The sequence below is a fragment of the Electrophorus electricus genome, chromosome 15, assembly GCF_013358815.1.
Source record: "Electrophorus electricus isolate fEleEle1 chromosome 15, fEleEle1.pri, whole genome shotgun sequence".
Lineage (NCBI taxonomy): Eukaryota > Metazoa > Chordata > Actinopteri > Gymnotiformes > Gymnotidae > Electrophorus > Electrophorus electricus.
In genome coordinates this window covers 13,991,691-14,063,779 of record NC_049549.1, presented here as the reverse complement: position 1 = coordinate 14,063,779, position 72,089 = coordinate 13,991,691, and the positions used below count along the sequence as shown (strand labels likewise).

The window sequence follows — 72,089 nt, the reverse complement described above, 5'->3', positions numbered from 1 at the left end:
CATGGCTCACACACTAGGAGGCCACCATGGTTTATCGGTGCGATGGCGCTCACGAGCAGGGTTGCACTGTCCTGCCACATGAAAAATATGCTTCCAATTTTTTGTTTTGTCATTTTTAACTGGAGCAGTCTGCTGAATGAATTCCCATCAGAGCACTAAAAAGTTTGTCAAAGAAACAGCGAGAGGAAGTCAATGGGAGGTGGGGGGGGGGGGGGTCATTTAGCAGCAGATTCTTCGTCTCCACCGAAAAAAGTGTCTACCTGGCTTTTTTTCTCCTCCTCCGCCGTCTCAATTTCTCACACTTCCAGCTCCCATTAGTCCCAGAACAATGAGCGAAAAGTCATTTTCCTCTCTGCACTGTGCAGGAAGGACGGTTCTCCTCTTACAGCTGCGCCTTCAAACACAGGTGCAGTCAGTGGAATGCACTGCGAGAAGAGCAATAAGCTCTCAGCTGAGTGGCTGTTTCGCGCTATGGAGAGCGCCCCCTCTTGGCCACACCCACATAATACACTCTCTAGTTCCACTCCCACGTTGTCTATGTATACAGCATGACGTGGGACTCTTTTAAACTCCAAATCTCCATTTTCTAGTACCTGGCTGTTTAGTGCCCCAGTGAACTTTAGGCACAAATTAAGACCCTATGCTCCAGCACCATGCACTACTCTTCCCAATTGCTTAACCCCTTTATGTGGGAAGGGATCAGTAAGGGAGCAGAGCTTGGATAATTGTTGTTAAAGTTAATGAGCCAATGGAAATATTGATTGAAAATCAAAGGACCTTAAAGTGTTCTGAACTGGGGAGACCCAAGAGATCAATTACTTCCCTTGTACCATTTTAACAGGAAAACAATCTTAGGCTGCCACCTCTCACTGAACATTAGAGAGCAGAGACTTAGCCATTGGCCAACCCCAATGGCTAACCCCTGAAAGCCTGTATTGGGTATTCTATGGTGTTCTCACATCTGGTAGGCTTTTTGCCAGTCTTGGTAGGTGAGGGATTTGCATGACCAGCTGTCCTGCATTTATTTTCCTGTCATCCTCAGTCCTTCACCTCCCATCACCACACACACACTCTCTCTCTCTCTCTCTCTCTCTCTCTCTCTCTCTCTCTCTCTCTCTCTCTCTCTCTCTCCCTCCCTCCCTCCCTCCCTCCCTCCCTCCCTCCCCACATCTGCTGCAGGACCACTGAGACCTGACCGAGCCTTCAGTGAGCCCTACGGGAGTGCCATTTCAGCTCATGATGTGGAGGAACTTGCATGGTTTGGGGTTTTCTTCACCTGGAGCTTAAGGAGAGGCAAACGAGCCCAGCGTCATTCTCGAGAGTGGCTCAGGCAGGGAGGCGTGAAGATAATGGTCCCGGGTCGGGAGACGCGCAAGGCGTCTGCACTCGTTAATGGACTGAATCCATATCTGAAGGAGCTTTGTGTGGCACTGCAAACCCAGACATTATCTTCACACGCCTTCCTTCATCTGTCTCTGTTTGACTATTGTTTTAAGTTACCCATTGGAGGTTGTGACATGCACTGACAAGTTCTGTCTATGTAAGAGCACAAACCTTTTTCTCCAACTTTGCTCGGTTCGCTGTTTTGTCACTCTAAAATGACAGTGTCTCATCAATATAACGCCACTCCTGCCACAAAGGGAATTGAGGCAGCACAGGAAGGAAAAGTGGGACACATTGGCTTTTAATCGCTCATGCTGCTGCTGCCATTTGCGCGACTTCTTTCGGAGCAGTGGACAGCAGAGGAAATTTTGCCACAGAACTTCCCTCCTCATTCTGCTGACAAAACAAATCTGGACTATGAAGTTTTAACAAAGTTGTGATGAGTGCACGGGAACCCTAAGACCCATGAAAGAGGGAATATTCAGCCTCAAGCAGAATGCTTGGGCAAAAGAAATGCGTACGTTCCCCAAAACTATGTTTCCTGCCATATTTGTACAGAAGCCGTTCTAGAAAAAGGGACATTAAAAAAGACAGATAGGACACGTTGTGTCGCGCTGATCCATTCCCCTTTTGTTACGAAGTGACAGCTCGGTATTTTCAAATGTAGTGTCATGAGCCTTAGATCCTGTTTCATGGATAAACTGGGCCTAAGTATCAGAACTATAAAAGAAATTAACCTGATTGAATGCACGTTTTGAAAAGTGGCTGGTAGAAGACTTTGAAGTTGCAGCTGAGCGTTGGGCTGCTCGAGCAGGAACAGTGAATCCCGTAAGCTGCAGTACTATCTCTGAAGTCCAGACTGGCTTTGCTTTAATCAGGCCTGCGTGCTCACTGTGTTTTATCCAGCCGAGGCTCGTGGGTTTGCCATCCGCTCGTAAACAAGCGGAGCCGGGGCTCACGGATGGCCGCCATATCACGTAGCAGGAAAGAATGAGAGAGAAAGAAGGACAGAGAGAGAGAGAGAGCAGTATAAAAGAAGAGGGAGGGGAGAGAGAGCGAGGGTGTTGAGATAAAGAGAGAGCCGTAGAGAAAGATCTCCTAAGAAATACAAGATAGAGGGTAGAGAGACACTTGTAAAGATAGATTGAAAGCATTTGTGAATGAAAGAAGTATATATCACCCTGTAATTAAAGTGTATAATAAGACTGAGCTCAGGGGACGGATGGAGAGGTTGCTTTAGACAGTATGTGACCGGATTTGGAGAGCTGGGCAGCAGAACAGTTAGCATCCACACAAGGGAAGTCGGTCAGAGAGCGAGAGAGACAGACAGGTCCAAGGAGAGCCGTGGAGCGCGAAGGAAAGGCAAGACACCACCTTCTTCTACTTTTGCAACTGCAGGGTGAAACGGGAATCCGCTGGAATAGGGATGGACGCACAGGAGCCGACAGAGGCGCCACTGCAAGGGAAGAGAAGAGCAGGCTGGCAGGATGGACTTGTGTAGCAGGAAGGACTCAGTGGCCCCCGGGTTTAGAGGAAGGGGTTTGCCTGCCGCCCGCTGCATATTTCCCGGGCTAAAGAGGTGTAGGACTGGCCCTGCAGAGTGTGTGAGGACTTCATTATCGCAGGCTGTACAGTTAATGACTTGACATTAAACCAGGATCAATGGAAAGAGGTCTGAGAAGGTGCACTTAATGGAAAGAGATTACTTCCCTACGGTTACAGTACCCCTCGCCACCTGCATGTCCGTCTCCAGCGGGAAACCGCGGCTTTGCCTGCTGCACTCCTAATCCTGATCTCAGAACAGTTTCTAGGCTCAGCGCGTGAGTCATTACACCTATATGTGCTCACGCTACTGTCTGCAAAAAGCGCCCTGAAGTCAATGCATTCTAAGCGTATGAATGTGGGTATATGTGATTAAAGGTGTCCAAGGTTGGGCCTGTGAAAGGGAACCACGAGCGCTCCGGGCCACGTGGGCATATACATGGCGGACGTCTGTGTGTGGGCTGTTTGCGGCTGCGGTGATTGCTACCTGGGCAGTGTGTGGGTCAAAGTGGCGGTGGAGAGGTTTCCTCCCTGCGGGTCGCCCGTCAGCACGGATCTGCTCTGTAAGAGCAGTAATGGCGGCACAGGCCGGTCTGTTAGTCGGCTCCTCCACTCTGGTCTCTAATCAGCTGCTATTGTGTTTTCCTGCCTTGCTTCAACCAAAAATGATGCTCTTATAACTCAGTAGGTCAAAGCACTCACCGCTCTGTGTGTGTGTGCGTGCGTGCATGCATGCTTTTCTTACAGGATTTTTCAGGACTTTTTAGGCATGCGATAAAAAAAGCCTCTTAAATCATTGATCTCTTCCAAATCTGGGCCACAAGAGTGGTTAGTATGTGGGACGGGTGCTGCTCGCATGCACACGTGTGAGGCAAGAGTTCTTTGTTCGCGGCGGCTCCAGGGTTTCTTGAAGGATGCCAGCAGAAAGGCGTGTGAGCCGCGTGAGCCGTGTCGGCACCACGATCAGGAGGAGGACAGCGGGGCACACAGGCAAGCCCTGGGCGAGAGACGCGCGCGTTCACCCCCTAAATCATTCATCACAAAAAAGCTTTTCCCCACAGCTCACGCGGCGAGCGCCCTCAGCCTCCAGAATTACAACCTGAGCTCTACTTGATGATTCGCCATAGTGGACCTGTATTGGATGATCGCCTAGGACTGCTCGGGCTTTAAATTTGGATCAGATGCAGTAGAAGGATTAGCCGTATTTCGAACACGCCCCGAGCATAGCACCCGGCATTCAAATCCGCCGCCGCCGTCGACTGGGATCGAACTGAAGCGATTACAGGGAGGGAGACGAACTGGTGGCAGCACTGAATTACAGATATTCTCCGGAGATTCTTGTAATTAACGAATGAGGCACTTGGTGTTCTGCCACAGCCCGCACAGTGAAGTTTTAATGTGCAACAGCTTGTTAAAGAAGGATTCACAGTTATTACAAATCAGGCAAACTGAAAGGACAGGTGTGAGTAACAGGTCTTTTCTGTAGTGGCTGAATCAGGGCCAGAGTGTATTAAAGCTCCTTCATTGCACTTGACAACATGTTGAACCTGCTGGACACAATCCACTGGAATATTATTCGCAAGGACCAGGCGAATCTGCAAAGATATGTGGCTTGTTCCATACAAAAGGGCGAATATGGAGCCGTTCCTGTGGGGCCTGTAATGGACAGCCCATAAGTCCGAGCAGTACCTGGCCCTGGCTGAAGGAGGAAGTGCTTGGGACAGACTGCTCCCGGTGTGTCTGCACACCTTGCCTCTACTTTCCAACTGCCAGACTACAGTCCCAACAAACATCAAAAACATGACCTGCATGCAGTTAAACAGAACTGACATATTCCTCACATTTAAATGAAAAACACAAGTATTAAACATCTCAGGGCTCGTTGGCTGTCAGCCGCCGTCTCTGACCCCAGTCCCTGCCTCGCCCCGTAAATCCTCCTCCAGTAGCAAACTGGATTTGTTTGTGTGCACTGCCCCTCTTCAGACATCTCTCTGTATTCTTAACATGCTCCCAGTGGCTGTGGCCTGCTTAGTCTGGCTGGTTTTAACTCCTCTGCTGCTGTCACTTTTTCAGAATCCACCCCTTCTTTGTGTGTGTGTGTGTGTGTGTGTGTGTGTTTGGGTGTGTTTTCGGGGGATGCATTTGTGGCGCGAGCCCCATCAGCGGAGGTTGGGAGTGACGCGTGTGCACCAGGCGCTTATGAGGCGATCAGTTGTCACCTTATTGGCTTTTCCTCCATGTGCTGCACACCCACCGCCCTCAAACACGCTAGTGAGCCTCAAAACCTGCATTTTAATCAATTCCATTGGCTTAGCGGACACATTAGTCTACCTTGCCAGAGGCGCTCGTTGTCAAACAGCGGTAACAAGACGAGAAGGGACAAACAACTTAGTCAGTAATGAAAGACCCAATCCACTTAGGCTGGACACAGCGCTTGGCAGGGGGACAGGTTCCCAACCGGTGCCTGGCCACTGCTCCCTGTATTCATGCCTGCGGTATGGGTGGTCCGGTGAGGGATGGTTCAGGTGTGATTGGGACCGGCTGGTAGAAGGGCCCAAACCACGTCACACTCCACGTTATCACATCTGCCACATGCTCCGCTTCCAATGATACAAGTTTCAATACCTTGCCCACGTGCAAGGACCTTTTCGGGCCATTCTCAGCACCAGCGTTTTGGGCATGCGATTCGTACATCCCTTTCTGTTCTCCATCTTACAGCATAAGCATCAGCTCTCGCTGCCTTTTGGAATAATATGACATCGTTTGGCCTGATCAGAAAATAATGATGAGTGTTCACACGAATGTGTGGTTCGCACAGCACTAGACAAGACATATGCTACTAAGTTATTAACAGAGTAGTGGCAGAAAAGTGAGAAAGGTTTTCAGAGCGCATGCTTTGGCTCAGAGCCAACAGCCAGCCTGTCACAGCTTATTACCAGCGATATCGATGCAAGATAGCAAGAGAGAGCAAGAAGATTCACACGAACCACTAAACACAGTATACATTTGCTTCCATTTCAGACGTTTACTGTACCTCTACCACTTCCAGCGTGTTTACTTTCCCTCCGTGATGTCTGCCTTTAACTAAGAATAACGGTTGCTTACTGTCCCAATAGAGGTGTTAAGGATACATCTAGGTGAATTAAAATAAACGATGACAAACTCGCCAGAACTCAGTGGTGAGCTGAGCCCCATATTCAGCCTCACACGCTGGTAAATGAAATAAGACGTAAACATAGCTAGTTCCCTTTAGCAGTTACATCTATAGTCTCTCTTCCCAGGAGCCTTTGTTGATTTTTTCGTGCGCAGGATATAGCACGGCACTCATGTCTCCCTTCGGCAAATCACTACTGACCACGAGGAGTTGAAACAAAGGTGAGACACTGTAGCTGATATGCTGTCTCGCGCACCAGGTAAATACACCATCACTGCAGGACTCCACCGGCTTGTGTCAGGGATGACTCCGATGGCTCCAAATTACCGCTGTCGTCAGGTTTTTAGGAGATCTACATCTGCTGCTCGCGTGTTTGAAGAAATCAAACCTAACTTGGATCCTAAATGGGGAAATGGGGAAAAAAGCAGACAGGAGATGGTGTCACCACCAAGTGCTCCGTGCCAATGCTGATCAGGCTGACTGGGGTTTTTTGGATCGATGTCCCTCTTTGGTGGCTGTGAGAAGCTGTTGGATAATCGGTCAATATTGTAACTAAATGTACAGAGTACACTAAGTGCCGAATGGGGTGTCTGCAGGCATGGCAGGCTATAGAAGAGACGTTCAGATTACTGATTCGCGGAGAAGAGGCCAGGTTTAGCGCTGAAGTGATGGGGCAGAGGACGAGCATGACTGGCCCTGAGGCAGCGTGGCCTCGCGTTGTGTCCAGCTCTGGGTGTACCTGCATCGTCGTCATGACGTTTAATCGGCATCTCCTCGCTCAGCATTTGTCTTGTGTGCACTGTGGGATCAGAAGTTCACATATTGGGTTGATTTTTGTTCAGCTCATAATAAGCGTGCTTGATAATGCATGTTTGTTTTTCATAAAAGCTTTGGGTGGAAACGAGCCATTTCTTTACTCTCCTTATAATGTAAATATTGATTCAGCAAAGAATTCTTCAGACTGATATTTACTTAAATTTACTAAGATTACATTACTAGGCCTGCTATGTTTACAGATATTTCCTAAGCTCTAGCTAAAATTCTTCAGATCAGCTCAAGGCATGTCAGACTGACAATATTCCAACAACCTGTTGATGCAAACACAAGTCAGATTAATCAAGGCTGTGTGTGTGTGTGTGTGTGTGTGTGTACATCATTGTGACCACCTCGTAATTGAAGGCATGTTATTTAGGGGCCACATAAGTGACGCATCATACACTAGCACGCTTATCTGGGTCCTTAGAGAGACACAGGAAATTGAGTTTGTCCAGTGTAATGGTGGACAGAGCCATGCCGAGAGACAGAAGGACCGCTTCTCTCCTATTAGCAACGATGTGTTATTCATGAGGGCAAATTTAGTGTGAACTATGCTTCATTGATATTCAGCAGACTGACTTTCCACTGTCTGTCTGGGGACCAATGCCACTCTATTTTATGCCTTTATTTAGTTATTTTGCACTTGCTGACTGCAAAGCATGAAAAGGCCCAGTGGCCTCGGGGTCAGCGGGGCAAACGTCAGGCCCATGGACAGGCTGTTTAATCATCCTCCCTGTAACGAGCTCTCCACTGCATTCGTCATAGGCAGACAGATAAGGGGAAAGGTGGGGCGGAAGAGGGAGGGAGTGGGGTGGGAATGACACCTTCACTGTTCCTTTGGCAAAAATCCATCTTTTTTTTCGAGAATTCAAATCAGCATTATTGGCACTGAAGGGCTTGGGGGGGGGGCTGTCTTGGGGATGCTATGACGCGGTCCCGAGCCACCTCGGTGATTCCAGTCAATGACAGGTTCCGCGTGTGAGCAAACAATATGATAATACACCTCCGCATTTTCCATTTTTGTCTCATAGCAGCCCACTACCCTCATGTCCCCTCTCCCTGATTTATCACCGTTAGCTGTAACCAGGTGTCTGCCCGATGCATTTTGGCATGCCGTTAAATATATCTCCTTTCACCAGCTCTGGCTCCCCCTGGCCCTGCTAACGCCCGGAGATGCAGAGGGGTGTAAATTGCAGCAGGAGCACTGGGCTCCAGGGGCCTTGTGGTGGACAGGTGTGAAGCAGCAGGCCTCTGGAGGTAGTTTTCCCCTCCAGGGCGGAGCGGATGGAGAAGGAGAGTGTCTGTCACTCAGTCGCCGCACCACAGCCAAACCCAGCCAGCAGCTCCCACTTAAAGCAGGTGATGGGTTAGTGAGAGAGAAAACTGGAGCAGTTCTGACAAAGGTTAGCAAATAGGGTAAGACTGTGTGCTGGGTGTTTATCTATCCATCAGTGCTATCTAGCGCTGATCCCATCTACAAGTGAGAAAGTAGAACCTAATTTGATTAAAGACACCCATGCAGCAAAAACAAACAGTGGCACGCTAGAGCTAGAGGGAGATTCTCGCATCGAGTTAAAGGACAGGCACGCATTTGGATCTGTTAATAAAAACACGTGTACAAAAGGCAGAATGAGGAGTGCAGCAAGAGAACTGCGACGTGAGTTGACCAATGCGAGGTGAGCTCGGCAGATGTCAGGAGGATGAGGGAACTCGCACAGCACTGTGTCACGTTGCCAGGCCATGCTGAATTGACCTTCACCCAAGACTCATCTTCCCACGGTCCATCCAGCATGTATTTTCCTTCCATTCAGAACTGGCGTCATGCTCAGCACACGATCAGCACACGATCAACTCGAATGGCAGAATGGAAGACATCAAGATGTTCTCACGTGTGGGAAAGACATGAAGGAAGAGGAAAAGCCATGAGATCAGTTTACATCGTACATGACCAAGCTTTTTTAGACATAGTGTTTCTCCTAACTCTTGCTGGAATTAGAAGTCTCAGTGCTGTTTGTTTATGGCTCCACAATGCCACAGTGCTGTTTGCTTTATTATTCCACACTCGCCTGGTAGAATTTGCGTGCAAGCCAGCATCGTACTGCAGCCTGATTGAGCGCAGAGATAGTGGTGGTCTCCCCATAAAGGAGGTGTGTTAGTTTTTCCTGTGCTCTGTGGGATGGATCCTTTTCTGCTCCGTGCTTCCATTCCCATTTATGACATCCAGCTAGGAGCCATTAGACTACCTGTTTACAGAGATCTCAGAGGATTTGTGGAAAATGCCCATCTTACCTCCACAGTGTTTACCAGCCATGCACTGCTCCCTGGCCAACTGTAGATAGAAGCCTGTGGTTTGGGTGTTGGGGTGGAGGAGTGGAGGAATGGCAGAGAGGAAGGGCATGTTTCTTTGTGGAGCAGTGTTTGGACAAACAGGATTACATGGGCACTCTAGGAGCGAGGCTCCTGCACGCACACACAGCTCAAGAGCTGTCATCAAGCGCCCAGGGAATTATCATTAAAGGTCAACACAGTCTGCGTGTGAATGTCACAGCTTAGCCACATCTGGGCGAGAAAAAAAATGTTCCAATAAATATCTGCTTGTCTCCTCGTAAGCATGTAATTCCCTACTCTTGCTTTTCACATGCAGAAACCTGAAGGATTAGAGTGATGCTATGAGGTAGCGAACAAATCGATTTTGAGTGAATGACAGGGATGAAGTTTAGAATAACATTTCTGGAGAAAAAGGAAGAAACTTCTTGACAAGCAAGTCTCATATGATGTAAAAATAGCTCCTTTTATATCCTTTTTAAAAACCTGTCGGATAAGCATTGCAAAATAGCTTCAAGCATGGCAAAAACCAGTAGGAAAACAGTAGGGAACAGTAGGCCCTTTAGGCTTAAATTAGCTTTAACTAAGCATCTGTAAGGCCATTTAGAGGCTCTAAGTTCTTAGGTTACAGCAGAAGACAAATCTGATAGACATTCATAGCAGGTGGCCTGTAAAATAAGTGAAAGTGAAATACCACGCATCTAGCTTACTGTCTTATGGTTCTGTTGGTCAATAGCAGTTATTTCCCAGCACATAGCTTCTGACAGATTTGGAATAGCTCATTTTACTCCTCATTTGTCACCCAGGCCTGCACACAGCAGAGGACTGCGGTGTACACACTGTTAACAAGCATCCCAAAGGCACACATCACCATGGTCAAATGATCATCTGTATCTACCAACAGGTTTGCTGCTCATTTGAGCTATTCATCATCATTTAGCTTTCTAGCATTAATACCCTGGACAGACTATTCGCTGCCCCCTGCTGTATATCTTTCTTTGGCCAACTACTTAGCGTTTCCTATAGCCCCGTGTCAACTGTGGTGCATATGCTGAGCCCCTCTGCTGGTCAGACCCTGTCGCCGTTTTCATTTTATGCTATAGTATTCTTTTCTAAAATAATGTTTAACCATTACTCATTATGTATAAATGTATGTGCCTGTGCTTTCTTTTCCTCTATACACACACACACACGTACACACGTACACACACACACACACACACACACACACACACACACACACACACACACACACACACACACACACACACTCTCACCGGCCACTTTATTAGGTACACCTTCCTCATATGCCTGTACCGGGTTGGTCCCCCTTTTGCTTTGGAACAGCCTTAATTCTTCATGGCATAGATACAACAAGATTCCAACACATATACTTTGGTCCATATTGAGATGTTCGTATCAGAGTTTCTGCAGATTTGCCACCTGCACATCCATGATGAGAATCTCACATTCCACCACATCCAAAAGGCGATCTATTAGATTGAGATCTGGTGACTGTGGAGGCCAGTGGACTCATTGTCATGTGCAAGAAACCAGTTTGAGATGATTTGGGCTTTGTGACATGGCACGTTATCCTGCTGGAAGTAGCCATCAGAAGATGTATACACTGTGGTCATAAAGGGATGGACGTGGTCAGCAGCAATACTCAACTAGGCTGTGGTGTTTGAATGATGCTCGACTGAGGGGCCCAATTTTAGGGCCCATAGTGTGTCAAGAAAATATCCTCCTCACCATTACACCACCACCACCAACCTGACCCGTTGACACAAGGCAGGATGGATCCTTGTTTTCATGTTGTTTATGCCAAACTCTCACCCTACCATTTGAATGTCGCAGCAGAAATCGAGACCAGGCAATGTTTTTCCGTTCTATTGACCCATTTTGGTGAGCCCATGAAAACTGTCGCCTCAGTTGCCTGCTCTTAGCTGACAGGAGTGGCATCTGCTGTGGTCTTCTGCTGCTGCAGCCCATCTGCTTCCAGGTTCGACGTGTCGTGCATTGAGAGACGCTCTTCTGCATACCTCTGTTGTAATGAGTGGTTAATTGATTTACTGTTGCCTTTCTATCAGCTTGAATCAGCCTGGCCCTTCTCCTCTGACCTCTGGCATCAACAATGCATTTTCACAGAATGAACTGCTGCTCACTGGATATTTTCTTTTTCAGACTATCCTCTGTAAACGCTAGAGATGGTTGGGTGTGAAAATCCAAGCAGATCATCAGTTTCCAAATACTCAGACCAGCCCGTCTAGTACATATCCAAGCCATGTTCAGTGTCACTTAAATCACCCTTCTACCCCGTTCTGATGCTCGAGTTGAACTTCAGCAGGTCGTCATGTCTAAATGCACCAAGTTGCTGCCATGTGCCGATTAGATATTTGTGTTAACAGGAGTGCCTAATATTTGTGTGTGTGTGCATCTGTCTGTCTGCAGGCTGTGGGCTCGAGTTCCTACTGGTGCTCTGGGGGTTGGAGCTGTCCTGGTCCTGCCCACGCCACTGCATCTGCTACTCAGCCCCCAGCACCGTCAGCTGCCAGGCCCACAATTTCCTGTCCGTCCCCGAGGGTATTCCACCACACAGCGAGCGCATCTTCCTCCAGAACAACAAGATCCACCGGCTACTGCGGGGCCACTTCAGCTCCACCACAGTCACGCTGTGGATCTACTCCAACAACATCACCTACATCGAACCCTCCACCTTTCAAGGCTTCACACTACTGGAGGAACTGGACCTGGGAGACAACCGATACCTGCGCAGCTTGTCCCCGGAGACCTTCCATGGGCTCGGACGGCTCCACGCCCTGCACCTGTACCGCTGTGGCTTGAATGAACTGCCTAACAACATCTTCCAGGGCCTTCGCAATCTGCAGTACTTGTATCTGCAAGTAAGGTTATCTTTCAATTACAGTGCGAGATAGATGTATGTGTGTGACTCTGTTATATATATATATATATATATATATATATATGTGTGTGTGTGTGTGTGTGTGTAGTGTATGTATGTACTTTATGTACTGTATGTATGTTCCTCTGTGTCTCTGAAGGACAACCACTTGGAGTACCTGCAGGATGACATCTTTGTGGACCTACACAACCTGAGCCACCTGTTTCTTCATGGCAACCGCTTGTGGAGCCTCCACCAGAACACCTTCCGGGGTCTGCGTGCTCTGGACAGACTGCTGCTGCACCACAACCAGCTGCAGTGGGTGGACCGCCTGGCCTTTCACGACCTAAAGCGCCTCACCACTCTCTACCTGTTCAACAACTCCCTGGTGGAGCTGGCCGGCGAGTGCCTAGCCACACTGGGCGCTTTGGAGTACCTGCGCCTCAACGACAACCCGTGGGAGTGCGACTGCAAGGCCCTGTCCCTGTGGGACTGGCTCAAACGCTTCCGTGGCTCCACGTCCTCTGTGGGTTGTGTGGCACCACCCGAACTGGCCGGCAAGGACCTGAAACAGGTGAAGAAAGAGGACTTCCCCAACTGCTCAGGGTCCGAGTCCCTGCACCAGAGCAGGGCCAAGTCGTGGCCTGGGACAGACAAGGTGTCACTGAAGCAAGAGCCCCAACCCGCTCAGCCTCCACCGGCTCAGCCGCACCACCCCCACATCGCTGAGCAGTTCTCACCTGTGCCCCTGCCCCAACCACCCCCTGCCATTAATGGGGCGCAGGAACCAGAGGCCACACCGGATGTCGTGACCCCGCAGAGGCCCGGCCGCTCACGGAACTGCACGCGTCAGCGGACCCGGAGCGGCAAAGCGAAAGAGCCCAATGAGGTGCACACGTCCAAGGAAATGGCCGACAAGGAATACTCTTCGCCCGATTTCACTGGGAAATATGACCCTACATCCCCCGACAGCTCAGTCACGCGGAGAAAGCACAAATGCACGCCCCGGACCTCTGTGCGTCCTCCCAGTGGGGTCCAGCAAGCCTCCAACAGGGGGAACCTGAGGAGGGCCCTCCTCCCGGTCTCCATTATGGTGGGACTTCTTGTGCTGCTAAGCACTGGATTGGTTCTACGCTGAAGCCTGTGCTGATACATTACAACCACATGTAAACAATGCAGTCCTCAGATCCACTCTAGCTCCAGACTCTCAAGGCCTCTTTACGTGTGTCCTTGTGTGTGTGTGTGTGTGTGTTTGTTTGTATGTGTGTGTATGTATGTGTGTGTGTGTGTGTGTGTGTGTGTGTGTGTGTGTGTGTTTGTTTGTATGTGTGTGTGTGTGTGTGTGTGTGTGTGTGTGTGTGTGTGTGTGGTTGATAATGTGTGTGAAATACTGTGTAGGGAGCTTTGCCATTTAGACCCTGAAATAGATACACATGACTGAACAACATCATATGCTAAAGACTCACAAGTTGGAGAGATTAGAAGGGTGGAGGATATTGGGATATTTAGAGAGAGTGAAAGGTGGAGGATATGGAGAGAGAGAGAGAGAGAGAGAGAGAGAGAGAGAGAGAGGAGTGGAGGATGTGAAGGGAGAGGGCAGAGGGATGTAAGTATGGAGGGGGAGGGCAGAAGGGTGGAGGATATGGAGGGGAAACAACTAAGAAAAAGTAGAGAACTGCAAAGTAAACATGCTTGCACTGCCACTGTTGACATTTCCATGTACTTTTGACTGGGTCACTGTCAGCTAGGTCACTAATATTTGTGATAGTTGACAAAAAAGGTATGTAAAAGGAACATGACATTACCTATTAAAAATGCTTAAGTAAGTACATGCTTAAGTCTTATTAACGTACTCAGATTATTTTTCTTTACATTTAAATTCTTATAATAAGTGGCCATATATTGATGTAAAAAGTGAAGTGTTGTTTGTACGTCCAGCCATTGAAAGCTTTTCTGCCATAGGTCATCCTTATCATCACCACTGTTCTTGGAATAGCATTTTTAATTAGATCATGTTTGTACCAAGTTTTTTCATGAAGGCAATATAAGGAATTCCTCCCATGAAAGGAATTTCCTAGTAAAATATTTGAATGTAGTCCTATACATAATCACCCAATCTTTTTACATTTCCAATAACTTACACAAATGTCAAAATCTTGTATTTGTTTGTAAGAGTAATGGTTTACAGTTTGCATTTTTGTGTAGGTTACATGTACAAAACTAATGTCATATTCTGTTACTCCCCAACACAGGTGAAAAATAAGACCGTCAGGCCTGAGAGACACCATGTATTAGTTTTTTTCAGTTTCAAAACTCAAATAGAGGAAACAAATATGAATCAATTTACTTAAAAAATGATCATCCTTCTCTTGGTTTTATGACATTAACATGTTGCCAAATATCTCCTTTTAAATATCTGTCGAGGTCTATCTGAAATGTCTTACTACCTATCACCTTGGGAGTAACTAATCAGGCTAGAGCCTGCTTAGACTGTTCCACAGTGAATCTATTCAAAACAGAACTCTCAACCTGACTGGCCTATACAAAAGCACACTGGCTGCTGTTGCGTGCACCTCTGTCCATACGATTTCAGCATTTCATTTCCCATGTTTTGTTTTGCTAATGTGAGTTAGTAAAAGGCTCGTTTGTCATTCACCCCTCTATGTTTGGATTTTTTTTTTGGAAAGCCCATTATAAGGCCTATGACAAAGAGCTGCTATTATTGTTTAGAGAAGCAACTGTGACTCATTTGCTTCAACAACTGTGTGTGTATGTTATGTGTGTGTATGTGTGCGTGTGTGGGTGTGTGTGTGTGTGTGAGTGAGAGAGAGAGAGAGAGAGAGAGAGAGAGAGAGAGAGAGAGAAAATGAGTGTGTGTGTGTGTCCAGGATAAAAAGCTATGAAAATCCTAAAAAAGTTGTATTCATTTATTGTCTTCTGTGTTTGTTTGATTTGGCTGGGCTGGGAACTAGAGATGACCTACTAACAAGGGCATGAAAACAGGAAGTGCCCTGAGGGGACAGGGGTCAAATTGAGGTGAACTCATTTTTACTTACAGCCCTCTGTCTGAACCCTCCATCAACAACACAGACACCCTCCACCCCTAGCGGCCTGTGAAATCAACTGTTCAATAACACCAGACAAGATAAGGAAAATACAAACAAAAAACAAAACAAAAACAAAAACAAAAACAATGCTCCTTCAAGTAACTTGTGATGAAGTATAACGATTTATTTTCAATTCACCATGGCCAAAAAAAAGACCTTTTGGAGGCTTATGACTGCTTGTTTGACTGCTGATTTCTAAACAATGCACGCTGGGGTGCAGGAGAAAGACAAACGCATCTGTTTGGGACAGAGAGACTGCTGTGGAGGGATATTCACTCACTGGTTAAAGGTCTGGGGAATTGACAGAAATTGTTGCTCCTGTACTGAGATGGTCGTTGTAAAAAAAAAAAAAAAAAAAAAAAAAAAAAAAAAAAAAAAGAGTAGACCTGTGAACTGTATCGTCAGCCGGCAGAGGGACTTGCGATAATAATCAGCACCGTGACAAAATCATGAATGAATGACCTTGGGGACAACAGGGTTTTTTCACCGCTCAAACAGAGGAGTGTGTTTCTTCTGAATTTTTCCTTTTGATTTTCTTTCGTTAACTGTTTTTTTTTTCTTATATGCTTTAGGCACCATTTTCAAAGGCACTGCACAACCCAAACTCCAGTGTCCTCTATCTCCCGTTTCTCGCCATCCCAGTTATTTGATGGTTTATCAAATTGTTCTCAGAAGACAATACAAAAAAGAAATTTATAAAGATATTAAAATCTATATCTTCTTATGTTAAAAATTGTTTGGCAGCATTTTATTGTAATACATTTAGACAGCAGGACACTTGATTAAATGGAGAAAGGGGAATACTGGAACCTTTTCTCCTTCCATTCTCCTTCCACAAGGATTCACCCTTGTAAGCAAGCTTGGCTTTTCCCTTCTTTGCCTCCCCGTCAGTCTGTGTTCTGCTCTCCATATCAGTCACTGCTGGCTCTCCACAAATGGAATTATCCCAGTATCTGTGCTGTGTGATTTTCACTTTTACACACACAAAAGAGATAGGGAGAGAGACTCTAGAGAGCCCTTGGAATATACGAAGAACTCAATAGCACTGCCACCCACAAAACTGGCCAAAAATACTATCATTGAAATGGGGAATTCTTGTTCATGAGCGATCCCCCAGCCCTGCCCCTAAAGAAAAACCTTCACATCCTCTCTCATGCTCCATCAACTTAAATGCAATTCTGTGTCCATCCTCTGCCGTAGTGAAAACTAGCTTTTTCCATAGTTTTGGAGGAACGAAATTACACATTAATGTGGGGATCAATTCCCATCATAGTTAGAAGGAGAGGGTAAGAGGAAATTGAATTTACACTTACCCATTTATAATCATAATAATAACCTTGGATACCTACAGGTTTGCCCCAACCTTCTCGTAAATATGCCTGGTGCGTCTCAGATGATTTATAGAAGCCCTATGTATGTGTTTTACATGTGCGCACAGCGCGCACACACACAAACACACACACACACACACACACACTAATTTTAGTAACCAAGTAGAAATCTCTTAGCTCTCTCTGTTTTCTCGTAAAGCCTCATGGAATCTTGCCACCCCATAAATGTTTCCATCACAGTGACATTTGGTCCACACAGAGGGGTACATATCTGCTTCCCCAAACACTCACACAATCATCCTTCTTAAGTGGGATTACTATAATCTGATAAATTGAAAGGGAAGGCTAGCATTGGCATAATAAGGCAATTTTCACTATAGCATGACGATTTAAGGTTTATACACAAAGGGTTAAGCATTATACATGAATGATTACATATAACAGAAAATTTAAGAAGAACTTCAGTGTGGTAACTTGATGAGACAAAGGGAATTTTCCAACAATACTGCCTATGCACTACGTACATGCCAAACACAAACCTGCTGTCTTGCTAAACAAAAGGAAGGGAGCAATAAGAATTAAATGTGTATAAAACCAGTCTTAGACTTTTCTGCTAAGATGCAGGTGATGGGCTGACGTGCACGACGCACGCACCGTGTGGCTGCTCAAAGCCTTGAGCTAAACAGCGCGCATGTCAGTGCTGACACCTCCTACAGGAAGGGAGCTCCTACGGGAGCAGGGCTCATCCATCGCCACACACTACTGGCATCCACACGTAAGGAAGGCGCTGGCATCTCAGCCCCTAAAAATACCCTCCACTGGAAGACTCTTCCATTTACCACATGCGAATGGACGGAGGTGGCGGGGATAACTGGGGGGGCAGGTTTCTGGACAGGAAGAGTGACTGAGAGCGAGCGAGATAGAAGCGAGGCTCTGGGAGACTGTGAGAGGAAAAGAGCAGACAGCGAACAGATGGCAGGCCGTGGGGAAGAACGGAGGAGGTTTCAGTGGACTCGCTAGGGCCCAGACAGCACCAAGCTGTCAGGGCTCCATGAGCCAGGGGAAAGGAGAAGAAGGTAAAGAGAGAGAGAGAGAGAGAGAGAGAGAGAGAGAGAGAGAGAGAGAGAGAGAGAGAGGGAGAGAAGTGGCTGAACATACAGTTTACATGGTTACATACCTTGGCCTCAGTGTAGCTTTGGGTAACAGAAAACACTGAGCAGCGCAAGCAAATGACTAATCTTATGAGCAAATGCCCATGAAGATGGAGGATTCTGCTAAAATATTCCAGCACAAACGGTTCTGGAAGACTTCTACAGAAGGCTGAGGAAGCCCGAGCATGCATGAGTGCCAGCCATAATTTACTTCCTTTCGCTGTTGTCTGAGGTTGGTGTTTAATTAAAAGCAAGCATTTAGAAGATTAAAAAAAGCAAGCGAGAGAGAGAGTGAGAGAGGGTTAGAGAGAGAGAGAGAGAGAGAGAGAGAGAGAGAGAGAGAGAGAGAGAGAGCGAGAGAGAGAGAGAAAGTGTGTGAGTGGGAGAGAAAAGGAGTGTGTGAAGAAACTAGGTAGAAAAGATGAGAGTGAAAATGAGAAGCAGAGTGAGATGGAGAGTACCAAACAAGGGGAACATGATAATTAACAGCATAAGGAATAAATGACAAACTTCATAGCACCTCACACCCTCACCTCCATTCTCTCACACCCTCACCTAGTCCCTCACTCCCCAATCAATCACAAACTAATATCACCTCCCTCTATAGAAACCCTTGCCTCTCTCTGCAGTGCTCTTTATTCTGTTTATTTATTTAGGCCGAAAATCCCATCAGGCCTCTCTCAGCGCCCCAGCTAAAGCGGCTGCATATAAAACAGCAGGGCCGGGCGGCGTCGCCCCCACCACGCCGCCGCCACCCTCATACCGCTCCAAGGCCTGTAAGCCTTCGCTCTTAATATAAAAGCCTGAATTACAGCACAAGCAGACGCGGAGAGCGTTCTTCCCCAAACTCCTTGACTTTTACTCGGCATGGTTTACTGGCACGGGGTTGTATTTTCCCGAGAGTTACAGCCAGTGTCCCCTCCGCTTAGACGAAAGCCCGGTGAGATGATTCTAGTGACAATGGCATGCTTTTCTGAGGAGGTTTATTGCAGCTTGCCGGAGGCCTCTTCCGCTCCCGCAGCGGCCAGGCCCGCTGGAAGTACCTCTGTCAGGCCAATGGCTGATCAATGACTGCAATTAACAGGGCAGATCAATTCTGGCACGCAGGAGCCGCCGGAGAACGGGTCTCGAGCACAGTGACCGCAGACCCATCAGTTGCGCATAAATCCCAAGCCGACACAAGCCCCCAGGCAGGATGGCTAACAACACGCACACAGCACTTTTTCTCCACCGATTAATCACAGGCACCCAAATCCTGACACAACACACACGCCGGGCTACACGCTGCTTCCTCCACCAGCTCAAGTTTCCACTCGTCAGGCCACCCGTGGCTGCTGACACCTTCCGGCACTTTCTGTCCTGTTCGCGTGCCCGCGTTATCTCGCTCGTACAGCCTGTTTCACACACGCACCGCCTTTTCACGCACACTGGCACACACGCGTGTACGCGTACAGGCAGGAGTAATGTGGCTACGTACCTGACGTAAAACTCTAGGCCTTACCGTCGTTAAAATTAATAGCTGATTTCAACCGCGGACAGCTACAGCTAGCTGCCGGATCCCCGCTCTCCAACGTCTCCAGGGGTAAGTAAACAAACTCGACAATGAACAGCCAATTAAGCCGAAGCTGGAGGACATGCTGGGAATCACAGCGGGGCGAAGGCGTGCGACGCTGGATCCAGGGCCCTGCCTTTCTACTGATTACCGACGCCTGCAGCCGAACACAGAGGTGGTATGGTGGGGTAATCATAAACAAGCTCTTCATACCTCACAAAAAACGGGACACGTTTATGACGAATGCAGACAACTGATACAGCCAGCCACGTTTTCTGAGTGAACACACGTCACAACGAGTCGTGACTACACAAATGACAGTGCCCTGTTTGGTGTCCTCGCATGTGTCACATAAATCTAATTATTTGCACCGACACTGAAGCCATCCATACATCCTTCACAACCGTGTGTGTAAAGGTTCGGAGGCGGAACGGCAGTTCCTGGTTCCATACTACAAATCACCGCAGGGAGTGCAGACGGAATACACCAGCTATGTTATTAGCACACAGACCCTCCCAAAAACCCAGTGAGGCAGTGGGTGGTGTCATCTGCTCAGTTCTGCTTCGCTCCCTGCAGAGACGAGCGCTACCGACCTCCCCTACCCCTCCGGTGGCGGCTCTTCCTAGACTGCAGAACTGCATAAAGTTTCATCTCCTTACTACAAAAGCAACTTGGCGTGTGCCAAGAGAGGAGCCCCCGTCTCTCCTCCCCCTCGCTTTCTCTCGCCACGCGAACCAGCAAGAGCTTCTGAGGCCGAGCTCAGTCCCACCCTTACGATTTCGCTCGCTACTCTCTCCTCGATTTCACCACCTCTCCCTTACTGCCCAGTGTCAGACATCAGCAAATAATTCTGTAGTGACAGAGCGGGCCTAACTTCAGTCTACACACAAATTCGCTCTTTGGTATGGGTTTATTGACTTCCACGACCGGTTAAGATGTGGAACAAATCTCCGCCTCAGAAAAGAAACAGCAGTAGTCCATCTATTTTTGGTTTGTTGTGTGTTAAACAGTACCCACCTTACTGCCCCCACTATTCAGCAGGGAAGAGCAAAGGTCAACAAATATACACACACGCATTAACCAAAATACACTTTGATAGTCACATACCCAATTTAAATTCAAATATGTGTAGCAGCCCAGTTGAGGTAGAGTTCAGCTTGATTAATGTTAGTCCTGTATTTACTTTGAATGTAAACTTGCATTTCAACACCTTTCAGGAAGTTCTATAGCCTGAGACGAGTACTAGTTTCTTTTCGGTACAACAACCTGTACAATTTACAGAAAGTCTGTGTGGGTGAGGGGTCAGATATTTAAGCACCACGGTTGTGGATTTAAATGAGTACCTGCTGGAGTATTCACTGGCCTCGCACATTCTAGCATAGAGAAGCTAGGCTAACCCAGTCGGCTAAACAAACGCTTTACTGCCCTCTTGTAAGTTAACGTAGTCCGTGGAGTCACCGCCTTAAGTTATCCCAGATTTTCCAGACTTGTGTGACTGGGAAAGACCAAGGTTCCCCGTGGCCACGCTGGATTCTGTCCGTGCCTACATCCACCTCGCCTGGTTGACAGACACTGCTGCGTAAGAGACATGGCTACCGGGGTTACCTGTAACAGATGCAGGTATCAAGGTGGATTTCCCTCTTGGATGTGAAGAGGCCAGTTCACTTATTTTTCCCGGGCCACTACACGAGCATCCAGTGGGGTGTTGAGAAAGGAATCGTAGGTTACGTCAATTCGTAATGGGGTACGAGTGTGTATGTGTGGGCCCACGATTATTTTGTTTGTTTTATTTTATTTTGTTAACAGAATTGCTAATATACTGGAAATTTGCTGAGTCTGAATTATTTGCATTGTTTGAAGTGAGTTATCTAAATGTCGTAAAGTGGCTTTATTTTTCATATAGCTAGATAGCCAATTTTGTTTTAGAGAACCTTGTAAAGTCTAATCACATCGAGATCATCAGAAAGCCCAGGGCCTCAGCCATAGATCATGGCCTTACTAGCAGTAAACCTACAAAGTCTCCAGGCTGGTGTGCTATATATGTGATGAATAAAATAAAACACCTGAACTACACTTCATCCTCTGTCAGTCAGGAAACAGAACACATTTTAATACTGATGCGTCATTTCTCCCATTTCTTTCTTTCTTTCTTTCTTTTTCTCTCTCTCTCTCTCTCTCTCTCTCTCTCTCTCTCTCTCTCTCTCTCTCTCTCTCTCGCCCTCCCTCCCTCTCTCAGACACACACACCCACCCACACCATCTCAGACCTAGATCTGGTGTCAGATCCAACAGGTCTGAATCAGAATCACTATTTTGCCATGTATGCTACCCATACAAGGAATTTGTCTCGGTGAGTGTGCACACGTTCGTAACATACTAGGCAGACCTGACATTGCACACAGACTGTTATCAGGTATTCAACTAGGGGGAAATAAAAATATAAATACAATAAATAGAATGAAGAACTAAAGAATAAGAGTAGTAAGGAGCCATTGAGAGGATCTAAGAGATGTATGAATGTATCAACAGACTGAAGGCAAGAAAACAAACCAAGGTGAATAACCTGAACTGAGCAGGTCTCCCTGGCATTGGTTCTGACCCAGCCATGTGTGAAACAGCTCACAGTACTGCTCCACAGCAAATGCCAACTGGAAAAAACTGGGCTCTTTAAATAGCAGGTGGTAAATAAATCACTACTAATAGTCAAATTCATCTGGAAAGGACAAAGTAGGATCCTATTCCGCTGATGTCAGTGTTCTTTATATTCACAACAGACCAGGCACTTAATAAAACAAATGTCTTCAGTGAGCTCAAAATGACAGTATGTCAAAACAGCCAAAAAAGAAAGCGTTAGAAACATTTGCAACTGAGGCTTTTTTGTTTTTTATAGCCTTTGTGCCCCAGCTGTCGATCGTTTCTCAGTATAAACATCAATCCAAAAAATAAACGAGATACAAATGACAGCATGTCATTTAATCTGGTTCCTTTCACTTGGATCATCCCACCAGGAGTGATTGCAAATGTTCAGCACTCTGTTAACTCCAGCAATCAGGATGTCAACAGTGGTTGCAAACAACGTTCAAAGTAAAAGGCTGTCGCAACGCAGAATGCTGCTCACAGCTCACACATATTTTCGTGAACTACTAATATAACATTTAAGTAACTGTAATGGCATAAGTCTACTGCAGTGATATTCAGTAGTAGAAACTGTGTGGAAAATTTAAACAATAGAGTTTAGAAAACAACAGCAAAAAATGCATTAAAAGTTAGCGATCACAGAGATGTTTAGAGAAAACTTTACAACAGAATGAAATTCAAACATCGCCAAGGACAGACAAAATGTTTGGACAGTGGTCCAAGTTACCGTCGCCAGGTACCAGCCCATCTGCACACACAGGGAAGCAGAGGAAGTGCGCGATGCAGTCATGCTCGGGGGACTAACTACGGCTCTGTGGGCAGGCTGAGGAAGTGCGAGGGTTCCTGGTCTACTCCATCAGTGCTGCATCCCAAGGTGGCCTCTGGCGCGGTCACTGCTGCTACTCGAGCAGTCGTATCTGTGCTGATTTGGCCTCAGTGCAGCATTTCTCCCTGCGTTTGTGTGCGCCCTGTCCTGCATGCAAACGGTGGGGGGAAGCCTGGTCATTTTTTCCAAAACAGGCTAAACATGGCAAATGCGATACATACTTAAACAGGCAGTTTGTTAACTGAGAGCAAAAATGTCCCCTCTTATGTAGCCACTTTTTAATTAGTGAAATATCGTTACTGCGTCTCTTGGCTGTTCATTTTGCCCATTCAGCAAGATGTGCCGATTTACAGCTTGGGGTATTGCACTGCGCACGCATCCAAATTTAACTGTGCCCAAAGTTGCTCTGCAGCAAATACAATAGCCTCTCTCTCAAATAAAACACAAATGGTTTATGAAAAGTGATCACCCTGGGCTGCCAGGCTGCCCTGCATAATTAACTATTCATGTTCCGTTTATCATTACAAATTAACAATTAAATCACATAAATTAAAACTCAGTGGGTCCAGGTCCAGAAAAACAACTGAATAAATTTAGTGGTTATGCTTTGCAGTCAGACGTGTTTGAATTACGCTCACATTAACGTGCCTTAAACATGCGGAGTGGTAGCTCATAGTCGCTATGTTTTCTTCTCGCACTGGTTGCGTACAGTGGCTATTATACACTTCCACTGATATTCAACATGTTTACTTTGAGGATGTAAGGAAAGCACCTCTTGATCAAAGTGAACTTGGAGAAAATCAGCAGAGATCCTCCCCTAGCCAATGGGAAAGCAGCAGGTCTGAGGGCTCCCGCACTGGCCTTCAGGTGACAGGAGAGGGGAGGCATGGACAGTTCAAAGAAAATTCATGGAGACATGGACAAAGAGCCTGAGACTGAAGCAGACGACCAGTCACGCAGAAAGGCAGCAGGCTCGGTTCTTCATCGCTACCTCCTGAGAAGCCCTTTTCACAAAGCTTCTGATGATGGTCTAACACACACGGATACCCACAATGGAGCTGTAGGTGGAGGGAGTGATGAGGCATGAGTGACAAAAAAAACCCCAACAGTTAAAAGAGTCCATGAGGAATTTTGGGAAGCAAGGTGCTAAGGAATTGTCTCTCAAACAATGAAGTATGACAGATTTGAGGGATGGGCTGATTAAACAGAGGGTTTGGAGGAAAAGGCAGAGGAATCAGAGAGATGTCTTGGAGGGTTTATTTTTAATCTGGGAATAAAATAGTTTCAGCAGAGCTGCCATCTGCCATAATGACTTGCAGAAAGCTTCCAGTGTAAAAATAAGTCTGAAGGCATGTCGCTCTTTCCTGGGCTGCTCCCTGTAGGAGACAAGGCTCCATGTCACAACCCCACAGCCATGACAGCCTGCAGCAACACAGGCCTGAAAGTGCCATCTCTCTCATCGGAGAGCATACAACTCTTACTCATACACATGCATGTGCGTGCATCACATACACGCACGCACACAGTGCTGGACAGCTAAAAATACAGCAGTCAAGAGTGTCAGAATCTGTGCTTGCTTCAGCTCTCCTGGATTAGTGGCTCTGGGGGATTGAACCCCATTCGCTAGGGCTCGTTTCTCTTCCATGTGACGCGCAAGGCAAGAGTGGAAACAAGATATCTAAGTACAAATCCCCTCACTACCTAGATGCATGTAACAGCTAGATTTCAATAGCTAAACCTCAAAACATCACAAAGCAGTACAGGTAACAGCACATACATTTGTTGCAAATGGCCCTGTTGGGAAGCCGATGAGCGCATGCTGCATGATGTCTCTTTGCTACCTTAACAACCAAACAGATCAGCCATGTTGCCAGTGGTGTGCCATTCTGGTATCCAGCTGCAGCCACAGAGCCCAGGTGAGAGGCTCTGCGAGCAGAGGATGGGGAGGAGAGTAAAGGGCCCTCCAGTGACCTTCTCCATCCAGCTGCCCTTCTCAGCACCAGCCCAGGCAACTACATTCAGGCTTGTCAGATCATCAAACAGACCCCTATTTGCTTTTGCACACATAACAGCCTCCAGAGGAATTCTGGGAGGGGTGAAGGAGAGTTGGGTAACTCTTTTTAAGCTCAGAGAGGAGTGGTTCAAGAGAAGGAAACTGACATTTGTAGCCCAATCCAGAGACCCCGGTGATGCGCGTGCTGTCCAGGCCATTCCTTACAGCTGTTCCTGGCCTCAGTTAGCAGAGTGGCTGCCGCATGGGCCATAGGAGAGACCAGTACTGCAGCAGCATGCATATATATGCAGACACAAGATTTGTGTATGTGTAGATTTCCTTCACGTGTTCAAATATTTGTTTTCTTCAGGGTCTATGTAGCTGCCAGTGGAGCTGTCTGTGGAGCTGATCCTCTAATGCCGAGTTGCACATGCAATATGTTTAGAAAATGACATGTCAGCATTAGGAAATAGTTAAACAGCAATTTACTGGTAGATAACTGGATTTAGGTTGTGTGATAATTTGTATAAAGGAATAGACATTTCAGTCATTTTGAAATTGTACTACACAAGTGGCAGAAGCATAAAATTGTAAGATTGAACAACTGTACACGTTTATTGTGCAGGATCAAAGTTATCAGGTGCATTTAAATTCAATTAGCTAATTTTAATTGGCTTATCTTAGTCATTTTTTAACTCCAGAAAGGTCAGTAAAAATTATGAATTTGGATTAAATTTTTATGCTAAAAGCCTCTTAATGTTGCCTCTGCTACAAATCTTATGTCCTGATATATTTACAGTGAAAGTCTCTGGTATAAAAATTCTGAGAAAATGGTTCTTAGCTTATTGCTGAATTGTAAAAGGAAAATTTAATAGTAGCGTCATGTCGCTGAATTACCATCTGATCAGAAAAAAAAAAAGTTTTAAACCATTCTGATGGAGACTCCTCAAAAATCAGCAGTCAAAGAGCAAGAAAGAAGCCCCCAGTCACGTTGAAGAGGGATATGAATCACGTAATTAACGCTGGATTAAGACGCAGAAAGAGGCCTAGATTTGTTCACTTGTCGTTATTTGAATGAAAGTTGTCATTTTTGCACTGGGATTATAAGTCCTTCAGATCTCCAACTACAGCTGCAGGCTTCTCCCCCTGCTAATCAATTTAGAACTACACAACCCGGTAATATTAAACCTCGCAGTAATTCCAGCACAGAGAAGAAAACAGTGGGCAGGGTCTTTAGGAATTTACTGAAAAGGTGCTGACAAAGCCACTCTTCAGCTCTCAGTCTATGCTGCTTGAGTCAATACTGTTACGCGTGTCACTCCCCGTGACTTGGGACTTGTTTTTAACTTGGCTATGGAAGTGAGCATTTCTGTAATGTTTTTCCATTTAAAGTTCTCCCCTGAATGCATAAGCTTTTTGGTACTGTTTGGTAAAAGAAGTACTGATTGGTAAACGCACGGAAATTGACGGCAGCTCTCTGTACACAAGGCAATCATACAAATCATACAAAAGAGCTCCTTCATTCCAGAAGTTTTTTGTCAAACAGCATGCCATATCAAAATCTAATTAGGAAGTTCATAACTCTGAGATCTGGAATTATACTAATACTGTGGCAGCATTTATATTACAATATCCTAATTACCATCAAGTGATAAAGGCGGATATAATGACTCCCATTACAGGAGATGAGCAGGAGGAATTTAGGTTCCTTTCAAATCCTCATTTAATTAGAGAGACAAGTCATGATGAAACTGGCCCAATTAACTCATGATCATATGCAGGAATGCACCAAGACTGACAGTGGTCATATTTTTGTGCGATGAGATCGCAGCAAGAATGCACATTACCTGAAAAAGAAAAAAAAAAAAAGCCAGAGAAAGTTTTTGAGAAAATATAAACACCCAAAGCACCAAGTATGTGAAAGCCCTGCTCTCTGCAATGTCCCTGCATCTGCCGTGACCCCGTCACACAGCACGTGTGAGTGGCGACATGCTGCCATGTGCAGTAAGAGGCGCCTCATTTCAGAAGGAAAAAAAGACCATCAGCGTGCCAGCCGGGTGCAGGTCAAGTGTCTGCCTCTCACTCCGTTTCCTACACACACTGTCAGGGTGTCAATATGGGATGCGTTAATCGTATCAAGGGGGGACTTTTACATGACTCCCCCCACGACCCCATGGATGCATCGAGGTTAAAAGGGCCCCCAGTGTCACTCAGGATCCTTTATTCTCAGAACGGGCCGTCAGCACGGGACATTTGGACCTCATGATGCCAGCGAGGCTGGCAATAATCTGATAAAATGTCATGGGCAATCACCACCGCCGGTCTCGCCGGGCTGAGAGGCACATGGTTCCGCCCAAGGTGTCGGAGAGCAACGCTCCTGACATTAAAGAGCACTAAGAACAGTGTCATCACCGCCCTGTCAGAGGGCAGGAAAGTAATTTAAAGCTAATAAAGGTGAGAGCATTTAATGGGACTCCGAGAGCAGTTGTCAGACTGCAGAGACGCTGTGGCAGCGGACAGAGGCCGTACGTCATGCCAGAACGTGCCCTTCGTTTGACCTTGTGAGCTCCTGCGGCAGGAAGCGTTCAGCCTTCGCCCCACTCGGCATCCTCTCCTGGGTGGCAGCGTCTGAGCAGTCCAAGCAGATGCTGGCCCTCCCTCCAGACTCGCCTGCATAGCAGCCTTCTCACTCCACCGTTTGGCCAGTCTCAGTCTGGTCACGTCCTTGTGTTGGATCCCGGCACCATCGCACAGCCAGGGAAGGCGGCTGGAAAGGAGACTCTATGGTACTCAGAGGCTCTGCTCCATATTCCGTCCTCTTATTTCATGCCCTCCTGACTTCACAAGCACAGGGATTAGTATGGAGTACCAGGGGACTGGGGGATTAATGAGAATAAATAATCACACATGACCATTGACTTTCTTTTCTAGTATAATAGCAGCAAGGAGGAAATAATAACGGAATGTCAGAAAGTCTACACTTCTGTAGTAGTCATGGATTTAACACTTGATGACTTGATATGAAAGAGAAACTGGAAGGACATGAACTGTTAACACAAATTGCTGTTTTATGGTCTAATAGCTGTGTTTCCTTGATAGTATTAAATAATAAGTGGTTTCAATGTGGCGTGCACGCACACACACACACACACACACACACACACACACACACACACACACACACACACACACACACACACACACACACACACACACACACACACACACACACACACACACACGCACACACACACACACAGCTCCACATAAAAAAATCAGCCAGTCAATACTGGCAGTAAAGAGTAAACACCAGGTCATTTCTAAGGTAGGCCATAAATGCCTGTAGTTAATGAGGGGCCATTTACAACTGTGGCCCAAACACGGTGCACAACAGTACCAATGACAAGCTACTTCTGATAGCTACAACCTGAGCCACATCCACACATTTATCAACCCAACTGGCGGAGGTGTCCGTGCAGTTCTGCACACACCTGTTCCAACTCCATACAGACCCACAGGTTCCACACACATCCGCCCACTGGAAAGTGGCTCATAGTGGAAGCGGAACTTGACAAGGATGGCTGCTGCCTGCTGCACTTTAGGGAAGTTAACAGGTGGAGCAGAGAAAATGGTCTATCGTAGCTGTCAGTTATGGGCAATCTAGGAAAAGGATTTGCTGAAAACAAGAGGTTGTGGTGTTAGGAGATTAATCTGATGTCATGTCCGATCGTGCGCACGATTTCTCTGCCCCAGCAGCAGAACCTCCAGGCAAACACCATGGGGCGATTATCCACAAACAGCCCATTACTCTCGGTATCTGACCACATCCTTGCTTGTCTTAACAAATCTTTTATCTCTCTAGCCCCATCCCATCCACGTTCTAACCAGCAGAACTTACAGTTCCTGTCACCTCCCAATCATAGTGTCTTTACTTAGGCCCCAGGCTATTGAAAAGCCAACTGAAGCCATAATCAATTACAGCTAGGTCAATAACACTTGGCCGGGGAGAGCAAAGGGTGACAGAGTGCTCATTGAGTTGTCAATCAGACATGTGCTCTTATCTCAGGATCCATTCTGCCCTGCCATTAGACCTTTAAACTGACCCACCTTTCAGGAAGCGTGAATAACACTCAGATCTGCACTGATTAAAAACACCTGGGAAGTGCAGTTTATAGCTCAACTGATGCCATTCATAATTTGTGTTAGTCACCTTCTAACTCATCGCGCGTCAGTTTCTCACCACAGGAGTGTTGTTGGCTAGATGTTTTCAGGTGGAACACCATTGTCAACCCAGCAATGGCACAATGACACATATAAAAATTCAGTCAACATTACTGTGCCTAATACACTCATAGCAGTGTATCTTCCACAATCATGCTATTACCACAACCATATTTTGGTGTACCGAGAACGGATATCATTTGGGTGGGAGACCAATCAGCAGGTGTCCTGTCGTCAGAAACCATCAAGGAACAGAACAGAAGGTGACTGGCACATTCTGCATTACAAGAGACAGGATTTTTTATGGACAACTAAAAAAATGTAGCTATTACAGAGACTGAACAAAATGAGTGACCAGTGAGTGTAGGTGTAAGATAGGTGTTTCTAATAAAGTGGGTGGTGAGTATACAAAAATAAATTACACATGACAAATTCTATAAAATAATAGAAGTAACTTATCTACTAAGAAATATTTTGCAGGAGCTATTTAATCATTCAGAGAATCTATCCACACACATCCATCCTCAAAGTGGATTATTTGAGGATTAAGGCACAACACAAACACGTACACCACTGTATAAAAGAGACCATCATCCAAAGACCTGCTATGTCAATAACATGGAAGGATCTGTCTCAGATCACCTACACCAATCTGGTAACAAAGATGTCGGTCTCATTCGCCAGCACATTCTATCAATCGCACAGTAATTGAAGAGTGTTCTTTCTGTATGTAGGATTTATTTCGTGCGAACCCCTCTGCTTCAAAGAAATGACAAATGATGAGAGAGTGAAAAGTGATTTATGGCCCTGAGCAGAAGCTCAGAGTGAGATTCTAGCACACAGTAATATAATTGCCTGCTGTTTTTCAGGATACAGGCGGAAGAAAGCACTTGGTGTGTTAATACAGGGGGTTGGTGTGTTACTTGGTGTGTTAATACAGTGGGTTGGTGTTTTACTTGGTGTGTTAATAGTGGGTTGGTGCGTTACTTGGTTTCTTAATAAAGTGGGTTGATGTGTTACTTGGTGTGTTAATATAGTGGGTTTGTGTGTTACTTAGTGTTTATATAGTGGGTTGGTGTGTCACTTGGTGTGTTAATACAGTGGGCTACAGAAGTGTTCTGAAATACTTGTGTGCACGTTCTGTTATGGAGCTGATTTTCAAGACTTTGGAATACACTTAAGTTTTTATTTAAGGGCTTTTTACCCACATCAGAATATGTTTTAGAAACTGTAGTAAATCCTTACATATTAGTAGGTAGTAGTGCATTAAAATTCGCAACACCACCACCCTTTAGGTACCACCACCACCAAATTAAGCAGAGCACTGACATTAAAAAAAAGTATTTTTTTTTTTCATTCTAAGTGTATAATTATTTTACCAAACTTTACATCAGAGAAAGCTGTTGTGATGTTTTTCATATTCATATATTTTTTTAAATTTTGCACAGATCAGACAAGTGTTAGGAATAAAGATGTCAAGAGATCTACTGCCTTCAGTCTAATAAATCCTGTTATTGTATGTGGGAGACTCCAGATACAGCACACTGCTGGCAGCTGGTGCTTCCCAGCATGCCCTGCCAGACCTCTAGCCCACAGCCACGAGGATCTGAGGGGATGGAAGGGGGAACCAGTGCTGATGGGTTTGAAAGGGAGCGGAAGATTTATTGCGCGACTCACCCACTACTTTGAGCTCCTTTGAAGCCCCCCCCCGAGTCGGGTCTTTTTTCGTTACAGTACCCACAGCACAGAGACCGCCGTAGCAGAGGTGACATCTCCTTGCACGGCTGCGTCATGGTTCCGGAGGACGTGTCCGCCAGGTGGACAGGCAGCGCAGACGACCTCAAAGCAACGCACTAATGACATCAGACCCCCAACAAGGAGCACCACAGGTCAGCACCTGGCTGAGAAGGGTTGTGCACACTCCTACTTACTGTCTTATCTGCTTCTATACAGACATCTTTGCAACACCCAGAGCTCTTCCAAAGAGTTCTTATGGCAGCAATTGCTTTCTGGTAATTATATCTTTTCTGCACCATGCTCTGGCAGAACCTTCATTTCTCTTTCCTCGATACTTGACACAGAGGCCGCTCCTCCCACCAAGGCTCTGCTGGTTCGCTTGGCAAATGTTTCCCATGCTGGATTGTGAATGATGCTCCACATCAAGTGTAATGTCTGCCAGAATCATCTCTATTTAATACATTTACATTACAAATTTTTAAAAATGCATGTGGAAACACTGGGTTGCTTCCTGGCTTTCCAAAGCAAAAAAAAAAAAAGAAAAAAGATAATGCCTAATGGACTAAGAATGAAATCTTGAAGGAAGGTCCAAGATCTTTGCTGAGATAAAAGCCATGTTTGAGCCTTCACACAAGAAATGACCACTGGGGATTCTTTTATTGAACTCCTGTACCGTCCAGTTATTGGCTGCCTGCCTTCTCTTCGGCCCACCACTCATGAGTGGCTTCTGAGATTCTCTAGAGTGTAATTGGGCTTTGAAAGGCTTAAACTAAAGTGTCAAAATCTTTACAGTTTGTCTGAGATAAGCCAGCTTAGTCCGTCACATCTGTAGCCACATACAGATTTTTCCTTTGCAGGTGGACCTTGGGAATGAGCCAGGTGCTCTTAAATGGAGTGGTTAGGGGTTGCCAGCTCTGTGGGGGATGGAGTGTGGAAACAATTGTTCTCAGCAAACCAGTCTATGTTGGACAACCATCTGCAGCGTCCTTAAAGAGCATTACTGCAGCTCAGGCTGGCAGCCCGACTGTGCTCTTCAGACTGTGGTAGGACTAAGATCTTCACAGACCGGACCCAGCTCCTCTCTGCGCTTTTATAAGCAGCTGTCGAAATCACAGAAGGGTGGGTCAGCAAGAGCATACCTACCCATGAACGTGTGACAAAAAGAACTTAACAGGGCCACAGTCAGAGACTGCAACACGGATATCCACATGTCAGAAAAGCAAAACAGAATCTTAAAACAAAGTTCCCACTGAGCCTTCGGTTGGGTGACGTTTGCCTCCCCTCTCTCCGGCGAGCTCTCCTTAAAGCTTACATTAAACACGGGTTCCCCGACGTGCTTGCATCTCTCAGGACCAGTGCAAACCTCTTGACGTGAATAAAAGTGGAAAAGACTTAGAGGCGAGGAGAGGAGAGAAAGAAAAAGAAAGCAAGACTGCTCAATGGAAAAAATGCAGCGTGTGAGGTTCTGAAGAAAAGTGAGGCCTTCCCCTGTGCAACCGTGCCCTCCTCCCGGGCAGGTCATCCCGAAGCCCCGGGCCCCCGACGACCAAACCGCCACGCGCTGCCTGGGGTGAAGCAGAGAGAGCTGTAGGTGGTAAGAGAGCAGTACAGACCTGCAGCTGAAGCTCTTCCTATTTAAAGCAAAACAACCGCACCGACGACAGAAGGGCGAGAGATGGTGGAGGCTGTGACCATGGTGTGACCTCCGCCAATGGCCAGGGGAGAGCAGGACGTGGGAAGAGTGGGGAAAAAGAAGACGCCAAAAATAGAGTCTTCCCCGGGAACCGCATGGCAGTACTGCTTCAATTAAGGCTGTTGAAAGTACGGTGCCAGTATTGCAGGTGTGAAAAGGGCCGCCGTTTTAGCTGGCCATTAATTTGATCTTCCCCCCTGCTGCCATGAAGGGAGCGACGCAGTGCGGGAAGCTTCGGGTGAGCAGCGACTGTATGACTTCATGTTCCGCGTCGACGGCTTTGATACGACGTTACTGTCAGCTGTACCGCCGACCCTTCAGCAAACTCTGGATGTCACCCTTCCGTAGCCAATCCTCCTGTTAAATGAATCAGGTCACGCGATGAAAGCAACATGCAGACAAGGTCAACTGCTCCTGCAAATACAAAGAAACGCCCCAATTCTCAGCGGACATGCGGAGAGATTCTCAAACAGGGAACCTGCGACTTCAAAGTTTTGTCTTAAAGAGAATGTTATTACACGTACAATTGCATGTGATGTGACAAACCTTTGATGTTCTTTCTTTCTGCTATATTTCTTTTATGATGTCTAGTGCATCTAGAAAATCCCTGAACCCTTCACTCCATCCCGCTAGCTCTCCTCTCTACACACACACACACCAGAAAATTAGTCAGTCATTCAATTCATTCTCATTGTTGCAATGAATAACAAAGAAAAACACTTTCCTTATCACAGACCACTCATTTTGGGGTTTTTTTGAAGGCAGTATTTCTGCAGCAAGTTACTGCCCAAACAATTTTGCAGAGGTTCAGACACACCTGACTGTGCTGTAGGGAGGCCACGACTCCCATTAAACACTAAAGAAAAAAGAATGTTTTCACAGGTAGTTCCTGGAATAATGTGTTAAAAGAGACTTCATCAGTATGGCTGTGTGTTAGCCCCAACTCGCCTGTCATAATGTCGTGCAGAGCCAGTACATGAGGAAACACCCCCTGCTGAATGAAGACCTCACTTATTTAAATGGGCTTCAAGAAACAGTCACAATGATTCACGCAGTCATTACAGTGTGTGTCAAGACACAGGCTATGTAAAAGGGAATCCTCTGTCTGACAGAAACTGATGCAGTGAAAGAAATAACAAGACACACATTGCTGCAAAGATATATTATTTATTGGCGCGAAAGAAGACGTCTCTGCAATCCGTTCCTTGACAATGGCGAACAAATATTCTATGCACCGCCACCTCAAATTACAGAGGAGAACGGAAATCACGATGTCATTTGGATCTGCCAATACAATTTCAAGCACTTGTTCAGCAGCAACCAAAGACTGGTTTCTTTTTTTTTTATCGTCACAATTAATAATATCTGTGGCTTTGCACCTGGCAGCCACGTGACTGACAGCAATTTTCCAGGACCAATTTTAGAGGCCGAGTCTCTGACATCTTTCCAGACACAACAGAGGGAGAACAGAAAGGTAGAGGTAGACAGAGGAGAGACGAGCTTAATGCCTGCACTGGCAGTGTGCTCCTCTGATTACAGCATATTGATGCCCTGCAGAGAGAGGGAAGGGGGGAGCGAGCCAATGAGGGAGGCTCGTGATCTCTTTCTGCCCGCAGGACTCCGTGTCTGCATCAGGGCCATGAATTTTAAGAGACACATACACCGTAATTCCTCTTCCATCCATTGCAATTATACCAGCACTCCAGAGCTCCTTTGGCCCATCTGTCTTCACAGCATTTAATCCCAGATCCACGTACACCTTCATGAAAACCCTCCTTAAAGTACCTCCGCCACGGTGGCGCACCCATGAATCGAGACAGGGCCTTAGGCTTACAGATTCTAACACAAGCCACTAAAATAACGGAACATTTAATGTTTAATTATTCAGGAGGTAAGCAAAGACCCCAAACACTAAAACATATTTAAGAAAAGAACTGGGCCACAGGAAATGTGCAATTCACTATGACGACGCGCGAAAGGGGCTACTGAATCAGGAACGAGCGCTGCGACCTTGATCCCTGCCTGTGAGCTTAGCGCACAAGGTGCTCCAAGACCTGGCGGTCTATCTGTTCTCCTCAGGCTCTTAAAAGAGCCACACTTTCCTCTGAGACCGTGCATGCTGGTCCCCAGAGCGAATTGGCAGTCTGAGGTCTTCATCAGACTGGAGGGCCTCGCTCCAGGCGCAGGCCCGCCGACAGACAAACTGGCATCGTTACCGCACACTCACCTTCATTGGTAGCTCCGAAACCTGCCAAGAGCCTCTCAGTCGAGCGGGTAATGGAAGAGAGAGGATGTCTCGGCGAAGCAAGCGAGATAATCCTTCCCTTCCCCTTTTCTGTTTATTCCAGAGTTCTTATCGTGTCAAGGATTCGTTACACTTTTTATAGGGTTTAGATACTGTTAACTCCATTTGACAACCCTTTATCAGGAAATGCCCACCAGGAAAAAAGGTAGATTTAAAAAAAAACAAACAAAAAAAACCCAACCACAGCCCAGAAGCAGCCGTCTCAGCCAGTTTCCAAATAAAAACATGGGTGCAAATCTCCATGTTTCCATAAATTACACGCACTTCATTCCTGATGCATAATGATCCTATATAGCAATCGAGGGTGCCCTATATAATTTATATTTATAAAAGGCATTCCCTGTTATAACTGCAGTAAAACTGACACCTCTCTCACCTTCAGCTTGTGCGAAATTTCCCCATGATGGAGAGTTCCTGAGGGACTGAACATTAAAACCACAAAACAAAGACACACACATGCATCTACTTGCATTTAATACCAATATTTGTTCAACCTGTTCAGTCAACCGACGAGGAAATCCTCCCCCACATTGACAAGAGGAGTCAGAATTTACTGGTGCTCCAGCTACCCAGAGGCGTAGTAGTCAGGGGCCCTGGTCAGCCTTGACTCCAATTGGGCTTGCACTCAGGCTTAAACAAGTGCACATCTCAGAATGTCCCTCTGCTTCAAACAAAGGAGTTTTTTTTTTGCAGGCCCACATGGAGGAGAAAAATGGAACAGCAGCATTGCAAAACAGTAGCCTGTCATGTGTCACTGAATTCGGGTGTAGCGGCCATTTCCATGGCAACGTGTGAAGGACAGGAACTGGCCTTAAAGTTCATAAGCAGTCTTCAACTGATGACATTGTACAACACTGAATAAAACATCCATCAGACATCTTAAAAAGCGAAAGGCTGTTTGTCCTTATATGATAGTATTCTAAGATACACCAAGATGACAGAGGTCAATTAGAGTTCATCTCCGTCAAAGATACAAAGTTGTGGTAGTGGGGATGGGGGTGGTAGTCTCTACCAAGATCAGTGGATGGGGGGTAGACAAAATGCTCACCCTCCCACCATGTTTGCCCCAGACTTATGAATTCCAAATGAAATTCTAAATAAATACATTACGTATATGAACACAAACTAATATTCATGTGGGTTTGTAGTGTTTCCTATTTTGAAAAGGACATTTATTTAGGCGTTTAAAAGCCAAAATAACACCATGAAATATGCAGTAAAAATCAAAAGTAATGGCAAGATTTTTTTAAATACTAAAAAGATCAGACCAGCATGTGGAAACAGTGTTAAAATTCAGAAAGAAAACAATGCAACATCAGCTTCCCCAAACTACTTTATTTCTTGTGTTGGTCAAAACTTAGGTTTTCTAGAAAACAAAAGAAGAATATCTACATAAATAGAGTGCATCTGGGAGGGGCAATTGAGTTTAAATGTGTATGCAGGATTGTGTGCAGGTGTATTGGTGTCAAGCAGCGGAGTGTGCGTGTGCTCTTATCACGGCTCCGCAGAACCACGCCAGGCATGCTCTCGGAGACGGAAACCTAGTGACTGGACTGCTGAACCAAAATGCTAGCAAAGGCCAGCCAATTCCCTTCTGCCACCAGTCGACGTAAACAGACACGCAACGATGCATGCATGCGTGCACACTGAGCCCTAGCCAGCCAGCCAGCCAGCCTGCCTCTACTCCCCTCCACTCCCCTCCCCAACCCCTCCTGCAAAAGCCTTCGCTCAGTACCTCCTCCTACCCACCGCAAAAATGTCAGCAGTTTCTAATGAACTGCCCACTGTCCCATCTAATTAGGTCAAATGTAGGGGGAAATGGCATGTGCTAAACTACAGCGCTCTTGCTGCACTGTGTGTGTACACGCACGCACACACGCACACACGCACACACACACACACACACATATATATATATGAAAAGGCATTTCTTTAGCATGGTCAAGAAGCATTAGCAGACTTCAGGACACAAAGTAAGAGTATTAATTTGGTCACACCAAGGGAGCACAGCAGCAAACCATGGACAGTGCACACTGTACGTGACAAGTGTAGCTGTGAGCATGAGTAGTGGGCGGGGGCGGTGGGGCTATCGCCCCGGGCAGCCGCACGCCTACTGCACCGCGGCCTTCCTGATGGACATGATGAGCCTCTTGCTGTACTCCTTGTGGTCCACAGGCTTGGCCTCTACCACGGTCACCTTGATGCGCGATTCATCCTGTGGGAGAGGAGACGAGTCAGGGCGAGATTGGCACAACGGCAGCCGCCAATCCATGCAAGGAAGTTGGACGAGCTGAGGCTAGGGCGTGTCGGCACTGCGACCACATCTGTGAACAGAGCTCAGCCTAATTACCTAGGTGGCCTGTCAACAAACTTTTTCACAAGCCTAGCTCTGCTCTGACTGTTGTGGGATGCACATTTTGGGAAAGGTTTTCTCTCACAAAAGTGCTATTCGGGCAGGTGTGAGTATCCTGTGCCTTTTCCCTCCAATATAAAAAGATTTGAAGAAATGACTCCAGGTTATTTTAATCCTAGCCAGATGTCAGTAAATATTCTGTCCTGTGGGAAAGGTGGCTTTGCATTTCTCCCTCAAGCATGGAGGTGCTTGAGCAATTTACTTGCTCTATATTCGGACCACATGCACCAGCTGCTCAGATCAGCAGACCTGCCCCAAATGTAGGACTTCAGAACACTTCAGGTCCAGACTCAAAGCTTTGGTAGCTTTAGGTTCTACATCATGTATGTAGGCTGCCCAATTTCAACTCCAAATTGTTACTCGTGTAGTTATATTTAATATCAATACAGACATTTTGCACTGAACATTTGTATAGGATTACAGAGACATAAGTAAGGAATTTAGCCAAAATCAAAGTCTCTTAGTTTATAATGGCCCTAGAGAAATAACGGTTAATTAATATTTAATGCAGCATAAGAAATGAATACATTTCATATTATGCATGGATTTTGAGAAGACACTCCACTCTCTGAAATTTATAACAAGATTTCTTATCCCATGCAAATGTGATCAACATAAGAGGCCTTGTAACAAAATTACATTATGGACCTGCCCAGAAAAATAGTCCCATCTGAAAACTACTCAAGCAGGAGGGAGCTCTGTGCTTTAGTTCAACCCAAAGACCTGTGACTGCTCAAAATCGTGTTCTCACTGGCCTATGAACGCTGCACACAATTCAAAAACTACACTCGAAAGCCTGAAATGATTAGTTTCCCCACCATGGCACTTTGATACATCATAATTCCATTCTTTCCATTAAATTAACCTACACCCAGACCTGTGACTTACACCAGAACCTGTTTTAATAACTAGGAGTTGTAATAATAGCCAGTTGCCATTTGAGAAAGACTAACCCCCTAAATCTTTAGCAATATTCCAGGTTGGTGTGACATCACTCACACCAATCATCAATATCGCAAAAACTAATCATCAATATCGCAAGCCCTGATCAGAAACCAGGCACTTCCTCCTGGAGTTTTGAAGCATGCATTTGAAAACATGGCACAGGAAGGGCTAGAGGAACGCAGTTCGTTAGTGACCTAGTCATAAATCTCATTTCATCTCTTACGGCCTTTTTCTCACTTTTCCCCAAATGTATTATAAATTTGACACCTGCAGACAAAACGAAACCGTTTCAGTGACTGTAAAAAGCCCAGGTGAAACTATACCGCCACTGTCTTAAACAATTTATGCCTGCTTTTAACTCCAGACCTGACATTACAAAGCCAGATTTTGAGTCTGTTTGAAAGGGACTTGAGCAGCTCTCTCCATCATCAGCCAGCTGCTGCCATAAAAGTGGCTATTGCTACTTTTACCACACTGAGTGAAAGTCTGTATAAAGTAATACATTTCACAGAACATCAACATTTTAAAACAGAATTAAACAAAAGTAACCGCTAGAAATTAATATAAAAATTACAGATAGATAACCAACCAACCAAAAAAAATGGGGAGTGTGAAATGATAACTGGATTCTAAAATAACTGTCTACTTATTAACCAAATAAAAATATTTGACTGGCCGACGGTATAAAGAGGTCTCTAGGTTCTCCAGCTGCTGCAAAGAAAAGAAAGCACATTACTCCTGCTTTGGCATCAGTGCACTGTCTCCCAGTTCATTAAGAGTCCAGTATGGGCTGGCTTTGGTGTTCTTCAAAGTTCCAAATGGACTTGCACCTGCCTATGTTCTAGAGATGCTTCCTGTGTGCGCTGCTAGATGGTCCCCAAGACCAGCCTGTCAGCCTCTCCGACAGTCCCATGATTTCGGCACGAGTTAAAGTTGGTGCGAGCCTTTTCTGAAGCTGCACTGAGACTTTGAAACGCTCCACTGGCCGACGTCCAACGTTTGCATCAGTGGCGTCTGGTTTTGAATGCAAGCTTAAAGCATTTTTATTGATGCAACTGTTCAAAGTGCTGCGTGAGGTCTGTGTGTAGGGATGTCAGTATTATCAGGCGTGTGTAAAAGAGTACGATAAGTGGGAACAGGTGGTGTGACAAACTTGCTCATGCTTGTAAAGCACTTTTACAAATGTTTAAATGTGCTACATAAATAAAAACTTTCTAGAGCCAGCAGAACTGCTCATAAGAGGACGTCAACCTTGTGAGACCAGGTACTGAGAAATGCTATTTTAATTTGGTCATTTTTTTAATGATAATCTGGAATGCCACCCTGCAGTGAATGTTTTATCTGAACGAACGGATTTATAAATGCCTGCCAGTTGTCTACTGTTAGATGGTGGGAGGGTGTTCCTCACCAGACTTTGTGTAGCTCCTGTTTATCCTGCTGTATCCCTCATGACATCTGTATTATGTCTGGAACTGTACAGCCTAGTGCTGATCTACTGATGCACTTCATTTTAAAATTGCATTTAATGAAAAAGCCATTTTTAAATCCATACAGGCTACCTACTTTTAAAATGAACAGGCCATAAATATTTTGATGTACTGTTTATGCAGAGGTAAAAGTGATGACAGGTTTGCAGTCCGATTCCATATAACTGAACAATGTGCCTCCAACTATGCTATGGCTGAGAATCTGGATATTGACACCACTGAAGATGCTTACAAATTTCCCTGAAGGACAATATAAACCTTATTAGAGAGAGTCTCTCTGATACCTTGCACTCTGGATAAACCGATTAAAAAGAATCCAAGCTATACTCTACACTCGAGTTATATTTGATATAGAGGCAGCATACAATTGTGAGCTGCAGAACTCTGTTTACAGGTATTAAAATGACTCAATATGTCCACTCAGCATGGAGGTGGGCTGTGCTCTCTCTGGTAGACATGTGACCTGTGTTGATGTGTTAATGGAGTTGTGGAGAGAGAGAGAGTTGTGTGTGGGTTCCAAGCCTCCAACTCCGCTCCGCCGTGGAACAGTTTTTTTTTTAAAACACCACAACAGAAATTACCCAAACTAATCTGTCCCAGAACACCCTCCACCCCCCTGCCAACAACAACTTTAACTACACCGTCTTAAGATTTAGGGGTTGAATACACAAATAAGCTATATGACAACACAAAGAGAGGGCTGCATTTCCAAACTGAATAGCAAAGAGGCGCCATCGTGGAGTAATATACATATACACACACACACGACCCAATTAGGGCTGCACTCACATTGTAGGTCTCCAACTTCACTCGGTTACGGAAGACAAAAGTGTTGAAATTGGCGTGCTGGAAGACCTCGTCAAAGGCAGCCTCGTTCTGAGTATGGACATGAAAGAGAAGAGATCATATTTTATTGCGAAGCAAAAGGACGTAGTCATGTATGAAACTAACTGGAAGCGGCCCAAGACCAAACACTTCTCTTTAAAAAAACACCCACCACCACAACGAGATCTTATAAGATATGCTGGGTTTGTGTGCCTTGTACATGAATGTGTCGCAGGCCTAAAATTGGGTCACGATGGACCATCGAGATTACTGGCCCATCCTTGAGGCCATGCTTTTATGTACCACAGAGCGAGTGAGCAAGAGACTCAAAGAGTGTGTGAGGTAGAGATGGAGGAAGGGGGGGTGCAATCCCTCACCGAGTCCTTGAGTTGGCCAATATAATCTGATTTTTGGCCAAGGATGGTCTCGGCGCTGTCTTGAAAGCACGTCACCCACTGGTTGTCTCCAAAATCGGCAATGTTTACCTGGAAAAAAAGCAAGAGATTGCACCGAGTCACTCAGCACACACAAAAACACAAACGTTTAATCCACATTTGAGTGGTTTAATGACCCATTAGACAACACCACCTCTGAATATAGGTATTGTCAGAAGAGCACATTTGGCAGCGAGACTGAGCGCGGGCACACGCACACACACACACACACACGCGCGCACACACGCGCGCGCGCACACACACGCACGCACACACACGCACGCACGCTTTGACTGTGCCACGCTGAGCCTAGATGCTCATGCTGGTTGGAGAGGGATGCAAAACAAAAAAAGGAAAATCATCTTATTTTACTCGTCTGGCTGCAAGAGCAGAGCTAGCTGACTAAACGAGCTTTAATATTTTAGTGCTTATATTTTCTACAATTATTTTGCAGTCTCGCTGAAGGGACAAAAAGGAAAAACAACCAAACAGACAAAAAATAAATAATTAATTAAATCGTAAAACAAAACAACAAAAAAGCAACAAGAAAGAGGGAGAGAGTAATTAACAAAAATCAATACAAACCAAATAAGAGCGAATTTAAATGGTTTCAAAATAACAAATTCTGCAATCGGGCACCATGGATTACTAATCTAATGACTATCATATCAGAAATGACTACCATGGGCAAACTGGATAAAAGAAGCAACATCAAAACAGAGGTATGATTGGGGGGGATATAAAAAGACACAAGCGTCACCAAAACCAAACAAAAAAAGAGAACTCTGAGAAGGACAGGTACCGACAGACATCAAGAGAGAAAACTGTCAGAAATACCAAAAGGTGGAGACATGTACTGTTTCAAGGACAAGTTCAGGTACAGGGAGAAGCAAATGTACCAAAATTTTAAATTGGCTGCACAACACCTTTCTCAGCTCGTCAGGGTCCAAAAAAACGAAACAACAACAAAAAAATATATACAAAAAACACATACACAAGTATATTTGAGGATATTTTACAATTCAATTTTACAACTCACTTGTTGGGGAAAGATTTATCATAAAGCTAAAAGTTGGTTCTTGCTTAGCCTCATAGTTCCAGTGCAATGAAATAAACCAAAACCATAAGTCCAAACAAGTCTTAGCAGGTTGACAGCATTTCAGGTAAGTGGAGAGGTTTGAATTTCAGCCTGTGTGTGTGTGTGAGTGTGTGAGTGAGTGAGTGAGTGAGTGAGTGAGTGAGTGAGTGAGTGAGTGAGTGAGTGAGTGAGTGAGAGAGAGAGAGAGAGAGAGAGAGAGAGAGAGAGAGAGAGAGAGAGAGAGACTGACTTACGGAGAGCATGAGGCGATATTTGAAGTCAGGGAACTCTTTGTCGCACTTCTCGCAGCGGAACATGCCGTTGTGCTGGTCCACCACCTTCTTATTGCAGTCTTTACTGGGACAAGCCTGGTACAGGCAGTTCTCCTTCCGCATGTACACAATGGTGCCGATGCACGTGAAGTAATCTGCCTGGAGAGAGAGTCAGCGCACATCAATGAACAGAGCAGACAGCGTCACGCAGCAAGACGGGCTTAAGAGTGGAACGCATTTAATGTAAGCACGAGAGTATGCTATTTACTGTGTTACATCAAAAGACTGCACCCTCATTTCCATAATGTTACAGCTTCCTCCATTAATCAAACATCTAATAAAAAGCCTGGTTATACATAAATTTGTGAAAATGTAGGCAAGTGCCGCACATTTAAAAAATGACCATCAATCTGCTGCCTAAATGTGAGTAAGAGAAAATATTAACTCGAGAGCTAGTTAAGAGGCGACAGTCAAAAGGGGGGAAAGCTTGTGAACCCGAGCGTGGCTCTGGAATAAGAGCGGAGCACCTGACGGGGATGGCAGGGTGTCTGAGCTAAATGACTGTGGGAGAAACCAGCCACAAGGCATCAGGAGGGTCACCGCCAGGACCAAGGGGAATTACTGCTGCTTGTTCCCTTACCTAACCATAAGTGGCTGTAGAATGAGAGATGGCCATAGCCCGGGAGAGAGAGAGCGCGCGAGAGAGAGAGAGAAAACCAATGAGGAAAGGGAACAACGGGGGTGGATGAGAGTCAGCTTAGAACAATGTGCTGTTTAAAACTCAATTCTGAACCTCTTAACAGCGTAAGCCCGCTCAGCCACACAGAGGACATGGTGTCCTGAGGGAGAGGCGTGGGTGATGGGTATGGATGACTCTACTGCTGAGCTTCAGAACGGGAAGGTGTGGCAGCCACCGCAGAGCAAGGCAAGCAACAACCCAAGCTCCTGTGGGACTGAGCGGAGTTTAAATTCATCCAGCGGACACGAGAGAGCACGGAGAGGTTTGCTTTCAAATACATGTACAAATATCTCCTTCATAACCAGGCGGAGTTGAATCGTTTTGTAAAAATCACTTCTGTAAATATAAGCCAGGGACAAAAACAGTACACGTGACCATTAGTAACATACAAATGCTGCACGAAAAGGAACTTTAGGCCTGTTTAGACGGTCATGTACACGAGGCCTGTTACAAAAGTTTTAAACCTTCAAGTTGTGTGTGTAAAGGGTAGGGTGATTGGAGGGGGCATTGCTTCCATAATTGATTTCTTTCGTAGGTGGCTTACTGCTGACCATTATGTTGCTACGCTTTAGGATTCTGACCCCAATTAACTTTTAGGAGTGGCGGAATCGATATTGTGTCAAATAAATGTAAAGCACCCTGGGAAGTGATGAGTGACAATGTTAGGAGTCAGGGGTTGGGTGGAGGGCCCAGCTACTCAATAAACAGTCTCCCTTTAAATTACTGTCATTTCACTTGCAGGGAAAAATTATCCCTGAACATTTCTGCCTCTCTAAAACGCCATAATTAATCAAGTGAATGTCTATGTAATTATCTTTTCATTCGCTTTACTGCAAAAGGAAGCCAAAGGCATGGGGGCATGGAACACTGCCGTTGGTTGTAATGGCTGCACTTTTGCACCAATGAGAGATTCATTTGATGGTTACGATACAAATTGTACTACATTTGCACTACAATGACTCCAAAGGAAGCTAGCTGAGTGTTAATGACTTGAAAGGAAGCTAGCTGAGTGTCAGGAGGCCAAAGCAGCACTGTGGCAGTGGTGGATGAGGCTACAAAGAGTTGGTGACAGGCGCAGTTAATTACGGCGGATGAGCTGAGTGTGTTCAGAGACCCGACCTTTTGACCCACTAGAGCACGAGTGCATGCAGAGAGCTGCGTTGGCATGCGTGAGCGAGAAGGAGACCGTGACCGCGAGCAGAGCAGGAAAGGGGCAAAAAAGATGGACGAAGAAAGGCACGGGAAGCCAGGGGTTTCATCAGCCTGGGCCTCCGCTACTCTAACAGGCCAGGTGATGCGTGCCACCTGCATCCTCCTCCCAAGAAGATAGCGATGCTCATGACAGTTCCCAGCTCTCCAGGTTGGGGTAATACAGATGTTCCCATCCTTTTACCTAGGAGGAGGGTGTGATGGAGTAACCAAACAGTTACACCAACTGTTCAGTTAACTTCTCGTGATTAACACAATCCAGGCCCGTATTTGGCTTTGAGGGCCAGATTCAAGTACTGCTGCAATATGGGTTTAAGGAGTTCACAGCCATGCAGCAATACAAGCTGCCAGTCACATACTCCCAACACCCCAAAAAAAACCCAGAAAGCCCAGAGAAGGAGAGGCTCTGGCTTGAGGCTTCTCCCCTGTGCACACTCCAACTTGTGCTGAAGAAACGCTACAGAAAGGATTCATCCTGAGAACCACAGAGGTACTTTTGTTCTCTATAAACGCATCAGTAAGACTCAGAGACGCCTAAACAGACCTTATTCAGCAGTTTTGACAGAAAGAGCATACACAGTATGTGAACTGCTTTTAACAGAAATATACCCCGCATCTTTTGGGATTCCATACTGTGAAGTCAGCGGTGGTCAAGTAACTTGGGGTTTTTAAGGAAAGAAAGAGCACACTAGCAAAAAAATACATAATAAATAGACAGACAGACTTTTTTTTTTTTTTTTTTTTTTTTTTTTTTTTTAAAGGAATCCATGAAGTTATATGTTTTCAAAGATGACAGCCAAAACAAAGCACAGGGCTACCAAAAAAATTTTTTATTTCCATCACAGTCTTAAAGTGCTTTTGGGAATTTCATGCTGTGTGTGCTCCTTATTGTATGGGGGTGGAAGGGTTGGCACAAAGAAATGAGATGTCCACGATTTCATGAAATGCATGAAATGCATCTGACATCAAAAACCAACACAATCTGATATTTTCACAATAGCATTAGGCACAAAATGAGTATGACTTAAAAACTCAGAAATGACAACAGCTGACGAAACAAGGCCCAGGACAAGCGTAGTTGTCATGGTAGACGGATACATTTGCTAACAGTTATATAATAGGCATCTTATGGTATAACTCAACTTATTTAATTGGAGGCTTATATAATGGGTGATAAATGGGTTACATTAAGTACCCATACCTGATGCAGCACATCATTTTCAGAGCTACATGAAAAACCAAAGCAAAAACAAAAACAGATGCCCCATTTTCAATTTCGGCAATACACATACTCAACTGTGATTACTGCTGGTGAACAGTCTCTAACACCCAATACGGAGTAAATGGATTACAGCATTTCAATTTTTCCATTAGCACCTTGAGCTTCGACTTCAAGCAAGCCCCTCACTGTGTGCTGCCTAACCTGTCATGTTTAACCACAATGCTTTGCAAAGAACATTCAAAAGATATGAGAGGAGTCATGCAAGTGGTAATGCCATCAATATCACAATACATGCGTCTCCTGTGTGTGCAATATATCTGTATTCCACTTCATACAAACGTTTATGAATATGCCTGCTGGAAACCCGCGAATGACTTCTGAAAGTGTATGATCTGTGATGGCGTGGGACGCAACACATTGTAAATCAATAAGAAGGTTGAACTTAAAAGAAAAGCACCCTCATTGAGAATTCATGAGTATTAAAGTGAGACTGACTTTTTAATTTTGATCATTCAAAAAACCATTTGGGAGCAACAGTCTGTCACCCAGTGTCTTGGGGTACTTCCTTTTGCTATAGTTGGTCCATCAATGCAACTCAAGTGCCCCCCCAACAAACCTTCGGAGATCTCCAGTACGGAAACAGCAGAACCTAGCTCAGTCTTCTTTAATAATTCAGCTCGAGTTTATTTAAAAGGGAGCCCCCATGTTTCATTCTCTCCCTTCACTCTGATACTGGGAAGCTTTATTCTGCTCGTCTCCCACCGCTGATGCTTCTCTTTAACAGATCACTTCTCCGTTCTGCACCTGATGAATCCCCCACACTCTTTACACTTTTGATTGAGGTTCATCTAAAGCAAAGCTGTTCCCTAGAGGGGAGCCCCACCACTGAGATTCGCACTCAGATACCAGTCCTGCCGCATGCTGTTTGCAGCCAGGGCTCCTGGAGCGTGGCACAGGCTCTGCGCTTGTACAAGGAAGGAGGGACAGGATTGCTCCAGTATTCTCCCCTGGGCCAGTGACGCACTAGCCGTTCAGACATTTTACGCTGGCAGAAGGCGGCTGGCACCTCGTATTCACAAGTGCTAATGGTTAAAAAAAGGGAAGGAAAAAAAAAAAAAAAGAAATGCAGCGCAGTAGCTGAGGCAACACAATCAGACTAAATAACCCAAACCAAAGGGTACTTATATTTACATATAAACATCTTGCTTCAGCGGGTGTCAGCACAGATGCCCTCACTGCTATAACTCAAATAACATTCAATTATGTGGAACTTCAGGCACAGATCAGTGGTCAGTTAAGATTAAATGTGTGATATTTTCAACCCACTCAGCAGTGAGTCTCCGCACTGCAGTGTTACTTTAAAAAGGCCTACCATTGGTAAATAAAATCTCAGTCAAAAAGTCATTCTTGAGAGAAATTTCACATGAAACAAGAAAAGGTCAATTTCCTAACAGTGTATACACGTTGATAAATCTGGTCAAAAATGAGGAAAAACAAAAATCAAGGATATATAACAGCCAATGGCAATTAAAAAGCCATATAACAATTGATAGTCAAATCCTCTGTCTGAACTTTCGAATTGGTAGCATAATCAAAAGGGAAAAGAAATGAGCATCGGGCCTTAACAACGCTCTCTGCAACATTGTGACTGCAGCGATGGGCAAATCCTGCCGACAAGGGCAGAAGTATTATGCACCTTATTTGAAGTATAATCTCTTAATTATAAAACTCAACAAATTGAGTCCTGCTAATCTGTCCTCCCCATCTCGGCGATAAACGTGAGAAATACTTAAGTGTATACAATAAGAAGGCAAGAGGCAAGAAGGGCACCGCGTTGTGATTAATGAGCAGGAATGGATCGAGCTGTAGATCAGTGCCTCTCCTTATTCCACACACACACACACACACACACACACACACACACACACACACACACACACACACAGTGAAGTCTAACTGACTGCAAGCAGTCACTTGGACAAATGGAATGACAAACACCTTTACTCCAGATTGCTTTTACAGGGGATGTTAAACTTCAGGGGCCATTCACTCATTTTAATATTCTAGATTACCTGTTTTATAGAACACATTTTTCTGAATTTTCATAACCAATGCATTAGGTAGTCTTAAAAAAAAAAACAAATCAGTGCAGGGCACCAACGTTAGCTTTTGCTTACACATTCTCTGGTTTAAGTTAAATGGTAAAGCAGGTTAATGTTCATTGCGTATATTAAAGCTAAATGTTTATCTTGTGTTCTTAACAGTCAAACATTCTAACTACTACATTTTAAGGACATGCGACAGCTTCTTGCACGGAATGAAAATATTCAGGGAAAAAATAAAAAAACAAACAACTCACCTTGTCGCCATGGCCCAGGTGCTCATTTTTGACATCTGCCAGGGTCTTCCAGTTGGTGGGACCACCACCTCCACCTCCCCTCATCTCTGTCATGGACTGAGCATCTAGGGCATGGCCCTCTTTATCATACCTGTGAATAAACACAAACACTGCAGCCAGTTTCCAATAAATAAATAAATAAATAAATAAATAAATACATAAATAAATAGAGTCAGACAGTTATTTCATAAATGATATTAGCTTATCTATTCAACTCAGTTGAAGGCCTGGCATTTTAACGGCGCGACCAGGGGAGACAATATCAGAACCGCAATAAAAAGCCATGCAAGCGGGTGGGCAGGCGGCCCTAACCGGGGAGAGGAGAGCTAAAAACAGCAGCGACAACGGCAGCAGTGGGGCTACTTGCGAAATGAATCAACAGCGCGGGGACGGCTGAGTGAGATGGGGTCAGGGTTGCGGCAGCGAAATCAGAAACCCATTTTCGCGGAGCGCTTTGGGGGTGCTCTAAAGTGGCTGTGAGGAAGGAGAGCACAAGACAGTGGAACAAAGCACACTCGGGTTGGAACAGTGGGGGAAATCAATACAGTGGTCTAATCTATGGGCTGGAGGGCCAGGACGGTAAATATGGAAGGTGGGGGTGGGGGGGGGGTGTTCTGTTCTGGGAGGCATGACTAATTGAAAATATCCTCATTAATGAGGAAGCAGGCAGGCCTGGCATGCAGGGTCCTGCCAATTTCACCTCCCTCTGAAAAATGGGTTTAATTCTGCATCTTGGCACAAGGTCCGTCATCTGCACTCTCTCTTCCGCCATGTTAAACGAGTTTGCTTGTGTTTGTAATGGGCTAAATACAATATACATACCGAACTGAAAATCATCCTACATTTGATTAAAAAAGGCTTACTGCCTTTAAAAAAAAAAATGGGTGGGGGGTGAGGTGGGGTGTCACATAACAGCCTCATAACTGAAGATTTGGGAATAGAAGATCATGAATTCCTACAAGCCAGAGGTCATCTACAGTACGGTTACAACTCTTACAGTTAAAAGGTATAAATACAGTCAAGATGCCTCATTTATAACCAACAGTCAGATGCTTGGATTTGACCTATAAAACCCAAAACAATCTCTTTGAATGAAACGGCAAGGTCTCAACCGCACACAGGAAGGAGCTGACCCAGCTGTACACACGGAAGCCTGAGCGGGGGCAGAGTTCGAAGAAGCAGGCTGGCAGGAAGGACGACAGAGGGACAAATTGGAGCCGGCGGCCGCGTTCGGGCGCTCTGATGACAGGCAAGTGCTCAGTGCGGCATGTCTGCAATGTCGAACTGACTGAGGGAGACCACAAGTGGTGGTGGAGGGGACTGGACAGAGAGCCACCAATCACGTCAAGAGAGGAACAAACACGGCAGGACAGAAGCGCTCTTATGACACGGCACACGCCAAAACCAGCAGTCCAACACACACGGGGGAGGGTGGACGACGACAGCAGCAGTGCCATGACAGGAAAGCATAACGACACACCCGCTATATAATCACTGGGATTCAATGGGAACTCTGCAGTTAACAGGGGCGGACATAGAAAACAGCTGCTCTTGGAAGTGAACGATTAGTGACCTTTTCCAAGGGTGCTGAGATGCTGGATAATGCTTATTTGAAAAAGGACGCGTCGACAGACTGCTCTCAACAACTTGCCCTGGATTCGTCCACCCACAGAGGTAGTAGCACTGCTACAGGGGGGAATTAGCTCGGAGTTGAACTGTCAAACTGACTTGAGTTGATCCAAACTACAGAGAAGAGGAGCAGGAACAGGTTTGAACCCTACAAACAGAGTCATTAGTCAAAGCAACTGGCAACCAGCCTGGGCAGCAACATCTACTCAATGACAGTGACCGACTGGAGACAGAAAAAAAGCCATCAAGGAATTTCTTCATAATTTGGTAGGCTGCTACACAGCATCATCTAGTTGAGAAGGGAAGACATCTCAGAGACTGCAGAAAGTGGCACCCAAGTTATCTAAAACAGAAGAGCACTTTACATTAAACTCTTCAAAATACGGCATCAAATACTGAACTTGGAACGGCAGCACAACATGCTTCTGTTATCTAACACGCGGGCCCACTCGCCTCTTCCACGCACTGTTCAATCAATGCGAGAACCTGCAGAGGAAGCAGACAGAGCAAATGTACTGGGTGGATGTTTGGGTTTTAAAAAAGCATTTTATTTTGGCACAAAACTGTGGCCATACTTTATTGTGTATGACACCAAATCGACCGTGATCAATTCTAACATTCCGAATCGGCTGAACCGCCACCTTTAGATCGATGCAACATGTAGCTTTGGTGTATTTACACAGTTCTGCGTCGTTAGCTCTGGGCCTTCCTTGAAATTGCATGGCAATGATTTTCGGAAGAGACCAGTTCTCTCAGTTGTCCCATCACCATTATGAATCCTCAGTTATAACACGTGCAGAAATGGCCCCCATATCTCTGAAGTAGACAGATCTCTGAAGATTTCTTTAGCTGCTTTATGTTTAAGGAAGACCAAATCTTTTGTCTACTGAATGGCAGGAAAGGGGCCACATTAAAAGCTTGCAGAGAAACTTCAAGATCAAAAAAGAAAATATCCTTAGTCTGGAAGAAAACATCCAAGCTATATCACATGCACTGAGGTGTGTTTTTCAGTTTGAATGTTAATGAGCAACATTGTTAATTTGTTTATTATTTCATTTTGGTGGAGGTGGGGTGTCCCCCCCCCCCCCCCAAAAAAAGTTAAGGAAATCAAATCATATTAGTCGAATATCAATATAGCCATTAGTTACAAACATTGAATATGCCTGTATTTATGTACCCAGCAGAGAGCAGGAGAGACTGAAAATGACCATACTAGGCATGAATGGCATTCATGAACAGGAAGCATGAATGGTACTGCTAGCAGAACAGCATCAAGTCCATCAGACCTGTGACGCCATCTAATGGAAAGCTGTGGACCTGCAATACAGTAGCTTCACGTTACACTACATAACACGTTTCCAGGGTAAGTCCTAGTGCCAACACAGGACCGTCATGCCCTACAAAACAGTTTGGTTTGTCAGACACGGAACGCCGATGCAATGAGATCAACGCTATGGCTTTTCATCGCAGTGGACGTGAAAGACTTTTTAATTATCTTTTGACAGATCAGCAACCCAAGCCGAAAACCAGAACCCTCATGAGACAGAGAAACGCTTCATCAAGTGCAGCATAAAGCAAAACACTTCCATCGATGAAAAAGGGCACTGGTTAATGAACACGAAGGGATAAGCAGATGTAAACCATTAAGCAAATACTTACATTCAAAGTTTAAACTGATCAAAGAAATCAGTCATTAATTTGAATGACATATTACTAACGTACAGTTATAAAAGTGGAGCCACAGAGCTGATATTTAATGCTCGGAGCGAAGCAATTTTATGTAAATCCGCCGTCATTTAAAAAGGCAGCCAGACTCATCCGACACCACTTCATGCACTGTTACACAGCTCCATCAGAGTAACGGCAGGAAAGTTCTACATTAATGACACCCAGCAGCGATGCATCTACACAGAACATACACACTGGCTTGAGAAAACGGCATGTTTGCCAGCAGTGTGATTAATCACAGGGAGATTAAAGCAATACTCGGCCTCTCTCGGAGCAGCATAAAACACTCAAGTGTCACAGCAGACCCTCAGAGGCTGGATCCGAAGGCCTAGGAGATTTCGCTCCCTAGTGAGAGTCACGTGATCCCTGTTTAACTGATCAAAGCCACACATTCACTTTAAAAAATTTATTTAAAAAAATGCACTACTAAAAACAAACAAAAAACACCACCAGAAGATCTCTGCTGAAACAGAAAATTGGTTTATGCCCACATGGATACGCCACTGAGAATAGCAATGAATCAGGGCAGGTCCTGTCAATTATGATTGGCACGATACAAATTATAAAATGAAGTTTCGACATGGCGGGTAGAGAGAGAGCACTGCATATAAAGAATCCGATACGAGCCATCAGTTTGGTGGTGAGGTTAAGGCTCTGTCCGTTACCTCTGCACGGCTAATTGACGCAGCCTACAGTCAGCCTCTGAGCCTTCTGGAGACAGGCCAGCCAGCCAGCCATGCACCGTGTAACCGTCCAGCATTTAATAGCTCATTATCCCTGGGCCCCCATGTGAAGAGAGGACAGCAAAAAGACAGGAGAAGCTAGGGGCTCCGCTCCCTGTCCAGCATCGGAGTGGAATGCGTCCCCCAAGCTCCATAACCATAATTAACACTGCAGCCCAGACGCCTGTGGCTCACATGGTGTGGGGTGATGGACGTGCAGGATCTCAGAGCCGCGTGAGCGCAAAGGAGCGAGGGAGCAGGCAGAGGTCTCACGCTGCAAGCGTGGTCAGAGAAGCACGGGGTATTCGGCTTTGCCCTGCGATCGGTTATGTTCCACTGCCCTCATTATGCAAATGAAACCATAGGACGACACTGAAAATAACTCCCCCACAAGCTACGTAAAACTAGGTTTTCACTACATTTCAGAATGCAAAAAGGATACGGGGGGGGGGGGACTTATATTTGCTGGCCTATTGGCTGCTTTCATTGTATTGCCCCCAGGAAGAGAACCTTGAGTTATTGGGAGGTAAATAAATGACGCATGCTGGGTGGAATTAATCAAACGTCCAGGCGGAAAAGGAGATGTCCGCCTTTATTTTCGACCTCAGCTCTGGATGTTGGCTTCAGTATCAGAGTCCGCAGGTGGAGGGACAGCTTCATCAGTGAGCAGCCAAGCCACAGCCAAAGTTAAGACTGGACAGGGGAACAATATTAACGAGGGGCTGGCATTCTTTCTTGTTTATTTAAACTAAAATGATTATATTATGGATGTTGTTATTCACAAATTGAACTATTAACCAGTTAAATCAATGTCAATGCATATGCATTATATATATATATATATATATATTTTACATATACACACATACACACACACGTGTGTGTTATGTTTAATAAAAGTATCGATGGTAATCAATGAATCTATTTAACAAACTGATTTTAAATGACAATGGCCACAAAGAAAACATAAAAGGAATGAGCCTTCAGAGGCTGCACATTAAACATTACCAGTCAGTGCAGTAGGTTTTCAATTCAGCCATCACTGATTAACAAAATTCTTTATGACACTCAAGAGACTCATCAGTTTTATAGACCAAGTTAACACTACTCATACGATCCTATGGTTACCTATGGAGATTGAACATACCCAAAATTAGTCAAATAAATAAATAAATAAATAAATCAAATGGGGGCAATTCACCATTTTCTACGATGTTAAAAGAACAGCAGCAAATTATTAAAGTACCATTATTGAAGTCATTAACAATGACTCAATTCAGTGAAGCGTTTAACAATGAACCAATTTCAGTGTCCCGCTACCTTCATACCCTGCTTGGCTCCAAGCTTAACCTTAGCCTCTGGAAGAGAGGCTAAGGAAAAAAGAAATAGTGATGCTAGATAGTGAACAGTACATTGAAAAGCAAGGAGAATTCCCTGCCATTCAAGAGCAGGGAAGAGAGCACTGCAGCTCTGCACTGTAGCTCTCCCATGGGTGCCGTTTCACAAGCAGCCATTCAATTTGAATTATTAAACGTTTAAACACTACACAGTCATATCTCTAATTTCAACAACTTACATCATGCAACTATATAGCAAAGACTCTCTTAGGCAGTATTGTGAACAGACAACATGAAATACCAGGCCTTCACACAACCTGCTTGTTTATTCCTGAATATGGTAAACACTGTGTCCCTTAAATTGAGCAATAAATAACCGAACTGGCAGGCGAAAGCAAGGGTGAGAAATGCTGAAAATATAAGTCACAATGTTTTTCAATTCCTTTTGCAGGGGTGGCCAATAAAGGGGTCTTTAAGGAGTATGCAGGCCCCTGCAGTCCTGTCAAGGAGGCCAGCCTTGAGTGTGTGGTTTTACCCAGTCCTGCTCCCCATTTATCTGGCACACACATACACCTCCACCACTGCACCAAGCACACTGTTCCAATTCTCTGGCATCAAATCTACAGAATGAAAACAGAATGGTCATGAGAGACCATGTACTGTTTACCGGCAAAAACCTTAGCATGGGATTAATGACTCTCTCCCATCCCCGCTGATTGAGGAGCCCAACACGCACTCTCAGATGCAGCTAATCTTGCCATCAAAGTTATGAGCATGCTTTGGTTCCTTATCTCTGCGCATCCCAATTCCCACAAGTGGTACGACAAAAATGGCTCTAACAGCTGTTTCTTCAAGAAAGTGTAGCTCTCTGTGTTGAGATATTCATTGTTAGATTCGAGAGCACACACCCTACATTGATCAGGGCACAAACCAATAACACTGGGGGAAAAAAAACCAAAAAAACCCAATATATATTATTGCTGCTACCGTTACTTTGGATCACTACCTTACAGAAGTCATGCAGTTATTTATGAACTTTAAAGGTGCTACTGACAGCATCTTTCACAACAGTTTGAGGAGATCATTTAAAAAGGCATCTTCACCAAATGTCGTTAAAACAGCAGTGGTTCAGTCTCTACTGGAAACACCTCCCCCCACACACCCACAAACCCATCCCCGAAAACCTAGCATAAAAAGAACTTAATGGCTTCCTCAATGAAAACACAACTTCAAGCTGGTTTTAGAAAAGGTCAGAACACTGAAACAGATTGCTTAAAAGCAACAAATGAAACCTTTTGCTTGTTTCAAAATGGATTAGTTCCTTCATATATTTCAGAATGCAAGGAATGGCGGCATGGATTTGGAAAACAAGCATGAAAGATCTGCACACAGTATACAACACACATTTTGTAAATGTTACCGAAAACATAGGACAGTGCATTTAGTGTTCCGCCACTGTCCAAACTTGGTCGAAAGGCACCATTACTGGCTTTACAAGGCAGCTGAAAACAGGTCTTTATCTTATGAATGCAGAGTTCGTTACCTTGGACATTAGTGTCATGTAATGCATGAGTCACTCACCAGCCTCTCAGCTTGTATGCCTCGGGGATGTCGGGGTTGATCATTACAGTGCTGCTGAAGAGGGTGGAGAGGGAACGCCCTCCGAAGTCTGACAGCTTGGCACCCTTTATTGCCAAGATGGGCTGCTCGGTGCCATCAAACGTCTCTGCCTGGAGAGGGTTGGACAGGGGGTGAGGAGAGACACAGAGAGACAGAGACAGAGAGAGACAGAGATACACAGAGAAAACAAGGATATCAGCACTTGCAAGGTCCTGTAGACTTTTCTTAGACCAAACTTAGAACTGGATCAGAGAGGGATTCCACAGACATGGCAAGTAATTGCCATTCTAATTGTTGTTTATGCCTCCGCACATCTAAGCTTTACCAAGCAAATCCCTTGCAGAAGGGTGTCGGGCAGGCAAACAATAAGGCAAAGTTGTACTTGTCAGGATGAAAGAGGTTGTGTGGGTTTCCTTAGGTGCCACTGATGGAGCTACACACACCCTTAATGTACACAGCATCTTAAAAAGACAAATCACAACTCTTACCTACTATAAAGAAACATAATACCTGGAACATTAATGTGTGCTTAAATGATATAATATCAGATAAACCAAAAAAGTCCCATTTGGATCTTGTGCCTGTGCTCAGAAAAATAACTTTGGGCTATTCATATGCAAGGCGCAGTAAATGTCTCACAAACAGCATTATTTTTTTTACATAGTATTCTCTAAGCATGTAGAAAGCTGATTATTATTATCCAGTATCAACGCTAAGGGGATGGCTAGCTTTGAGCCACTGAAAGCAAAAAATAGCAGAAACCCCAAGACCCCAATAACAGTATCTGAGTCTCAGGGAAAGCCCAGGGCCATGTCCCAATAAGAAGGCATTCTCTGAAAGGCAAAAAACCAATACCAGTGTACATTATGTTAACAGAGGTGCTGACCTCACTTCCAGTGCCCACACAGCTCAAACGCATCAGTGGCAGTGCAGGACTCACCTCTGTTCCCCACATGGTGACCTGGATGACTCTGCCAGACATGTCCATCAGCTGAATGTTCCTCTTGGACACCTCACGGCTGTTTTTAGTTGTGATGCGAGTCACATCCTCCACGCTCTTACACACCCCGATCACATCTGTAGATGGAGAAATGTACTCAGGAGGTGCTTCACTCAAGTTTCTTATTACACTGGCTGACTGGGTTTGAGAGGAACTATTTACCCACTTGGGACACCCAAATAATACTTTATATACTTTAGACAACTCTGACACATCGGCCTGTCTGCGCCATCGTGCTGCAGCCGCCCTTGCTGCGAGTGTCATCCAGAATTACATGGCAGCCCTTCACTGCTCTTACCTGCCTAACCCCAGCCTGTTTATCTAATGCCTCCAGGACTCATTTAAGCGCCATTAACGGTAATTCACCGTCGACACCAGAATCGAGAAGGCTTTGTGAACGAAGCCTGCCCTGCTGCACCTTACCCCACTCCTGCTGTCATTACCGTAACTACTGTTGTGCTTATTACCGCCGTGTTCCAGCGGTAGCAGTCGGCCGCCTCCTCCCCCAATAAGGGACACAAAGTCAGTCTGCGCCAGTGGTTACTGCTGTGCCCCATTTATTAGTACCACGTTTCTCACCGCCCCTATAAATAACCACAGCCTCCAAGGCAGGCGCAGCACACGTCTTGCCCGGGGCATCGGGGAGGAGCAGTGACTCTCCACTGCTGCCCAGTTACCTGCCTTCGACATTGATGATCACCAGCACATGGACTCACCCACGATGGCGTCCTTATCCCTGGCCTCCAGCTCGCCGATGGAGACGAAGTCGCACTGCAACATGGGGACATCATGGCTGTCGTCACAGGGAATGATTGTAGAGTCGCCGTTCAGGGTCATCTCGTAGTCGTTCTTCAGAGACGTGTACTGTTTGTTGGCGATCTTCAGCGTGCCCTTGGAGATGTAGTATACCTGTGGCACGGAGGGAGGAATGTGAGCGCACGCCCTGATGTGACCAGCCTGTAAGGCCACTTACACCTGATAAAAAGAAGTTTCACATAAGAGCAACCAATGTTCAAAAGCAAACGTTTGAAGCTGAAGGATCACACTGTCCTGCTGGGAGACCGAGAGCATGACTCAGCAGTGAGACATTCGCATGTTTCACTAGGAATCTTTTGGTTTGCTAAGAAAGCTGATTTAAAAAGAAACATGCACAAAACTAAACTGTTGTCTTGCAAATTCTGACTTTGCAACAGTTATCAAAAAAACTGATAAGCTGCATTTTTAAACAAAGATCTTTCATTTTTCAATTCTATGCATCATTACCTGCTTAAGTTATCAATTAACACCACTTCATGCTAAAGTAAAACATTACCTTCCCCTGTTCGATAAGGGAGAAGAATTTATCCACCTCCTGATTAAAACCGGTCACTCTAATCTCACCCTGCAAAAAACAAACACCATCAGTGAGCAGACACAATCTTGAAAACCCTCCGAACTGACTTCAACGTGGGGCCCAGGAGGTTCCTCTAACTTACGCTCTCATCCACTATCTCCATGGAGAAGAGCTTCCCGTCTCCCCGAGAGTTGCTCCAGGTGCGAATGGAACTCTTGTTAGTAACCCGCGCTCGAATGGTCCACCTACGGGTACAGGGGATTTAGCTCATAAACAGAAACTCCAGATTAGCACAGATTATCTTGCGCACACAGACGCCTGCCGGAGGGACAGGGAGTGAAGACAGATGTGCCCACTAACTTTGACTGGTAGGGGTTGAGGCTGGCGATAGGCACAACTTTCGAGGTGCCCCCCGGTGTGCTGGGCATGGGCTTCTTCCCGAAGTCACGAGCGGTGCCTCTGCTCGCAAGGCCTAATGAGAGCGGAGCCGAAGGAAAGAAAAAAAAGAAAGAAAAAAATTATAAATCAGTGAAGTGTGCAAGGACTAAACCCGAATGAGACAGCCCAAGTTAATTAACCATCCACTACACTTGGCAGGGTTCAAAAGCTCAAAAATAATGACACTGTGACTGGCCAAACCTCAGAAAACATCTTAAACGTGCTAATGGTAAGGCTATGAACCTGCGTTCAATGTGTCTGAATGTTGTCAGGATGTCTGTTTAATTCGTTGGCTGGCAATTCTTAAATATCACATAAAACCATGTCATGATGCTTTACACATTAGATCTGCACAATACAAAATGTCAGACTTAATTGTGAGTCACTAAATAGCTATTCAATTGCCCAACATCCATTCAGTAGAAAAATTAGACTGCACACCCAGATACTTGATGTTAATGAACTCTCAAAACCCAAAAATGTGTCAAACTGTCAACAAAGTATAGTGCTTTAAAAACTAAGTCCATTTAAAACAAAGCATAAAATGACAATGAGAACAAAACTACTGAATTTAGGCTTCTGAGCTGTGTAAAGACCCCTGCCACCTGCTGGGCAATTGCGAGAATGCACAACGTGACCTACATTACGCAGCCAAACATGGGGCTGCTTCCTTGAGCATAAATTTAACCTAAAAGACATATGAAACTATTATACCATATTATAAATAGGAGATAACAGATTAAACTGAAATATGTAATACTGCATATTAAAGGACACAGCTAATGTAAATAATTAACATTGTATTAATACATTTAAATAACTGTTTGGGGTGGCCTGAATACCCTTTTACAATTAAGTAATTCACATAATTAATCCTATTATGCACCTTCACTATAGTCCAAAATATATTCAGCAACTAGCAATACTGCGTTAATACTACATAACGCTGTAGCACAAATACACCAATTGGTGTTGTGTAATATTCAACAAACTGACAACAGGGCTACAGGCCAGTGTTAAGAACAGAAGGTGCAAACATTGAAATGGCTCAGGCGGCCAGTGCTGTGAAGCGAGGAAGCTGAAAATGTCTTTACCGCCACCCCCATTCTGGGGCTGCAGATGTCGAGCCGAGGGTGCAGGGGCTGAAGGTGCAGACTGTGGAGCCTTTGACTGTCCTGCAGGACCCAAACAGAGCAGGAGAAAAAAACCTGAGTGAAATTTAAAAAGCGGGAAACTCCACGGGTGGCTCTTTTGAGGAGCATCCAAAGCTGAACACCAAGTGGACATGTGCGATGTGTAGACGTGCAACAGAAGACAATGCAACATCATCTTAATGTCAGTCCTTCTGCATTTTCAAATGTCAGGAGTTACTTACCCTCTACATAAGGAGTTGGGTCTCCTATTTTCCCAGGCACCTGATCAGCAGGCTTAACGACCTCCATGTCCAGTATAATCACCACAGGCCTGTGGCACACAATCAAGCCATGTTGTGAGTACAAACACGATACTTTAAGACCCACTGAAGCAACAAAGTACAACCTTACGACATCCATGAATCTGAAGAATTCGGACTAATTTAAATTAGTATTATTTTATTTATTTAAATAAAAACGCATTAAATGTATATTTCATATATTTGCATTTTTTCACACCACATTTCCAGCTACTTAGATACAGACAGTTTCTACTGTAGCCAGTGTCCTCTACAGTAGGAAGACATGTCATTATTCATGTTGTTAACCACTCAATGTCACGCACAAGGACAACACAGAGCAGCAGGTTCAGAGAAAGGGACAGGCCCTTACCGCCCATCCTTAAGGACGTTGGTGACGCTTCTTTTCAGCAAACACACACAGTTGGGAGCCACCAGGTTTTGCTCAGCCAGGGAGTTCAGCTGTGTGGAGAGCATGAAAGCTGTGGACAAGAGAAAGGAACCCCACCATCAAGCCTGTGAAAAACAGATTACCCTTAAGGGCAGCACAGTGAGCTCTGAAAATGTGCTCTTGGCACCCACCTACAACCTGGTTACTTCTGTGATAAGGAATTGAGGTGCACCACAGCCATGCTTCCTGATGGGTAATGAGATCGCCCCATAACTTATTCCTGAGCTCGAATGATATAAACATTTTAATCCCCACCCCTTGCTTTTTGATCATTTTGAACCCAATTCATCTACACTGCCCTGTCTGCTGGCTGATGTGTTAATTCTGGCACCTCTGTACAAAATGCAATTCTGTGCTCAAGCAAATTGCTATTGCTCTGCCAAATACTACGTGTGGGGAGAAGCACCCATTCAAATTCAGGTTAATCATGAACATCATGTAATCATTTGTAAAATAAGCAAAGGTTCTCATGATGATATCTACAGGACAGCAATTTAATTCTCTGTAAAAATGAAATGGGAGTAATGATATAGCAGATATCAAGGAACACTAATATTGAGCACAAAACATTTACACAAAACAGATGTTCAGATTTCCTTTCCTTCAACACAAGATCTGATGAGAACTGATGGATATCAAAAGTCACCCATCCCATTTTTAACAAGAATTTTAAATGCAGGCATGACTTGGTATGAGGGTATAGGAGCATGACTTCCAGGACATGGTATGAGGGTATAGGAGCATGACTTGCAGGACATGGCATGAGGGTATAGGAGCATGACTTGCAGGACATGGCATGAGGGTATAGGAGCATGACTTTCAGGACATGGCATGAGGGTATAGGAGCATGACTTGCAGGACATGGCATGAGGGTATAGGAGCATGACTTACAGGACATGGTATGAAGGCCGTCACTCATCATGAGTCGAAAGCGGACTGGTCCACTGCCCCCTTCAATCTTCCGAATATTCTACAGACAACAGAAAAGATTTTGGACATTTTAAAGAAGTTTTTAAGTTACTGATCTCAGCAAGTTGGCAATCTGGCATTAATTAAGTAAAACCAATTAATTTAAGCTTTTTTAATCGCATTCTAGTGATAAAATTCTTAAATTTGGTAGCTGATTTTGGTAAATTTGATAGTCCGATTTATCCAGGAGATTGGAGGCTTTCATGTTACTTCTGCTTTCACATAACTAGCATGAAACCCTCCATATCAACAGAATGACATCAGTAAATATAGACCTCTCATAGCAATGCTTTATGAACTGAAAGCTGATCAGCATATGTGTTTACAGACAACCTAAATATGTTGTTTTCATGCGCTGGTTTTCAGGCTGAGAACATTTAGCGCAAGAAAGTCTACAACAAAACCATATTAAAATGACCCCAAAACTAAAATGATACATGACTTCAGGTTTGTGATAACAGAACACTAACTGGTTACACCATATTTTAAAGTTGTGTAATTTATATATATGCAAATTAAAATTTGTGTTAAAAATGATAACTACATAATTCACTAAAAGACTTGACCTTTAGACCTGTAAATTATGTTTATGATGGATTAAATTATATACAAGGAAGGAACTTGGAACCATGATTACATATTCCAAGCATGCTTCCATTGGCAATTTATCATCTCAAACCCATGGCCAGTCAATACAGCAAGAAATCGATCATTGTTAGTATCACACTGACTCCAAACTGCTCATACATTGCTTGTAGATTATGTCCCTTTGAGATTTTACGGCAAGTTGAGTTAATCAATAACATTAAACTTCCTGGAGATTTATAATTGGTTTTAAAATAGTGGCTAAACAAAGTGTTTGTTTTTGCTTCAATTTTGTATATACACATTGTAGACAATGTTATCAATAAAGTGTTTGTATGTTAAGATCTTGTCCACTATCTTGTTTTGACAGCAATTAAAAATGCTGACTTTTCAATCTAGCCAATGCTGGAAGAATTTTTAAAAATCTACATGCTGCTTTTATTTTTTTTTAAACAGAAAAGATACTTACAACCAATTGAAGGACTGGGTTGGTGACATCATTACCTTTGGTCAGGGCCTTGAAATGAAAGAACAGATCTTTAATAAAATCTTAACCTAACAGGAACAAGACACCTTTATAATGGACTCATACTGACAATCCGTACGGACTACAGAATATATTAGCCAGAGCCGCTGCCATCTGATGGCCATACCTGTCGATCATTAAAAAAAAAAAGGTTCTCTTGCTGATGGGTACTCTTAATTTAAAGACCTGGGTCAATGTTGAATCTAAAGTAACGCCTAACGCCGACCTACACTTGTACAATCTAGCTACGTTTACGAATAACAGTAATAAATGCGGCGCCTGCCCACTCCAAAGTGAACGCGGCCGTGTGTGCCAGCTATCTTAGCTAGATTAGGCTAGCTAACCAGCTGGCCATTTCCAGTAGTAAAGGGCACGTCAAAACTGATGTTTACTGCTCAGAAAACTAACCAACCAACGCAAACTCGTTAGCTAGCTAGTTATTATCGCAATGTTAGTCTGCAAAAATAAGCATTTTTACTCAACCACAAAGCTCTTTAGCTAGCTAGGTCAGCTACTCGAACCAATAATACTGTCCGCTAGCTAGCCGTAACGTCTGTTGGTCATTTGTTTCCATGTTAGCTAACCTAACGTAATGTCCTTAAATCACTAGGTTACCAACTTATTCAGACAAAAAACAAACATCTCCAATATGAACAACCATTTTTAACTAGTCACAAACAGCTAGCTGGCTAGCAAGAAGGTGAGGAAAGCCTTAGCCGAAGCACTACGATCACGGCTTTCGACCATTTAAAAACACTTCACTTATTTCTGTCCTGTCACACACCTCTATCGCGCCCTCGGACAACTTAACAGCCATGTCTGTCCGAAGCGTGTCTTGGTTTTGAGAGTAAATCTCCGTTAATGTTGTTGGCGACAAGATTATTATTTTTTAATCCAGCAGCGAAAACAACACGCGCGTTACCGAGCTCGAGCACCGTGGCGCCAACTTCACTCAAACGCGCGAAAAGTGCAGGAACTAACGGCATCACTTCCGGTCAGGGCCGGCGAGGTTATCCACTTAGCTTACCTTCTCTTAACAGGAATAGGTATGTCTAGCTGACACTATAGATTATACACGTTTTACTCTACGTGTGCTTGGGGGACGCAGTGGGAGCTCAGTTAGTTACATTATTAGTAATCAGAAGGATGCCAGTTCAAGGCCCACCACTGCAAAGATGGCACTGTTGGGTCCCAGATCAAGCCCCCTAACCCTTAATTGCTTAAATTGTATAGTCAGTTATAATTGTACACTCATAATTGTAAGACACTGTGGATAAAAGCATCATCTAAATGTCATAAATATAAATATGGAGAACTTACTTTGAAATCACTACCCATGTCAATTAAAACATTCCTGTGAAACCTACCGAAAAGTACCTGTTTCAGGTCATAAGGAAATCTCATCTTAGCACACAAGCTGACATACTCAAAGTGGTTCTCTTGCTTTTTGTAGAACAGGAAGTTGACATACATCAGTGAGAGTGAAATACGGATCCGGATGAAAAGATCTCTGTCCTCTGCTCCATGTACCCCCCCTCCCCCCCATTCCATTAGGATTTCCAGGTATTATATAACTTTCCAGTGACAGTGCAGTACATGCAAGAAACTTTAGTTCAAAGAAAGGAAAACTAGGGAATAGAGAGGAGATCTAGGGAACCCAGTAATAAAGTCAAGTAGTCATCACAGCCATATACAATATACTCCAGCATGAAAAACATTTAACATGACACTAGCATAGCATAACATGGTAGTAAGACATTACAGAAAACATAAAAAGTCCATACCTAAAACTTTAGATTGAAATTAAGTACAAAGTGACAAAGCAGTAAAGGTTGTGTGAACCTGAAAAGAATGAATAAAAGTGAATTTAAAATTTTAAATGTAAAAGTGACAATGCAGTACTATGATTGTGAGTCATCAATCTATGGGGGGTGGAGCGCTGTTATTTGCATCCTAGGATGATGTGTGTGGAGGGGTGCAAGTCTAACAGCCTGGAGGCAGAAGCTGTTGCCCAGCTGGGCAGTCCTTGAGCAAACGAGGACTAAGAGAGAAAGAGAGAGAGAGAGCAAGTTCTGCATCAATAAATATTGCACAAGTCTTTCGCCTGCTTTAATCAAAGGATATGTATAATTCAATCTACGTAATAGGATTTGTGTTCATGTGATTAGACTGTAAATGTGGTTAACATGAATCTTTGTAGTGTGGCAACTACATGACACTACATGTACATGACCCAGTCTAATACTTGAAGATTTCAAGTGTCACAGAATATGACAAAAAACATTCATTATTTAACATTAAATCATTATTTGTGATTCCTCCGCGACTCACGTTTTCTTTTGAGCCTAGAATAGGACACTAGACCTCTTGCAGATCTGAAAATAGAACTTGTGTGAGTGAACATGAGAACCTCACCAGCAGAATAAACTATAGTAAATACTGATACTATAGTAAAGTCTTGACAGATGTATAAGGAGGAAACAGTCACACATGAGGAGATACTGAAATTCTCAGAGACTGCAGTCAAACATAAAATGTTTTCCAAGTTAGAGGTTGTGAGAAAACAAAATTTGTGAAAGAATTAATATAGGATTAGACACTAGATTTAACACTAGAATAGGTTACTGTGGAATTGTCTCTATTTCAAAAGCTTTTTGAAATATCTTTTGTTTATGTTTTGGGCTTTTTGTTGCTGTCCAGGCGAAGAGCTCCTGTGCTTTGTCAAAGTGCCAAAGGGTGGAGGTGGGGCTTTACCGCAGTGGAAATCGCTTTTGCCTCTCACCTTCCCCTCAGGGTCTGAGCTGCACCTGTTCACCGGGGTGAAGTTTGCTGTTTCTGCTCTGATACTAACAGACAGCATCACACCCACTGGCTGGGGTGCATTTCCCCAGCGATGGAGCAATATTCTTGGCTGTGTTTATACTGCAAGAAAAATTTTCAGTCCACCATAAGAACAAATCTGCTATCACCAACGTGTAATTGTAGTCATAATGGGGTAGTGGTCTAATAAAATTAGATTGGATACATGATTGGTAATCTAGCAACAGTCTAATCTTTTTATTTTGAGGTTTTGTTTTCAGACAATAAACACACATCTGAACACAGGTATAATCTCTATTTGTGGCCAGGGTTTCTTGTGGTGATGAAAATCACTTCTTAGGACTGATTCCAAACGCCATCCAAGACTCTCAGAGTGGATCTTTGGATTACAGTAAAGCAAAAGTCAATGTAAATATCACTAACAAGAATGAAATAAGTAAGAATCCTCGCTACAGTTATGAAGCATAGCTTAATAGGGATCAGAAGGCTCACTGGGCAGCCTGGTGTCACAACCATTATTGGGGAGAAGAGAGCGACCTCTCATTTGGCATGTCAAGTTTCAAGTTTCAAAGTTTTATTTGTTACATACATAGTCATACATGGTATAACTCACAGTGAAATGTTTTTGTGACTGCTCTGTCTGAGCTGAGGAACGATACAGAGATATACAAAAATATATATACAATATATGTATAATATATGTATAATATGTATATATGCACAATGTTCAATGTCTATGTATATATGTATATATGTGTATGTACACAATGTACAATGTCTATGTATATATGTATATATGTGTATGTACACAATGTACAATGTCTATGTATATATGTATATATGTGCATGTACACAATATACAATGAACAATTCCAGTTTTTACAGTTCACAGTTAGTTATTTTTATGATGTCTCTTTATGATGTTATTGACATCATACAGAGTACACTGAGTGGTCCCCACAATTCATCAGTTGCCCTGATTCAGGGCCCGAATGGGGCAGTCTGAAGTCTCTTAGGCGTCTGAGGTGGTAAAGGTGCTGACAAGCCTTCTTGTCACTGATAGAGATGTTTTAGTGTGAATTTACATTTACAGCATTTAAGCAATACTCTTATCCAGAGGGACTTTGTCAGTGTGTTTGTTCCCTGGGAATTTAAGCAATGGCCTTGGTGCTGCTAGCACGTTGCGCTACCTGTTATTCATTATCCAGCAATAATGAATGTTGGAGAGGACTGTCCCAAATCGGTGGCGTGCATGTATGTGAACCTTAGTGTAGCGGTTAAAGCACATTCATCAGAGTCCAAGGTTTTCAAATGCAGTTGTCCTGACATGCTTTGGCAGCAAAGAAATAACCAACCTTTCCCATTACAGAGTCTCGCTGGAGCTGACCCAGAACTGCACATCACGGAAAGACAGCAACACAAAAGTCTTTGTTGGAATCGACATGACATAGCTAAAGGCTAGACACACACACACACACACGCACGCACACACGCACACACACACGCACACACACACACACACACACACACACACGCATACACACACACGCACGCACACACACACACACACACACACGCACACACACACACACACACACACGCATACACACACACGCATACACACACACGCACACACACACACACACACGCATACACACACACACACACACACGCACGCACACACGCACGCACACACGCACGCACACACGCACGCACACACGCACACACACACAGACGCATACACACACACACACACACACACACACACACATACACACACACGCATACACACACACGCAAACACACACACACACACAGAGTAAAATCTGAGTTAAGATGTAACAAACCCATGACTGACCTGAATCCTGTAACAGAGGAAGGCTCATGCAACTGAATAAAGAGACAGGCAGTGGTCTGGGAAAAACATGCAATGCAGATTGACCTTAAAGTGAAACAGACCGTGAAAAAAACAGGAAGGGGTAAGTTGGCTGCAGATACAGCAACCCCAGTGTGTCTCATAACAACAACAACAACAATAATAATAATTAGGAATTATAGACAGCAAGTTATAAAATGGAACAAATGTTACATGTACTGATGATTTACTTTTGTTCTATGTAGATGTTTTAGGTTTAGTTGTACAAGAAGTCCTTGTGTAATTTCTCAAGTTCTCAGTAGGGGACACAGGAGGAGGCAGATCCAAAATGGCCTTGTGGGGATTCTTAAGAGACTCCACATTTGTGGAAAGGAGAGATTGGAAGATGCAGAGATTTTAACAAGGAGACATGTCTTAAAGCTATCCTGCTGTTCATAGCCTTTGGAGCAGGCCACATGATCGCTCTTCCTTTCCTGTCTCCAAATCAGCAACAAACTGAGCCTCCCCCACCCCACTGCATAAAACAAGTCCACATACAGCAAGCAGGGAAAGCAATACCGCAACAGCAATAGTAAGACCATCATTAAGTACAAAAACAAAGCCCTGTGCAGGAACAGTATCTATGACATTACAGAAGTCGCCCAGAGAATGCAAGGCATACTGTGCACAAGGCTGGGAAGCCCCCTGTGATGGCTGTTATGTCAGAGTAGACCCCTGAGCCTCATATTAGATGCACTTTACCTCGCAACAGGAAGAATGCAGTGGCATATTCAAAAGCGCTGTTGAATATGGGTGGATCAGACTTTTTCAAAGAGGGACAAGAATGGGTAAAAGGGCAGTTACAAAGCTCTTAATCATTCCATTGGTGTCCTGGAGAAACAGATTCCCAGATGCAGCAATTATCCCAGTACTCACTGCTGGGATTCTTACAGCTGAGAGGAAGAAACTGCAAAAGCTCATTAGTCTCTACTGCTCAGACTCTGTTGCACAGAGCCGTTGGAGCAGCCCAGTAACACCTGATCACATTTCATGATTGTTTGGGTTGACCATGCCTAGGAGTCAGCACTTCAGATACCCACAAAAGGTCAAATCACTGGAACACCTAACACGGTTGTTCACGGTTATTTATCATTATATAGCGTTCATCATTACATAGGGTTTCTAGGGTGGAGACAGGGAACTTTACACTGAATATTAATGAATATCACTTCACAAAGACAGGAAAAGGGCTGACCTTGACACCTGCACTGGGTGTAAGAGACCCAGTGCTGATCTCTGATAAGAGAGATCAGGTCTTTGCCCTGCATGTGACCCTGGTAATAATTGTCCAGAGCGACTTAAAAGACTTTTAAAAGTGCTTTAATTCTATCTTTAAAAGCTTAGTGACTCTGTGCAGAGGTGAGACTTCTGTCTTTGTTTGAAGACAGCCAATGGAAACTCATTCCACCACCTGGACAGAGGAGAGGTATGTCTTCATGGTGATTTGAGTTTAGCTGTAGTGGAGGCTTGAAAGCAGCATGGTGTAAACAGAGTTTGATTAAATTAATACTAAATGGATTATTATGTGGTGTCTGCATGTTCTGTGTATGGAGCTTGCATTCTCCAAGCCTTATATGAAATATTCCCTCCTACAAACAATGTCAACTGAGAAAGTAAGAATAAAAATGCAGCCCTATAACAGCTGGGAAATGAAATAACACTGAATGAAATAAACAGTTCTGACGGTGACCTATTCAACTATGACTTTATACTTTTTAGAAGGTAAGCCTTAAAATGCTGCTGCAGTTACAATGTGTCACCAGTAGATGGCATAGTCTTTACTGACTAGTAGCAATTCTGGCAACATCCCTTGTACATAAACTGGGAGAAAGGGTGGTTCAATGTTGAGCATATGTTTACACGATAAAAATTGTCAAGACATTTTTTTGTGTGTGCTTTCCAGAACGTTATTTCGACATCTTGTGCTATGTGTCAAGGTTCCCAGATGTTTGGATCCTAGACCTCTACTCAAGTGTGACTTGTGGTTAATAATCTGGTCAAATGTATCTACACTGCCATTGTCACAAAGCGGCGCTACAGATGTCCAGGTCCAAGCCCCCAGTGAGCAAGTCAAAGATGACAGTAGTAAGGAAATCTCCCTAAGAACATGAAGACGAAATCTTGAGAGGAACCAAGACACAAAAGGAGGAATCCATCATTATCTGGTTACCACTGGACACCATAAACAACAAAATACGCCATGAGAACAAAATAAACAATAAGAGCTAAATAGGAGATTGAAGTCTATTCTAAGTTCCTAGACGTCCCAGTCTGGGTTTGACGAGTGCGAGTGTGTCTCAAACCCAACTGGTGCAGCAACAGCTCCGGAACAGCTGCATGAGCGCCAACCTAGCCTAGAGTCTTCTAGATGTTCTGGGAGGGAAGGGAACCAAGGTACTGGAGAAGTGGGCGGCTGGGGTTGGAGGTGGGAGGGGCACGTGGGCTCCCTGGAACATCAGAATTCCAATGCTCCCAGCCAAAAAATTTGAGTGATTAAAAAAAGAGGTGAAGTGACAGCATCCCAATATTCCAGTTTACCATAACTCTCAAGCCCAATGAAGCCCCAGATCTACACCTAAGATGGGAGGCATTTAATCAAATACTTGACTAAACAGACAGTGTTTCAGCCTAGTATCAAATATTGTCAGAGTCCCGAACATTAACATCATTGTTACAATTATGTTAAACACACTGAAACACCATTCAGACCTATAGATGGAAAACTTACAGGTTGGGTATAGCAGAGCTGCACCCTCACACTCTCCACAGAACTGAAGTCAAGTGAACGAGCTTAAAAGATATTGCAGCAGTACCCTTTTGTAAGCAGATAAACACATACTGGTCTGGCCTATAGCTTTGAACATTCGTTTCTTATGTGACCTAAGAATATTGCACAGCATTAGGTCAGCTGAGTTTGTAAATGTTATAGTTTGTTCCTGTAGTGTGATGGAGGCACCACACTCTGCTTGCACAGACAAAGAGATTAGGCACTGCGCTACAAATACTGTGACTTTTACACATTCACAGAAACTGCTACTTGTCAGACTGGTTTTATCTGCTATACTGATGATATCATTTCAGGGGTTCCTGTAATGTTATGATGATGATCTGGAGATTATATATGGCTATTTCCATAGCAGGTGACTTTTTGTAGATGTAAATTACATTTACAGACCATCACATCCCACATTTTTCCATGTCGTCTCTCCCTCTCTGTACATGTCTGTGTAATGAAGTCTGCTCTCTGCAGCTCTCGCTGACTGCCTCTGAGTGCAGCTGTAAGATGACACAACTCAGTGACATTTCCTGCCTGCCGTTGTCTGCATAAAAAAATTCCCAACAGTTCTGCAGCAAGCAAAGTGACCCACCACTGATATATTGAAAACTATTTTTCAGCCTCAGAAACATGGAACTGAAAGACTGATTCCTATGCAGTCAAGGTACAAGGTACACTACACCTAATAGGCAGTTTTATTTGTACAACATGTATCAAGGGAAAAATACACTCAGTATGTGAAGAACTTGTATTTGTTTGTTGCATAATCAAGAAAGATTCCACTTTTTTCGCCCTCTTTGATCTGATTCTTTTTCTTTCTTCCTCAGTGTATTTGACAGTCAGTGATATTGAGCACACCATGAATCCACATTAATTTTATTAATCATTCATTCACCTCACCCAACCACTTAATTTAAGAATGTATATTTACTAGCTAAATGCATGATAACTATTAATTGTATGTTAATTTCTAAAGTGTTGGGCCTGGTAATTACTACTTACTAATTACTTTCTTTAATTTGTGCATAAGCTCATGCCAAACTTGCTTCTAGTACTGCCATCTATTGGCAATATATGGCAACTGCGGTAGTATTTAATTGGAGCCTATTTCAGGGCCAGAAGAATGTAAACAAAGCCTGAAAGAAACAAACAAGTAATAACATATATCATTATTACTTATAGATTATTGGCTTTGTGCCTCCTTTTTCCTTTGTGTATGTTTTTCTTAGTGTGTGAAGTTTCAAAATGATGAATAATAAATTACCAACCCCCCCCAAAAAAACCACTAAACAAATAAGCAAGCTATACCTAGCCACAAAAGGAGTGTGTGAACTCACTTCAATTTTCTCCAAAGCCATGCCTCTAAAAACCTGCCTGTTAAAGAAGTAAATGATCAGGCACTAAACCTGTGGGAATATAATGTTTAAAATGCTATAATCTTAGTGAGTAAACATAAAAGTTAGAAACTGGAAGGAAAGACGCATTCGTGATTTCAGTGAGAAAGCTAGGCGTCAAGGAACACTCCACAGCATGCAGTTTGCGTTTTTTATGGCATTTAGCTGATGCTTTTTTTCCAAAGCAACTTACAATTACGACTGAGTACAACTTGAGCAACTGAGGGTTAAGAGTCTTGCTCAGGGGCCCAACAGTGGCAACTTGGCAGTGGTGGGGCTTGAACCAGCAACCTTCTCATTACAAGTCAAGTACCTTAACCACTGTTTATTGTGGCTTCTCAAGTTTGTAACCACACCCCCTTGTTACCACACACCTGCACCTAGTTCATTATCGTCTGTGTGTGTATTTAAACCTCTGGTGTGAGCCTCCTGGTTGGGCATTGTTCACCTTACACATTTGCGCTATTCGTGTTAGAAGTGGTCATGCTGAATGTTATATGTGAGTGCCATTGTGTTTATTGTATGTCAATAAATGTCTGTCTCCGTTGAGGGAGTCTGTAGGTCCTGCTCCTTGCCTGCGGCACTCGGGCCATTACACTAGGAAAGGATCTCGGGAGCTCAATGGTTAGAATAATGCACTTACTTCACATCTGTGCATAGTAGAAGAATGCCTTCTGAAAGACAATACTGGGAAATAAAAGCATCCCATCTTTCTATCGGATTGGTTTAAGGAAACGGAACAATGGATTCAGTTAACATGCTTAGGATCTGAGATAAAGGAAGCAACAGTCAATAAAGAAACATTAGTGACAGTGTATTTTGATGATGAGAAAATGGACACTGGAAGCAATGGCTCTTGAAAAAGGTTTGTGTTGGTAAATTTGAAGGATTGGATTTTTTTGGTTAGGAATATACAAAGGTAACTGAACATACTCTGTCACAAAAGCATCATTAGTCCTCTTTTGTTTTTAAAATGGCAAATGATGTTTTGTTTGTTTGTTTGTTTTGATTTTAAAGAACTGGACCAGAAATCAGCATTTGCATTTAACTGATGCCTTTATCGAAAGCAACTTAGTTATGACTGAATACATTACATTTTGAACAATTGAGGGTTCAGCGCCTTGCTCTAGGCCCAACAGTGGCAACTTGCTAAATGCCGTAAATTTAAACTTGGTGCTGGTGGGGCTGGAACTGGGTACCCTCTGATTTCTAGACCAGTACCACTGCGCCATCACAGCACATTTTCAGTAGTGGACCATGGAAGAAGAGAACACTGAACACGCAGTGGAATGCCTAACAGGGGTAGAAGAATGTTGCAGATTCAAATGTTGCAGGTCATATAAAGCAACATTCCTGTTTTCAGAGATAGGTAAATGACATCATCATCCACTATGGGTGTTTTTTTACTACAAAAAAAAGAACACCACAGTGGTTCACACTGTGAGTTGAGGTCTTAACCATTACACATACATAAGATTGTTTTGATACTAAATAACACGCCAGCCCTCCTGTTGTGTTCATGTGAAATTTGATATTTTTTCTACAACTGTTTTTTCTCAGCATAACTTAATGATTTTCTACAGATTATGCATCTGAACACACAAAATTAATGATATCTGGTTTTGTTGTGTTCTGCAGTGTTCCGGCCAAAGAAAATGAACGGGCAAGACTATAAGACAGAGAATAATAATTCCCTCTACCCTTTCTCATCTTCTCCC

General features: G+C 44.4%; 2 protein-coding genes and 1 long non-coding RNA gene across 4 annotated transcripts in view; 1 reads left to right on the top strand and 2 right to left on the bottom strand.

Moving 5' to 3' along the window:
- rtn4rl1b (reticulon 4 receptor-like 1b) overlaps positions 1-13,414 on the top strand; it is a 106,669-nt gene extending 93,255 nt beyond the window's left edge. The window contains exons 2-3 of the mRNA XM_026997665.2: positions 11,672-12,123; positions 12,283-13,414. Of these exons, the coding sequence (XP_026853466.2) occupies positions 11,672-12,123; positions 12,283-13,260 (1,430 nt within the window). The 3' untranslated portion in view covers positions 13,261-13,414. The remainder of the gene's footprint in view (positions 1-11,671; positions 12,124-12,282) is intronic.
- Positions 13,415-35,989: 22,575 nt separating this feature from the next.
- rpa1 (replication protein A1) lies at positions 35,990-62,434 on the bottom strand. The gene is made up of 17 exons (XM_026997733.2): positions 62,251-62,434; positions 61,410-61,457; positions 60,278-60,356; positions 59,309-59,417; positions 58,879-58,967; positions 58,598-58,678; positions 57,426-57,537; positions 57,208-57,310; positions 57,045-57,113; positions 56,449-56,641; positions 55,673-55,809; positions 54,694-54,842; positions 47,658-47,787; positions 42,111-42,287; positions 40,722-40,829; positions 40,309-40,395; positions 35,990-36,889 (listed from the first exon to the last, which is right to left on the bottom strand). The coding sequence occupies exons 1-17, from the start codon at positions 62,281-62,283 to the stop codon at positions 36,785-36,787; spliced, it is 1,809 nt and encodes a 602-aa protein (XP_026853534.2). The 5' UTR covers positions 62,284-62,434; the 3' UTR covers positions 35,990-36,784.
- A 638-nt stretch (positions 62,435-63,072) lies between these two features.
- LOC113569766 lies at positions 63,073-66,220 on the bottom strand. Of its 2 annotated transcripts, none has more exons than XR_004776907.1 (3): positions 66,145-66,220; positions 63,798-63,841; positions 63,073-63,507 (listed from the first exon to the last, which is right to left on the bottom strand). It is a non-coding gene; the product is annotated as an uncharacterized LOC113569766 (long non-coding RNA). The 2 variants fall into 2 exon arrangements; XR_003409832.2 differs by lacking the exon at positions 66,145-66,220 and adding an exon at positions 64,249-64,869.
- Between the last annotated feature and the right edge of the window lie 5,869 nt (positions 66,221-72,089).

What these genes read in the sequence shown, in the direction of transcription:
- rpa1 (XM_026997733.2), bottom strand. Translation starts at nt 62,283, where the DNA reads ATGGCTGTTAAGTTGTCCGAGGGCGCGATAGAG. An exon ending in CCCAACTCCTTATGTAGAGG is followed by an intron (nt 58,679 to 58,878) that starts GTAAGTAACTCC and finishes TGGGTCCTGCAG; the next exon opens with GACAGTCAAAGGCTCCACAG. An exon ending in TCACCATGTGGGGAACAGAG is followed by an intron (nt 54,843 to 55,672) that starts GTGAGTCCTGCA and finishes AACCCTCTCCAG; the next exon opens with GCAGAGACGTTTGATGGCAC.